Source organism: Panthera leo, chromosome C1 (assembly GCF_018350215.1).
Source record: "Panthera leo isolate Ple1 chromosome C1, P.leo_Ple1_pat1.1, whole genome shotgun sequence".
Taxonomy (NCBI): Eukaryota; Metazoa; Chordata; class Mammalia; order Carnivora; family Felidae; genus Panthera; species Panthera leo.
Genome location: NC_056686.1, coordinates 175,489,056 through 175,561,144, shown reverse-complemented (window position 1 = coordinate 175,561,144; position 72,089 = coordinate 175,489,056). Strand labels below are relative to the sequence as shown.

General features: G+C 38.3%; 1 protein-coding gene and 1 long non-coding RNA gene across 2 annotated transcripts in view; one reads left to right on the top strand and one right to left on the bottom strand.

Annotated features, from left to right (window-relative positions):
• LOC122226379 overlaps nt 1-6,218 on the bottom strand; it is a 6,495-nt gene extending 277 nt beyond the window's left edge. Inside the window, exons 1-2 of the long non-coding RNA XR_006205604.1 lie at nt 5,895-6,218; nt 216-371 (exon numbers count right to left, since the gene is read on the bottom strand). This is a non-coding gene — a long non-coding RNA (uncharacterized LOC122226379). The remainder of the gene's footprint in view (nt 1-215; nt 372-5,894) is intronic.
• Nucleotides 6,219-45,917: 39,699 nt separating this feature from the next.
• Nucleotides 45,918-68,176, top strand: SLC40A1 (solute carrier family 40 member 1). The gene is made up of 8 exons (XM_042949428.1): nt 45,918-46,262; nt 46,758-46,825; nt 52,676-52,835; nt 55,034-55,149; nt 56,181-56,307; nt 63,424-63,669; nt 64,516-65,172; nt 66,573-68,176. Exons 1-8 carry the CDS (start codon nt 46,220-46,222, stop codon nt 66,884-66,886), a joined length of 1,731 nt encoding a protein of 576 aa, XP_042805362.1. The 5' UTR covers nt 45,918-46,219; the 3' UTR covers nt 66,887-68,176.
• Nucleotides 68,177-72,089: the final 3,913 nt, after the last annotated feature.

Genomic DNA, 72,089 nt, shown 5'->3' with positions numbered 1-72,089 from the left:
AGTCAGAAGGTCAGTCTTTCAATAATGCAGAGAAAGCAATTGAAAACACTCTTGGGGAGGGGGGGTGGGGGCTATGAACCATAGTTCCCATTTTGCTATGAAAGCCTCACATTTCTAGTTTCATAACTAGCTCTTTCATATTGGAAAATTGCAGCTTAGATTTTCCTCTCCCTCCTTTTTTTTTTTCCTCACATGCATTTTTATTATATACTCACTCTTGTAGTAATCTAAGATCCATGGTGAGTCCTTACTCTCACAGTGCTGGTCCCCACTGTTGTCACAAAGCAGCGATACTCCAAGGAAGTCAGTCCCGAGGACTCAGGGAGGGGGTCAGTGAGTCCTTCCACATCACTTTTTGCCACCTCTCCAAACTGCAATAACCAAATATCTAATCTAAGAACAGTGTGCTTCCTGTGTATAGTTTAAGACAAGCCCATAGTTCTCCTATATTGTGGCTCCTGAGGCCCTCTAACATAGAGATTCGAGAGGCCCCACTGCCCTGCAGTATTTGATTGTCTGGGTGAAAATGTAGTTTTTAGGATTGCATAGCAATAACTACCTCATGGGATTACTAAGGATTTGATGAGATAAGTAGGTAAAGCATCCAGTATAGTCCCTGACAGGCAGTAAGTGCTCATTGAAAATGTTAATTCTCTAGTTTAGTTCACCTACTTTCTCTATAATCCACTTGAATTAATTATATTATCTAAAAGGGCAGCAAATGAAATCCCTATTGGGAAAGGGGCTGGGTTCCCAATCAGAAATAATTCTCATTGTGTGATGTTTAGTGAGATTTAACCTCTACGTGTCATAGATCTTAAAACAATTATTAATGAAAGTCTGTAAAATAAATTGAAGATAAAGTCTGAATGACTAAGAAAAATGCACTGATCATGACCTGGTGCATGACTTCCACAATGTATTTTCCATCTATACTTGTAGATCTTTTGCTTTTACCTGTGATATCTATCTCTAGCACTACAAAGAGGGATCCTAATGGAGTCCTGGAAGACTGCCAAATCACATCCTTGTTGAAGTGGTTGGTGCAGTTTCTGAGATGAAGGAAATTCCTGCTTAAAAAGACCCATTTATTTTTAGACTTAAGTTTGTGTCATGTGAGTTGAAACCTGGAATTTGTATATGAAATTGCTCTTGAAGGGTAAGACATATAGAGAGCAGTTATAACCGGTTTGTTTAAACTGAGCCTAGAGCAAGGCTGGGCTCTGAGGGGGAGGGACAGATCAACTTGCTGAGTCTCGAGTGTTCAAACCAGTTGAACATGCTAGTGGAAGCAGGATGCACCCTGGGGGAAACCAGATCCAAAAATAATGGACTTAAATGGTGTAAGGTGTCATAGCTTTGATCTTCTGAGGCTGACCCATTTTGACAAAGCTTTGCAAAGGCACAACTCTACATTGTGGAAGTTTGTATACAAATTAGAAATCAGGAATATGGGTTTTCATAGCAGACAGTAAGCTTAAAAATGAGTTCCAACAATCTAACATTGTACATTGATATAGAGGACTGTTTAGCCCTTTTGTTCATGCCTGAAATGATGAGTATGGTAAAATTGTAATTTTTTCAAGAGTCTGTGGACACGTAGGGGACTGAAGACATTACTTTCAGTTCCCTCTATTTTGAGGTGGTGTGTGTATTTTCAATTCAATGATGATATTTTACATTATTTTTTACTCTTACATAAATTAAGGTCTTCATTTTGCAGTGGCAATTTATAACTAGAAGTTGCTTTCATAACTTATTATCTTAGATCAATGTGCTTTAAAGCAAGGACTTGACATATTCTTGGTGATTCTTATGAAGGGGTCTATTCTTTTTACTCAAGCATGAAAAACACTGTAACCTTGGCAAGTGATTTAACCTTGAGCCCTAATTTCTTAATTTATATATTGTGCCTCCTTCAGAAGGTTGCTATGGATTAAATGAGAACAATGTTTATACAGCACTTGGGACTTAGTAGTTCCTTGATAAAATGTTAGTTCTCTTCTCTTCTGAACTCCTTTTCCATTCCATGGGGATATACAGCGGTACAAAATAGATATAATAAGGATTCCAATTATAGACATTTAGCTCCAATTCTTCAAGTAAAGAAGGTAGAATGGTTTGAACCAGTTGTTGCCATATGTCAGGCTTTTAGAAAGTTAAATGTAGTCATGATGTAACTCCAGATTAGTTGAGAAGGAATCTCATAATTGTGAGTAGAATGTTCTATAATCCAAGTGTAATTGGAGTGCCTTATATTTTCCAGCCTTCTGCGATTGTCCTTTTCATTAATATCCAAATAAAAATTGTGCAAACTCCCATTTGTTTGCCCACAAGAAACTCATTTCCCTTCTGGGTAATTTTGAGAGTTCCTTAGAGTCTTGCCTGTCCAGTTGTCATTTGCCACTTTTTATTTAACTGCCCTCTCAGTTCTTGATTGTCACCAACAATCTGGTCACCACACTCCATGTCAATCCTTGTTTCTCTTCTTTATAGCCCCCAAATGAGGACAGAGCCCTTTTTTTCATATTCTAAGGCAGTGGTAAGAGACACAGATACTACATTATGGTAGTTAATAAGAATTAAAGGACTTGAAAGCTGCTTGTCAAAAATCTCGGCCCCTGGATTCCCTCTCCAAACTCCATCAGAAAGCTTTTCCAGTTGGCTCTCTCTCCTTGGGTCCCAGCTGAGGGACTTAGCTGGTCTTCAGATTCTATATGTTTTCCTGTGCTTTCTTTTCCCCAAGTCCCTGGGCCTCGATCCCCATTAATCACTCACAATGCTCAAACAAGATAGTTATATAAAGACTGTTGTGTTTTTCCTCACATCTTTAAAGCTGAAACATCCCAAAACTAAATATCAGTTATGAAAATCTAGTTCTCAATCCTGTTAATGTCAATTAGTTGCCAGATTTTAGTCAATAATTATTTTTATATTGTAATTTTATTGAATTTGAGCTTGATTTGCTCAAGAGTTGGGCATTGGAGAAGATGGAGGTGTGTGAGGGAATATAAAATGACTCCACTTATATGAGAAATCTAAAATAGTCCAACTCCTAGACGTAGGGCATAGAATGGTAGATGTCAGGGGCTGGGAGGAGGGCAAAATGGGGAAGCATTAGTCAAAAGGTACAAGGTTCCAGTTATAAAAGATCAATAAGACCTAGAGATCTGCTATACAACATAGGGCCTATAGTTAAAAATACTATATTTTTGTATAGTTAAAAATACATTTTGCTGAGAAGGTAGATCTTATGTTGAGTGTTTTATCTAAACAAACAAACAAATAAATAAATAAATAATAAATAAATAAATAAATAAATAAATAAATAAATAAATAAATCTCTTGAAGGTGACATATTTATGGCAAAGTTTGTGGTGATAGTGAAACTATTAACCAGCAGGTTAATGGGACTACTAAGTGCAGCTGCAGACGAATAAGCACAACAGCAACTTTTTACCCAGACCTTTTTCATTTGCCCTTAAATCTCCCTTACTCTTCTCGTTTGGGGAGGCAGATTTTAGCCCTTTGCTAAATAAGCCCTTTGCATGCTGCATACATGTCTTAGTGAGAATGTCTCAGTAATTGTTTTTGTGCATCAGGCAGAAGAACTTGGGTTTGGTCGCAGTGGTTTCTCAGATGTACACTTCCCTCCAAACTGATGAAGTGCTGTACATCAAACATGTACAGCTTTTTGCATGTCAGTCATACTTCAGTAAAGTGATTATTTGAAAGATATAAAAGATCTCCATGGTTCCTTTAGATCAGATTCTATTTTATTCTAAAAGCACCTTTTTAGTATTAAAAAACCACATGCATTAAATGATCTTTATGTACTTATGTAAATTTAATAATGAAATTAATAAAATTTAAGGTTCGTGGGTTCGAGCCCCACATGGGGCTCTGTGCTGACAGTTCAGAGCCTGGAGCCTGCTTTGGTTTCTATGTCTCCCTCTCTTTCTGTTTCCTCCCCCGCTTGCACTCTTTCTCTCTCTCTCTCTCTCTCAAAAATGAATAAACATTAAAAAATTGAATATATCAGGCTTTAAAAGAAAAGTCACAAATCATCTCTTTAAATGCTGCATATTGACCCCTCATCTTCCTCTAAGTGTGATTCTCAAGTCTTTTAAACTCCACCATTTAGAAAGAATTGAAAGAAAACCCACCTTATATCAGACTCCTTAGGCCTGCTGACCTGCCAATGCAGGCTTGAAGATGAATTACAAATCATAAAGTAGCTAGAAGGAAAACACTCCTCTTAGTTACGTGGTGGTGTATTTTGGTTCTTTTTAATTACAAAACTTCATTTTTCATGGTTGGCGAAGTTGCTGCTTCTGGATAGAATATTATGTAAATAAGGAGGTATCTAAGTTATGTACCTATTTATTTCTTGCTTACTGTGATAGGGATAGCAATCATGTTAGCCACAGAGGTGGAACAAATACATATATGCAAGGCAAGCCCTATGGTAACACTGCTGTCACCCTCTTACAAACCTTTCTGTGCTCTTGAATAGGAGGAAAAAGGGCCAAGATGCTGCCTCCAGCTCTGGGGTTGCCCATGGGACTGTGAGGTGTATGTTAATGCCATCTTTCTTGTGCTTAAGAACCACTGTGCTAAAATAGTAGGTTTTCAATTTTTAAAGCAACAGAATCTTTTTCTCAAAAGAAATCTTACATGGCCCTGAAATAAAATAGGTAAAAACACAGATGCAGTGGAGAAATGGTGGGAGATGGGATGGGAAAGTTACAGAGCTCTGATGGCTGGCTTCCTTTTTGGGTTTCCTTACCCCGGAGAGTCCTGAGGCACCCTATTGAACTCCAGGGCCAAGAAGAACATAGTTTGGATTGCTTTGTAGCTGATTCTGTTGCAACATAATAATTGTGTCACCAAAGAAGGTGCAAATACACAGAATATTATAGACTTTTTGGAGGAACAGCTGAGAGATCACAATTATCCTTGAACTCTCTGATGGCTCAGTGGCCATCAAAGAGATGGAGGAAGGGACCAGCGGATAAGGCTCTGCTCCCTTTCATTCTAGCGTCCCTACACATGCACAGTTACTCTTATATCTGTTTACCCTATTGGGGTTCACACGTAAGATTTTTTTTGATGAAATGATTCAAAGTCTGAGAAAGAAAAATGGCTTTTATTTTCACATCTTTTTATTTTATGAGGACTCAGATTATCGAAGTTGTGGTTCTTGTGTAGGTTGAGTCAGTTAGTGAATAGCAGAGTCAAGACCACAACCAGGGTCAACTGAACAATTCATCCTAAACTGGATGAGTGTATGGTCTGTGACAAGCACAGTCCTATGTGGGAGCAACATTATAATGCCAGTCTTTCTCTGATACTAACTTTCTCTTTTTTCTATTTTGGCTTTACTTGGATGAGCACTTTCTTCCAGAATGACAGTGGCATGAAAATGATTCTTCCACTCAGCATGAGCACAAAGAGGACTTTCCACTGAGAGCCCTCAATCTATATCCACTTTTGACTAAAAGTATAGAGAATTGGATTGGTTCGGTGTCTGCTGGTACCTGGCATGGTTTTATATACATTATGACAAAAGGGAAATATATATGGTTCTAGTTTAATAGACTTCAGATATTCTAGGGTTTTTTTTTTTTTTTGAGAAGAGGTGGGGTCGAGGTAGTATAGTGAGGAGGGAAATTGCAAACGAGCATCTCTAATTGAACGTATGACATGAGACTGAGGGGGGAAAATAGGGCCAGGGTAGATCCTATGCCACACCAGCCTTTCTCAGTATTGCTGTTATAGGTAGAATCAGGACATCACCTTTCCCAAGAGCAATCTGCAGAATGTCTGTGGGCAGGAAGAGATATCGTCTGGTTTTTCCTTGCTATTTGTATGAGCCTTTGTTCTGATAGTACCTGTTGCAGAGTTGCCATCTTCTCTCCCACTGGCGGCCCCCTGGGGCCATTACGGATGCTGGAAACACAGGACTGCCGCAGTGTGGAGGCCCAGGGTTGCCACTCTGAGCTGGGATGTCCTGGGGCTGCCCCTGTTGCAGAGCTTCTGTCAGTCATGTAGTATCTGTGGATAGAAGAATCCAGCTAAAGTATTAAATGAAGTGTCAACAAAGTAGGGAGTGGATTTATCTGAGTAATATGGAGTTGTTTTATGTAAATGTGGGCTTTCTTTTTAATTTATTTCTTTTAACTTTTTTATTCATTCTTGAGAGACAGAGGCAGATCACTAGCTGGGGAGGGGGCAGATAGAGAGGGAGACACAGAATCCAAAGCAGGCTCCAGGCTCTGAGCTGACAGCACAGAGCCTGACGCGGAATTAGAACCCAGAACTGTGAGATCATGATCTGAGCTGAAGTTCAACACTTAACCATGAGCCACTAGGCATCCCTTTTTTTTTTTTAAAGTTTATTTATTTATTTTTCAGAGAGAGAGAACTCACGAGCAAGGGAGGGGCAGAGAGAGGGAGAGAGCGACCCCGACCCAAGAACTGTGAGATCATGACCTGAGTGGCAACCAAGAGTCAGATGCTTAACCAACTGAGCCACCCAGGTGCCTCTGTAATTGTGTGCTTTCTATACTATTTCTATAACAACATTTTCCTGCATATTTAGGAATTATCCGTTGTTCTTTAGGGACATTAGGGGAATATTTACCCTTGTTTCTTCCTTAGTTCTTTCTTCTTCAGTCCCTCTGTCCCTCCCTTTTCTTTCTCTCTTACTTCTCCCTCCCTTTTTTCCTGCTGTCCTGGGGGGTAAATATACAAAACTGTACCTGAATTCTTATTTCTTGGTGTCTTACTACAGCTAGATACTCAATGATTTATATATATTTATTTATATATATTTAATTTCATTTAATATAGAAATGTGTTATAGATAATATAAATTATTATATAAGTATATAATAAACACAGTAATATGTAAATATAATATATATTTACATATTATATGTAAATATAATATATATTTACATATTATATAGATATAAAAATTTATATTTATATAAATTATACATAAATTTAATCCTCAACTTTACCCACATTTGTAGGTAAAGAAATTAAGTCACAGAGACTTCTGCCTTCAAGGAGCTTATATAGATATTGGGCTATAGGTCCCAAGTCTCACCAGCCTATGAATAAACTAAGTTCACAATTCTTCCTTCCTATGTAAATTATTATGATACAAACTTCCAACCTACTTGACTGCCCCAAGTCTAATCTTTTACCAGGTATCTTCCTGCAGGTACCACTGGCAGAATCTCAAAGCACTATATCATGCAGGTATGCCCCAAAGCAGCAATTCAGGCTCTCCCAGTTTGGCTTGGTACCACAGTCTTGGTGTTGTTTCTCCACCAATGGCCCTTGGTCACTGTCCACCAGCCTCAGCTGACTTCAACCACTGCTCTATCCATATTGTGGTCTTGGAAAGGAACACTGCTGTTTCTTCCTTCAGCTATTCTCTGAGAAACACATTCAGGCTTTCAGTTCATTGACCTAAACGTGAACCCAAAGTTGGTTAAATGATTTGGTCTCAGGTTCCTCAGAGCAGGGACCTGTTTACCCTCTCCCCTTGGCATATCCATGCCTCGAAATCTAGATCCTAGAGAAAGATGAAGGACATTTCTTCCTATTATCATATAGTTATGTAAGTAAAAGACTATTGGGAGTGCATCCTTTTGCATAGAAACAAGTTCTAGGTCTTCAACCTAGATGGCAGAAAATTATTGGGAGTTTAAAATAGCAAGATTGAGAGGTTTCGAAGTAATATTAGCATCCAGATACCTGGGGCTCATGATCACAGTGAATTCCTGCAGTCTTAACCACATCATCACAGTGGGATCCCAAACCCAAACCCAGATTCAGCATTGTTCCCATAAAAACGGTGTTGATGCCCTTTGGAGGGAGTTGGGACATTTGTATTTGATTAGGATATGCAATCTTAGCCTGTTAGAGTGTTGTGCAATCATCCCATATAATGAATGAACTGTAATTTTATTTTTTATACTATATCTATCTATCTATAGATATATTTAAAGTTTATTTATTCTGTGTGTGTGTGTGTATGTGTGTGTATGTGTGTGTGTGTGTGTGAGAGAGAGAGAGAGAGAGAGAGGGAGAGAGAGAGAGAGAGAGAGAGAGAGAGAAAGGCAGTGAGAGAATTCAAGCAGGTTCCACTATGTCAGCACAGAGCCCAGCTTGGGGCTTGAACCACAAACTGTGAGATCATGACCTGAGCCAAAATCAAGAGCCAGACACTTAACTGACCAAGCCACCCAGGCGCCCTGAAGTATGATTTTAAATGACATCACAGTCACTGGATGACTGGAAGAGAACATCTGTCTTACATTTTCAGTTACCAATCTGTGAAGACATAGGCAAAGCAAACAGGAAGATGGAAGCGATTATCTACTCACCTAATACTGGTTAAAGCATGCCTCTGTCTCACATCATGTCTCACCACCAGCGCAAATCTTTCCAACCTGGGAAGTTAGTTCATGGTTACTGCTTCCCCAACATCCATCCCTTTCTCTTTTTTTTCTCTTCTGTCTGAATTACCTGGGAAACTATTATATTTGTAATTTTTCTTGATTTTTCCTTTGAGACCTCATATGTTCATACTTTGTTCTATTTACTCATTAACATTGAATGCCAGACTGAAGCAGCTTGCAAGGGGAATATAGTCTTCCCATCTGCAGCATCAATCCTAACAGGGTGGTCTGTGTACATTTTTAAGCCTTACAAAATAGGGCAAAAGCAGAGGAAGTCAGTCATTTTGAATGAATTGGTAACCCCAATGATATAATTATGAAATATTTGGAGATTGGGAAATAAAACTGTTGCCTTTTTCTTTATTATCTTAGAGCTGTTTTCTAGGCTTCTTTAAAGTGGTCAAGCCACAAGAGACTCTTAATTATAGAGAACAAACTGAGGGTTGCTAGAGGGGAAATGGACAGGGAATGGGCTAAATGGGTGATGGGTATTAAGAAGGGCACTTGCGATGAGCACTGGGTGTTCTATGTAAATGATGAATCACTAAATTTTACTCTGAAACCAATATTACTCTATATGTTAACTAACTTGACTTTAAATACAACTTGAAACAGTGAACCCCCCCAAACCACAAAAAAGCAAGATTATTCTATTTTTCCAATAAGCATTGTCTGCCAGATTTTGTCAGTCTTTCCTTTTTATTTCCTCTGCATGTGTGTTTTTTTTTTTTAATTTTTTTTTTCAACGTTTTTAATTTATTTTTGGGACAGAGAGAGACAGAGCATGAACGGGGGAGGGGCAGAGAGAGAGGGAGACACAGAATCTGAAACAGGCTGCAGGCTCTGAGCCATCAGCCCAGAGCCTGACGCGGGGCTCGAACTCACGGACCGCGAGATCGTGACCTGGCTGAAGTCCGACGCTTAACCGACTGCGCCACCCAGGCGCCCCTGCATGTGTGTTTTTTTAATAAAATTTTAAATTTCAATTCCAGTATAGTTTTATCATACAGTGTTATATTCAATTGAGGTGTACAATATAGTAATTCACCAATTCTATACATTACTCACTGCTCATCATGATAAGTGCCCTCCTTAATCACCATCACCTTTTTATCCATCCCCCCACCCCCCTCTCCTCTGGTGACCGTCAGTTTGTTCTCTATAGTTAATAGTCTGTTTCTTGGTCTGTCTCTTTTTTTCTTTGTTTTATTTCTCAAATTCCACATATGAGTAAAATCATATGGTATTTGTCTTTCTGTGATGGACTTAATTTCACTTAGCATAATACTCTCTAGCCCCATCCATGTCATCACATATAGCAAGATTTCATTATTTTTTATGACTAATAATGCCATTGTATATATATACTACCTCATCTTTATCTATTCATCAGTTGGTGGACACTTAGGCTGTTTCTATAAATTGGCTATTATAGATAGTGCTACTATAAACACTGTAGATAGTACTGCTATAAACTATCCCTTTGAATTAGTATTTTTGTATTGTTGGGGTAAATACCTAGTAGTACAATTGCTGGATCATAGGGTAGTTCTATTCTTAACTTTCTGAGGAACCTTTATACTGTTTTCCATACTGGCTGCACCAGTGTGCATTCCCACCAACACTGCAAGAGGGTTCCCCTTTCTCCACATCTTTGCCAACATCTGTTGTTTCTTATGTTTTTGATTTTAGCCATTCTGACAGATATGAGGTGATACCTCACTGTACTTTTGATTTGTATTTCCCTGATGATCAGTGATGTTGAACATCTTTTCATGTGTTTGTTGGCCATCTGGATGTCTTCTTTGGAGAATGTCTGTTTGTCTTCCACCCATTTTTAAATTGAAGATAATAATTTATTTTTTGGATATGGAGTTGTATAAATTCATTATATATTTTGGATGCTAACCTTTTATTGGATATGTTGTTTCCAAATATCTTCTTTCATTCAGTAGGTTGTCTTTTAGTTTTGTTGATTGTTTCCTTTGCTGTGCAGAAGCTTCTTATTTTGAGGTAGTCCCAATAGTTTATTTTTATTTTATTTCCCTTGCATCTGGAGACATTTCTAGAAAGACGTCACTACGGCTGATGTCAGAGAAATTACTGCCTGTGCTTTCTTCTAGGATTTTTATGTTTTCAAGTCTCACATGTGGTCCCTAATCAGTTTCGAGTTTTATTTTTCTGTATTGTGAAAGAAAGTGATCTAGTTTCATTCTTTTGCATGTAGCTGTCCAGTTTCCCAGCACCATTTGTTGAAGAGACTGTCTTTTCCTATTGTATATCCTTGCATCTTTAATTGAAGATTAATTAACCATATAATTGTGGGTTTATTTCCGGATTTTCTGTTCTGTTCCATTGATATGTATGTCTGTTTTTGTGCCAGCATCATACTGTTTTGATCACTACAGCTTTGTAGTATAACTTGAAGCCTGGAATTGTGATACCTCTGGTTTTGTTTTTCTTTTTCAAGGTTGCTTTGGCTATCCGGGGTCTTTTATGGTTCCATACAAATTTCAGGATTGCTGGTTCTAGTACTGTGAGAAATGCTGTTGGTATTTTGATAGAGATTGCATTAAATCTATAGATTTATTTGGGTGTTATAGACATTTTAACAATATTTGTCCTTCCCATCCATGAACATGGAATGTCTTTCCATTTATTTGTGTCATCTTCAATTTCTTTCATCAGTGTTTTATAATTTTCAGGTCTTTCACCTCCTTGGTAAGTTTCTTCCTAGGTGTTTTATAATTTTAGTGCAATTGTAAATGGTAATGTTTTCTAAATTTCTCTCTCTGCTGCTTCATTATTAGTGTATAGAAATGCAATGGATTTCTGTACATTGGTTTTGTATCCTGCGACTTTACTGAATTCATGTACCAGTTCTAATAGTTTTGTGTTGTGTGTGTGTGTGTGTGTGTGTGTGTGTGTGTGTAGTCTTCAGGGTTTTCTCTATACAGTATCATGTCATCTACAAATAGTGAAAGTTTTACTTCTTCATTACCAATTAGTATGCCTTTTATTCCTTTTTGTTGTCTGATTGCTGTGGCTCAGACGTATTATAGTATGATGAATAAAAGTGATGAGAGTGGACATGCTTGTCTTGTTCCTGATCTTAAGGGAAAACTCTCAGTTTTTCAACACCATTGAGTATGATGTTAGCTGTGGGTTTTTCATATAAGACCTTTGCTATGTAGAGGTATGTTCCCTGTAAACCTACTTTGTTGAGGGTTTTTATCGTGAATGGATGTTGTATGATAATGATCACATAAGTCGAACCAATCCCTATCCCATTTTTTCTCCTTGATTACATTACTCTATCTTGTAGGTCATTAATTTGTTCTTCTGCATCCTCTAGCCTGCTATTTATTCCATCAAGCTATTTTTAATTTCATTTACCGTGTTCTTCACCTCTGATTGGTTCTTTTTTATCTCTTTGTTAAAGATCTCACTGATATCCTCCACTCTTTTCTTTTTATTCTTTTAAGTTTATTTATTTATTAAAAAAATTTTTTTTTGTAATGTTTATTTATTTTTGAGAGAGACAGAGACAGAGCATGAGCAGGGGAGGGGCAGAGAGAGAGGGAGACACAGAATCCAGAACAGGCTCCAGGCTCCGAGCTGCCAGCACCGAGCCCGATGTGGAGCTCGAGCTCACAAACCGTGAGATCATGACCTGAGCCAAAGTTGGGCGCTTAACCCACCGAGCCACCCAGGCGCCCCCCCCCCCCTTAAGTTTATTTATTTTTGAGACAGACAGAGACAGTGTGAGCAGGGGAGAGGCAGAGAGAGAGAGAGAGGGAGAGAGAGAATCCCAAGCAGGCTCTACACTGTTAGCACAGAGCCCAGTGCAGGTCTTGAACTCACAAAACTGTGAGATCATGACCTAAGCCAAAACCAAGAGTCAGACACTTTAACTGACTGAGCCACCCAGGCATGCCAAGTCCAGTGAGTTCTTTATGATTATTACTTTAAATTCCCTTTCAGGCATATTGCTTATATTTGTTTTGCTTAGGTCTCTTGCTGAGGTTTTGTCCTGTTCTTTCATTTGGCATATATTCTTCTGTCTCCTTGTTTTTTCTAACTCTGTGAGTCTGTTTCTCTGTGTTAAGAAAGTCAGCCATGTCTCCTGCTCTTGAAAGTAGTGGACAGTGTGCCCACTTTTATCAAAGTGGCACTGGGCCTCTACTACAGGGGATGCACAGCTGCTGCAGATTGTGGGGCCAGCCAGGGCTGCTCTACAAAGTGCCCATGCCCACAGGCTCTGTGCCCTGATCTTCTTCCACAAGGGACACACAGCTGCTGTGAAGAGCAGAGCTCTGCAAAATGTGCAGGTTGAGAGATGCAGTGTTGATGAGGTTAATGCTGGTCTTCCGGGGGAAGGGACCTGCAGCGCTGGGACTGAGGCAAGCATGACTGGAAAATGCAGATCTGCCGAACATGGGGGTGTGGGGCTTGGTGTAAGCAAGTTACTTAGTAAGGATTGGTGCTGTGCTGGTTCCTGCAGGTGGCTGTGTGTGTTTATGCTGAGAGGTGGGGGATGGAAATAGTGCCTACCAGCTCGTTTGTTCCTGGAAGGGTCTCCCTGTGATCCCTTCCATTCTGGGACAGGGAGATGAGTAAATAACTCTCCCTCCTGTGTGCCCCAGGTGTTTTTCAAGCTGCTGCTTCTAGGCTGGTTCTCCACAGGCTGTCTGCCAGTGCTGTCTTTTTAAGGGCAGGGACTCAGCTTCCTAACATCTTCTGGGCTCTCCCAGAACAGAACTTGCTGATTTTTTAAATTCCAGGTTTTAAAGTCCTGTTGATTATGAGAACTCATGAAATTCAGTCCCTTTCATTTTCAAAGCCAGATGTTATGGGGATTTGTCTTCTCCCTACGGGCTCCCCAGTGTCAAAATCTGTTTCTTGCCCTTTTTGGTGCCCCTGGCTCCCTCCCAATCAAAGATGGCTCAGGGCTCCTCACCATGTCTCTGCCCTTCCTATCCTCTTAGATGAGGCCTCTTCTCTACTTTAGTTGTGGCAGTTTATCCTGCCAGTGTGTGGGTTGCTTTCTGGGTTATTTACACCAATGTGAGTGTTATCTAGTTGCATCTGGGATGAGGTGAGCTTGGGGTCCTCCTACTCTGCCATCTTCTCAGCCTCTCTCCCTCCTGTGTGTTTTTATAATGTCTATTATTTATGTCAAACCACAGTAATATCTTCAAGTAGAAAGCCAAATTTAATAGTTTTATCTTTGACTAACCTACCCTTGGTTGTTTTTGACTGTTCTAATCTTAAGTGAATTAAGCATAAGCAAATTGAAGGATACTTCTTTTAGGATAACATTTCTTTAATTCACATGGATGCTAGGGAATCCATAAAAAATAAAAAATGATTAATTTACTATTAAGTAATTTTAATTAACTTTCTATTATTATTACTTTAATTAGAATATCATGCAATGTTTTATTTTTTAAATAGTTATTTTATTATTTTTGAGAGATAGAGAGAGCACAAGTGGGGGAAAGGCAGAGAGAGAGTGGGACAGAGGATCTGAAGCAGGCTCCACATTGACAGCAGCCAGCCTGATACAGGGTTCGAACTCATGAATCGTGAGATCATGACCTGAGCTGAAGTCAGATGCTCAACTGACTAAGCCACCCAGGCCCCCCTCATGCAGTGTCTTAATATGGACTATAAATGACCTCAAATAATGTAATTTTATAAAGGAAAGACAAAAATAACATGGTATATGGAATTACTTTGAAGTGCTATCTATATAGGTGACATGTTACTACTGGAAAATTAGCAGACTCTTGAAGCCTTCTAGACAGCCATTATCCAAGTTCATTGGCATCCAAATTGGTAAATCTCTTTTCTGTCTTATCAGATTATTTCTGTGGGTTGTATAAAAGAAAGTTTTATTCTATATTGCCAGAATTTCAAACTGGGTAGCTGTGGTATAAGGAGCTTTTAGAATATGATATGGATAACTAAAACAACTACTCTTCCTTTGGCCCAGGTGTTTATTATTCAGATGATAAGATCTGATTAATCTGAAAGACAAATGTCAGCACTATAAATGTCAGGACTATTGATGGGAAGACAGAATAATTGCAGAGGAATAGGATGAACCACCCTTGCTGTTACTGTTGTTGGTGGTAATTTCCCTTTTTTTTCTACAGGTGTTGTGATTAGTTGGACAGACTTTTGCTGAGTAACACAACTCACTAGTTACCCTTTTATAGAACTTTATAGATTGGTGGAACCCATAGGTTTCAAAAATTTTAATATTGGGGAGGACTTTGGAAGTCACCTAGCTAAACTCTATCATTTTATAGATAAGTAAAATGAGGCTCAAAGCAAATAAACGATGCTCTAAATAGCTGTATTTGCAGAAGAATTAGGTCTAGAATTTAGGTCTCCTGGCTGCTGGACCAATGTTCCTTTCACCTCCAGTGCTACCTCCAGTGCATATCAAAGATGGAAATAGCTGATTTTAGGAGTTTCTAATAAAGAAGAGGTGTTTCCTCCTAATTCCTGAATCCTTGCCTTCTGTATATCTTGATGGAAAGCATATGAGTTCTTCTTAAATATCTTTGCCTCACCAGATATTTAGACTCAGAGCAGGGGCTCCCTCAATGGAAACAATTGCTGTTGAGTTGATCAAATAAGATAGTGGTCTCCAAAAAGCTGGGCATGTATAGGTGACAATTATTGATAAAGCTATCATTCATCCATGGCAATTAGAAATTAAGGACAATAAAGGATTAAGGAAAATACAGTAAAATTATCAGATAGCCAACTTTATTCTACTTCTAAAAATTTAAGTTTGGCTTTTGCATTTTTTCTTCATTTTATATTTATGACATTAGGCACTATTAGATATACAGTGATTTGTCCTCATAATGTTACATTCTAGTGGAGGACACAGACTTTAAACAATAAAACACACATTTTACACATCAGTAAGTTCCATGAAGAAAATAAAACTGAGTAGCAAGACAGAGAATGCCTGGAGTGGTGCAACAGTTAGCTAAATAAGGTAGAGTGATTAGAGAAGGTCTTTGAGGAGGTGGCATTTGAGCAGGGAATGGATGAGGAGATGGAACCAACAGGTAAAGATCTGAGGGAAGAACATTTCTGTCAGAAGAAAGAATGCATGCAAAGGTCCTGAGGTAGGAGTGGGCTTGGTTGATAGCAGAAGTAGAGTGATAAAGGGGAAGAGCAGTAGGAAATGAGATCACAGAAGAGGTCAGGAGCCAGGTCATGTGAGTAAGGTGGTAAGCTAATAGAGCAAGAGTAGACAGAGGGAGACAAGTTAAGAGATTATTGGAGTAGTGTAAATGAGAGACAATAATGGCAGACTAGGGAGTCTGGGGTGGAAATGGAGGTGATGAAAAGAGGCAGATCTGGAGTATATCTTAAAGGGTAGCTGATCGTGTCTGCTAAAGGACTGAGTATAGGAAAAAAATATGCAAATGTGGCAGACAGGCTTTTAGATGGCCTCCGTAACCCACTGCCTCCTGGTGTTCGTGTCCTGTGTAATCCCCTCCCACCCTTGGGCACGGGTGGGACCTGCAGATAACTTCTAAGGAACAGAACATGGCAAAGGTAATGGGATGTTGTTACATTTGTGATTATTTTATGTAAGACTCCATCTTGCTGCCAGGCTCTTTCTTTCTCTGTTCTAGCTTTGAAAAAGCAAGCTGCCATATTATCAGGGGGCCCATGGAGAGGACCATGTGACAAAGAGTTGTGGGTGGCTTCTAGTAGCTGACAGTGAGAGCTAGCAAGAAGCCTGCGCCCTCAGTTCTTCAACCACAGGAACTGAATGCTGCCAACAACCTCATGAGATTGGAAGTGGATCACCAGCCAGCTTTCAAGATAAGAACAAAATACTGGTCAACACCTTGATTGCAGCCTTGCAGAGCCTTGCAGAACTCCTGACCTGTGAAAACTATGAGATAATAAGTGTGTGTTGTTTTAAACTGCTGTGTGGTAATTTGTTATACACAACAGTAGACATGTGACACACATAGGATGTTTAATTCAACTATTCTAGTATTAGTGCCGCAAAGTGTTAAAACAGTAAGAAAGTCACGATTCTCACTGATTGCTTTACATATTGGGCCACAGAGAGTCAAGTGACTTGTCTGAGGCCTCATGGGTCACTAGCAGTTAGAACCCCTCCTCCTGCTTCCCCATCTGTAGCTCTTCCTGGACTATGCTGCATTCTAGGTGTTACACATGTTAAATTCTTTGTTTTTGTTTATTTTGTTGTTGCTTATTTTTTTTTTCTGTTAGTCTGTTTTCTGTTAGCTGTGTGAAGCACTTTATTCTAACTTATGGAGATTTAGTATTTTTCTCCTTTTGATCCATGAAGGTGTGAGTTAGAATCTCTATCTCAGATCAGAAAAAAGATGTCTTTCTTTACGTCATCTTGGGAGATCTGCCCCATGTGTGATTCACATGAATTCCTAACCTGTAACCTCTGGTAATTTCCACCGTGAAAATGCACTGGCATGGGGTTAGGGAGAACTCTTTAGAGTCCCCCGCAGATGACTCATTTTAAAAATTCCTGTCCAATCACAGCAACTCTTCTCTATCCTGTAAGTCCTCTGGATCTCAGGAAAATCTTGTCCCTGTTTATGTGGCCTCTCCTTGGTAACATAATCACAGTACAGGTCACTGAGGATCCACTGGGTTGAAGTGATAGAAAGCAAGAAAAAAGAAAATATTTTAAAAACAGAAAGAAAGAAAGAAGGAAAATGAAAGAAAGAAAGAAAAGGAGAGGGAGGGAGGGAGGAAGGAAGAAAGGGAGAAAGAAAGAAAAAGAAAGAAAAGAAAAGAAAGAGAGAAAGAAAAGGGGAATAAGGGAGGAAGGAAGAGAAAGAAAGAGAAAAGAGAAAGAAAGAAAAGGGGAGTGAAGGATAAAGAGAGAAAGAAAGAAAGAAAGAAAGAGAGAAAGAAAGAAAGAAAGAAAGAAAGAAAGAAAGAAAGAAAGAAAGAAAGAAAAGAAAACCATGTGAAAACAACACAACCTAAAATGCCAGTAACCCTTGGTGCTCATGATTGAAAACATGGACCTTGAGTAGCCCTGAGATAAAAACATCTCTTACTAATTGCACAGCTGCTGTCATGGTGCATTCATCTTACACTGCTCCTGTGACCATTGTCAGAGGCAGAAACTGGAATTTTAGCTAATGTTACTTTGGAAGTTGTTCTTTATTCAGTTGATGGAGTATTGGAAGAATTTAGCAAGCAGCTTCATCATATTGGGATACTTTAATATGTTCATGGTAACTGTCCTCCTTTTTTTCCTGCCCTTTTTTTCACATCATGTTCCTATAAAAATCACTATACTATAAATTACTATTTTCATTCTTTTAATATTGGGATGAGAAAGTTGAATTCTTTTCTTTTGTGTATGAGCCAAGGAATAATCTGTGTCAAGGCTGATGGAGTGAAAGATGACAGATCAACATCCATGAGCAGTGGACAACCAAATATTTTTCTATAGAATAAAGTAACTCAGAGGTGACTCTGGATGAAATGAATCTTGTAAATAATTATGGCTTAAGTTATCAAACTGTAAGTTGGGCTGCTATTCTGCTACTTGATACAAGCAAATACTAGCAGTCACATTTTATGTGGAAATGTTTCATCTGGTCTAAGTATATGTGAATATTTATAGCAATTCTGAAAATAATTTGAAGTTACTAAATTTCTCTCATCCCTTTTGCTTGGAACATTTCTGCTTCCCACTCCATTCCCTGCCATCCTGCAAGAAATACTATCTTTACTTGCCAAGATCCTGACATTAGAAAATTAAATACTTTATTCTTTGCTTGTTGTTTATCTAAAATTTAAATAACTCAGGAATGATAATAAATGAAGTTTTGTCAGCTATTTATACATGGACGTGACTCTATCCCATCATTTCCTGGAGCAGGTTTAGCTAAGGGATGGGAGTGTTTGCTAGTGGGGGAAGTTAGTTATATAGGGCATATTTGGAGGGCATATTGGGGGAGATACACTTAAGGAAGGTCAGGCAGAGGGAAGAGGAGTTCTGAAGACCACCTGAGCCCAGTTGACAGTCAGCCTGGCCAGGCAGCAGACTGCCATAATCTCAGCCTGGCTTCTCTCCTGATCCTTATAAAAATGGCAGATGTCTGAATAAGCTGAAAAACCCAAATAACAATTATGGATGCCTCTCAAGAGCGACACCTTCTTACACATTGTTTTGTAGCATAGATATTATTCTTCATAGTTCATGTATTCAAAGCTTTCAAAAGCACAGGATAGTTTTGGGTAACTCAAGCATGCCCTAAGGTACTACCTTCTTGTCTGATGAAGGTTTTTACTGGTGATGTGTTTATTTTGCTACATGTAGACAATGCATAAATGTAGTTATATTTTCTTAATTTCCATATTTCTGAGAAAATTTAATTTTCAATCTGGGCACTTTATGTTGTATTTGATAACATGGTCATGATTGAGTTGGTCAGTTGGTTCAATTAAACAAAAAATTTAGTAAAATATTATTTCAACTTGTGTACTTTTATTCCATTGCTTAAAAGAAAATATAGAGAAAATTAACCAAAACCAAAACAAAATCCCAAATACCAAGGCTGCCAGTTAACTGTCAAAAAAGTTGAGGCATTAAAAAGCAGATTATTGACAATAGCCATGTGAGTTTTTATGAATCTATGAAGAATTGAAGGAAACTTGATAATGATTAACTTGACTTTAAGAATTAGTTCCTCAGCGACTGGGTGGCTTAGTCAGTTAAGCATCCGATTTCAGCTCAGGTCATGATCTCACGGGTTCGTGTGTTTAAATCCCACATTGGTCTCTGTGCTGACAGCTCAGAGCCTGGAGCCTGCTTCGGATTCTGTGTGTGTCTCTCTCTCTGCCCCCTTCACGTTCTGTCTTTCTCCCTCTCAAAAATAAACATTAAAAAATTAAAAAAAGAATTAGTTTCTCCAATATGTATTTATAAAGATTTCCTTCTGTGATAGGGAATAACTTGTACAGTTATGAAAGTTAAAATGTCACTTTATATTTTGTACAATACCAAGAATGAACCTTAATATAAACCATAGACTTTGGGTGATAATGATACATTAATGTAGGTTCAGTTTTAACGCACATGTACTACTCAGGTGGAGGATATTGATAATGGCAGAGACTAGCATGTGTGGTGCAGAGGGTATATGGAAAATCTCTACCTTCTGCTCAGTTTTGCTGTGAACCTAAAACTGCTCTAAAAAGTAGTCTATTTAAAAAAGAAAGAAAGAAAATAAGCCTGGACTTAAGAATGTGGACTTTTCACTAAGGAGACAGTAATGATGAAAATGCCAAAAAAAAAAAAACCACAAAAAAAAACAAAAAAAACAAAAAACCAACACCCAAAAACCGGTATAGTGTATGAACGTAAACAGAAAAGTAATGATTCCAATTGACTAGGAAACCCTTAGAAATATTTGGCTAAACTCTTTAGGTATCAAAGCTTAATTCATGAATTAAGTTCTCTTTCATTTACACAGAGATCAGTTTAATTCATGGACCAAATTGTTAGAGCCAGATGGCCACCCAAAAGAAAGAGAGGGGGATGTGTGTACATGGGTGTGTGCATGCATGGATATTTCAGATCCTACTTTTGACTATTTCTGCCTGGCCTCACACATACCTATCAGCCAGGGGTGGGGAGAAAAGCCACTACTTCTATCATGGAGGCAGAAGACTCTGCCATTGGCTAACTTGTCAAGAGGTGTGCCAGCTTTACTTCAGAACGTGGGCCGTTTGTTTTTGTTTGCAAAGAAAGTTTGCAAACAACAAGCTATGATTTCTTGGTTTTGTAAAAATATGTGTGTGTGGTGGTGGTTAAGGTTGGGAGTCAGGGAGGCTTGAGAATGATATGTATGTATGGGACAGACCCTTGTTCTCAGGGGTGCAGGGTTTGCTGAATAGGATTCAACATGTAACACACAAAATAATACTGATAATCTTTGGAAGCTTAAAGATATTTTAACAAGTAAAATAAGTTAGTTTTTCACCCCAGGAGAGCCACGAATACTTACAGAACCCCAGAGCACTAGTGTGTTTTAGCCATAAGTAGATCAGCTTCTTAAAAAGCTATGAAGGGACAATACAACCAATATGTGTGTGTGTGTGTGTGTTTTGTGTGTATACACATATATATCGATCTATGTTCCATATATACATATTTACATGTACATTTGTATATATACACATTCTATGAGTTAAGTATTTTAAATAAATACTAGTTAAAAATGACAAAATCAAATGCATATTTGATTTTGTTTTAGATTTCCATTAGCTAACATAGTAAACATCTTTCAAGCAAGTACTCCTTTAGAGAGATAGTTTTGTTTATTAAAAATAACTTCACATATCACTGGGGTTCTTGCGTGGCTCAGTTGGTTAAGTGTCCAACTCTTGATTTCAGCTCAGGTCATGATCCCCAGTCGTGAGATGGAGCCCCACATCAGGCTCTGCGCTGGGCGTGGAGCCTGCTTTAGATTTTCTCTCTCTTCCTCTGCTTCCTCTGCACCTGTGTGCGCACATGCACACATGTGCATGCTCTCTCTCAAAAAAACTTTTTACGTATCATTTTGTAAGTCTACTCTGCCCAAGGAATTTATGTTAAAATGTTTAATCTGTCATTCCTGTTTTGAACTATTCAGAATATTAAAAATACATAGTTATAGTAGAGACCTTTATGCATCAGTTTATTTTTCTTACATAACTTACCTTAGCGTTTAAGTCCATACTAAAATAACTTAAAACTATTTAATTCCCTTGGGAAAACTGAGATACATAATAGATTTTTTGGTCTTAATACTTTGGCACAGAGTACCCATAGTTATTATGACTGCAGAATTAACCATACTTTCAGAAAACTGACAATGTATGATTGAAAAAATTCCAAAATTATCTGTTTAAGCATTGTTTGAGAGAATAAAACTAAAGCTCCCTCTAACACCAATTATCTAGTGTTCTTACTCTAAATAAATAACTAGGTTAATCACCCTCACCCTTAAATTAAATTTGGAGAGTTCTCATTTTTTACAAGAATATCTGGCTTTCATTAGCATCTTTTAATGAACTTACCTATGCTGAGCAAAAATATTTGAATCTAATAAACAGTTGGTCACAATGCATTCCCCTGCAATGGGATAGGATTCTTTTGTGTGTGGGTATTTAGTTTCATGTTTTAATCAGCAGCTTCGTCCTGGGCTGGTTAAGATCAGAGATCTGACCTACGGCTTTGACCTTAAGACTGCGCAATCCTATAATTATGATGCCCATATATATGCAGAAGCAAAGAGCTCATTATTGTATTTATTTTTAGAATATATATAATAATCAGGTTTATGAAGGTTGCAATGAATCACTGGCTACCTCTAGTTTCATTTATTAGTAAATAATAATTTATCATGATTAAATGGGATTGGATGTTTTTGTTTCCATTGTTTAAAAAAACAGTAAAGAAAGAAAAACAAAATAAAGATAAAATAAACTTTAATAAATATAAGTTACTCAAACAACATTTAAAATACAATTTTGTGTGGATCTTAAAATTGCAAAATGCTTCATTATTTATACCTTTTGGGGGAATTTTCCCCAAAATAGCAAAATCATTTGTTGTATTTATTGTATCATTTATTGTATCATATGTATTGTTGGAAATGTGTTACTACTTGGTAGTAATAAATATATAAATCAGATATTTGCCTTAAATGAAACTGTAATCAAAATGACTTTGTGAACAGATGGCTTAATAAAAGTAACAATAATTTGGACATTTTTCTCAGAGATTTTCCTGGTAGCATAATTATACCTAAAATTCACTCTACTTTCGTATCCCAACATTTCATGACCATCACAGATGACAAATCTTCCTCAGGGCCTTTCCTAATTCTTTCTACTTCATGTAATTTCCTTCTTTGGACTTCCATTGGTTGTGTACTTAAAAAATACTTTTAGAGTCAGTTGGTTAAGCATTTGGCTCTTGATTTTGTGTCAGAGCATGATCCCATGGTTTGTGAAATTGAGCCCCGCATCAGGCTCTGCACTGACAGCATGGAGTCTGCTTGGAATTCTCTCTTCCTCTCCCTCCCTCACTTGCTGTCTCTAAAAATAAATAAATAAACAGTAAAAACATTTAAAAATGTTTTTATTAATTCTTTGTCAGTTACAAAGGCTTTTCAGTTTTAAGCAACAGAGACTCTGACAGTGGCTTAAAAAGATAAAGTTTAACTTTTTTTCACGTGACACAAAATCTGGGAGGAGGTAGCTCGTATATGTCAGCAGCTTAGTGTTATCAAGACCAGCATCATTGTGATTCTCTTGTTCTTTCCCATTTGATTTCAAGATGGCAGCTCTATCTGATCTTGCTAAGTTTCTCCTTACTGCTTCCCTCCTTTGGGAAGCCGGGAAAAAAGAAGCAATCATAAGAGGGGATGAAGCATCCATGTCTTTTTTTTTTTTTCCTGAATAAGTGTATGTGTAACAAAAGTAAAATATTTTAATTCAGCAAAGTGCATTTTAATCCATTAATAATGAGCAGTATAAGAAAATATGCACTCCATTTGTAAATAAAAAATTTATTTTTTTATTTAAACCTATGAGGTGCACACTTATTAATTGGAAGTGCTTTCAAGTATTTGGATGATATGTGATATGTGAAGTTATTTTTAATAAACAAAACTATCTCTCTAAAGGAGTACTTGCTTGAAAGATGTTTACTATGTTAGCTAATGGAAATCTAAAACAAAATCAAAACCATACAAATGGTCTGTATTTTGGAATGATTTATCCTTTGGGGGGCTTTGTTAATTCTATTGTGTAAGATGAGAGAAAGAGGTTGATTTATAATTTTGTCAATTATACAATTTTCTACATTTTACAGCTGTTATGAAATGAAGATCTATATTTAGCCTTTTTCAAATTTCCAACAAAAGTCCCTTCCAACGTTTCCAACGCAAGTCTTCATGTTATATGCTTTAAATATAAGTGTTTTAGTTTCAAAATGATCATTGTTTTATGTTAAATACAGACACTGGAAAACAATACTAATATACTTCTATGTAAAGGGACTTGTTAGACACAACCATTTCTTAAAACTATCATTGGCTCCTGCCTTCGTTGTTTTTGTCTTAGCATTTTTTTCTCTTTTTGGCAGTGAAGATAGGTAGGTTTGCACCAGTTGTAGAACTGGACCACAGTGCACTAACAAATGGCCCTCAGAAGGATGTCTACAAATGCCTGAGGTCCTAGTAGCCAAGCCTGGCCTGGATTTAAGCAGCAGAAATGCAAGGGGTCCTTGAGGTGCCCTGTTGGTAGGCACCCCTGCCTTCTTTGGCGCTAGAAGAACTTAATGAGTGTCAGTGATTCCCGAGGACTCACGTTCCTTTCATGGAATGTGGCTGCTCCTTGGTGACTCTGGGCTACTTAAATCCCAGAGTTGACTTATGCCTCCAGCGCTGGTGATGATTCAGAGATTGTGGGTCTCTGGATAATGGCAAAAGATTTCTTCAGATTTATCTGAATCTGTCCACAGTGAACAGAGTAAAAGTCATATTGCCCTTGGGTGAAATAGTGAGTCTAAGGGCCTACTAAATTATTTCTTTTTAGCTGGTAGCCCGTTCAATGTAAATATGTCATTAATTCTGAAAAATTTGAGAGACCAAAGAAAGCCTTTAAAAACTGTCATTACAGTGAAGCCATCTGGACTGAGTAAAAATAATAATTATAAATGAAAGCTATAGATATGTTTTCAGTCCTTAAAATGTGTTAAGGTTTTAGAAAAGTATTAGGAGTAATTTGCCATAATTGGAAGTGCTTTCAAGTATTTGGTTGAAAGGCACTTCGGTAAATATAAAGGATGAGCTCTTTAGTTAATAATAATGGTAATTACTTGGTACTTTTATATGAGGAGTTCAATGCACATAAGATACATTAAACATTCCACCAGGCAGCCTCTTTCCTAGATGACCAAATAGACAGGAACTGACTCATAAAAGTTCATAGGACAAGTTACCAACATAATTTGAATTTCAGTCTGTGACTTCTTCCCAATCCAGGTAGCTACCTATGGTTTAAACCTATGAGGTGCACACTTATTAATCAACATTTATCCAATAGTGACTATGTACCAAGCACTGTAATAAGTGCCATGTCTAAAGATGAATAATACCTAGTTCTGCTTACCAGAAGCTCATAGCCATTCTATGTTCACCTAATCATCCTGAAGCTTCCCACATGGTTATTCTGGAAGGGGCAGTAGCCTCTTGGGTTTTACCCTGCCTCCAGCCTGGGGATTTGTCATGAAATAAATACGAGAAATATGTTTTAGAAGTAGAGTTGCTTAAGCTGTTTTGTATCATACACTAAAAATACAATGTACATGGATATTTGGGGTGGGAACATGACTTTTTTGATGTGAATGTGTAGAAATGTCCTTTTTGGAAATTTTCAAATATTAAATTATTAACAAATAAAATATTATATCACTGTCCTTTTAAAGTTATCTTCTTCTTGAGGTGCCGGGTGGCTCCGTTGGTTAAGCATCTGACTTTGACTCAGGTCGTAATCTCACGGTTTGTGGGTTCGAGCCCCACATCGGGCTCTGTACTGACAGCTCAGAGCCTGAAGTCTGCTTCAGATTCTCTGTCTCCCTCTCTCTCTGCCCCTCCCCTACTCATGCTCTTTTTCTCTCTCTCTCAAAAATAAATAAATAAAGTTATTTTCTTCTTTTCAATGAAACAATAAATGTTACTCTGCTCTTGGGCCAGTTGGTTCTAAGCCAGTTGGTTCTTGCCACCTGGTATGCTCCCCACGTTGGTTTCCTGTCATAAATTTATTTTATGTTCATTTCTGACTCTGAAGATCAAAGGTTCTTAGAAAACTCTTCTTCCCTTCTCTATGTGATAGGTAATCCAGTGATCATCTGTTAACTTCCTTGTCTTTCAGACACAGATTCCTAAATGTTAGATAAGAAGAGACATATAAATGGATACTTCTCAACTTTCATATTCCTTCAGGCCCTAATTTATTCCTGGAGATGCATTATGACTCTTCAGTTTCCATCAACACTGGGCATAAACTCCTTGAAAGAATGAAATGGCTACCAACAACAATCTGCTACCAACAACAATGGCTACCAACAAGAATTAAGTAATTCTTAATGTTCATCAACTTTTCATAATACATCTTGATACTATAGTATATCCATAGCCCAGTTAAATGGTTTTTAAAAAGATATTGGGAACAGACTGGTGGTTGCCAGAGGTGGGGCTTGGACAGTGGGCAAAATTGATGAGAGGAGTCAAAAGGTACAAACTTCCAGTTATAAAATAAGTAAGTCACAGAGATGTAATATACAGCATGGTGACTATAGTTAATAATACTGTATTGCATATTTGAAAGTTGCTAAGAAAGTAGATGTTAAAAGTTCTCATCACAAGAAAGATAAATTCAGTAACTGTGTTTGGTGACAGGTTTTAACTAGACTTATGGTGGTGATCATTTCACAATATATATAAATATCAAAGCATTATGTTGTATGCCTAAAACTAAGGTATGTAAACTATACCTCAATAAAAAAATTTAAATGTGAAATGAAAAGGTGTCCAACCCCCTCCCCCCACACAGATATTTGGGGTTATTTTTACCACTGTTCCATTTTTTTTAATGTTTATTTATTTTTGACAGAGAGAGAGAGAGAGAGAGAGAGACAGAGCATGAGCGGGGGAGGGGCAGAGAGAGAGGGAGACACAGAATCCGAAGCAGGCTGCAGGCTCCGAGCTGTCAGCACAGAGCCTGATGCGGGCTCGAGCTCACAGACTGTGAGATCATTACCTGAGCCGAAGGTGGATGCTCAACCTCACCACTGTTCCCTTTTAACAGGGATAATTAAGAGACGATTGTGTGGTTGCATGTGTCTCAGGAACGAGCGCAGATATCTTAATGTGGGTGTGTCATGCTAGAAATTTCCAATAATTCTCTTAAAACAATGAAGCTTTACCACAAAGCTGAGGCTCTAAAAGACAGAAGCTGCCCAACTTTCCATCTCCTGGGTTTGCTTATCTCTTTGCTCTCTAGCTCACGTTGGGAGTTGACCAGCATCTTCACTTGGTTTACAAAAACATCAGCCTAAGCAGAGAGGATTTCCTCCACTCTCATCCAGATGACTTGATATTGGTTTTTCCCTTCCATGTTTGTTAGGAAGGTTAATTAAAATTTTTACTCTAGGGGCGCCTGGGTGGTTCTGTCGGGTAAGCGTCTAACTCCTGGTTTTGGCTTGGGTCATGATCACACAGTTGTGGGTTCAAGCCTGGCATCAGGCTCTGCACTGATGGCATGGAACCCACTTGGGACTCTCTCTCTCCCTCTCTCTCTGCCCTACCCTTGCTCATTTGCTCAAAATAAGTGAATAAACTTAAAAAAAATAAAATAAAGAGGTAAGCATTAATTTTTTTTTACTCTAAATAGAAGTAATAAAATCTTTTCCCCCTCACCTCTTGCTAGGCTCTAAGTGGACTGTTAAGGAAGCAGTTAAGCAGGAAGACAATATTGTAAGATAATGTACTGCTATCAATAATAGGAATGTACATTTATTCATATTCTTTAACTTGCCAAAAATTTGTTATATTTGAGTATTCTTCATATTTGACAGAGAATTATGCAATTACATTTTTAAAAAATATTTTTTATTGTTTATTCATTTTTGAGAGGTGGGGAAGGGCAGAGAGAGAGGGACACAGAATCCGAAGCAGGCTCCAGGCTCTGAGCTGTCAACACAGAGCCTGACATGGGGCTTGAACTCACGAACTGTGAGATCATGACCTGAGCTGAATGAAGTCGGATGTTTAACTGACTGAGCCACCCAGGGGCCCCTGCAATTGCATTTCTTTCCCTCAATGTTGAATTTCTTCCAATGAAATTAGCCGATCAACAAATGGCATACTTAATCTGTTCAGAATGCAAATCCACTGGACGATTTCTCTTGTTTTCACTAAGCAAACTAAATGTTTCCCCTTTTTTTCTGCTCCTCAAAGTGTATGTCCTATGAGTTCAGAAAGGAGAACAATCTGCATTGTTTACTTTTCGGGTTCTCAACATCATTCGTTTTGAAGATAAGGGTCAGCCAGCCCCGCTGGAATGCATGCTATAATAATAGGTGCTGTTCAGGTGGAGGACCTTTTGTGACTTGAAGTTGTTGGCTTGTTTATAAAGAATTCTCATGGGTATAAGAAGTTGGAGTACTTGCCTAAAATAGCTCTTCATCCTATCTTAAATTCTCTAAGCATTTTCTTTATTTAGGCAATGTTCAGGCTATTTATTTACACAATGTTCCCTTTAAGAGGTTAAGACAAACACTTTTATAGTGTCAAATAACTTCATGTCATGCAATAAATTCTTGGGGTGCCTGGATAGCTCAGTCGGTTAAGCCTCTGACTCTTGATTTTCGCTCAGGTCACACTCTCCCAGTTCATGAGATTGAGTCCCGCATCCAGGCTCTGTGCTGGCAGAATGGAGCCTGCTTGTGATTCTCTCTCTCCCTCTGTCTCTGCCCCTTCCCACCCCCAACATTCACTCTCTCTCTTTCTCTGTCTTTTTCAAAAATAAATAAGTAAACTCAAAAAAACACAATAAATTCTTAAATAATGAAACTGATTTTTGACAGTTTTAAAAATTATTAATCATGCATTCATTCTAAAAATATTTATTAAGTGTCTTCCACGTGCCCACACTGTCCCAATTTGCGGATTCTAAGTATTTCTATGATTGCTATTTTTATAGACCACTGATTATGTAGTCCATAATGTAGTCTGGTCTATTTAGGATCTGAAGCAGGGAGGACATCAGGATTTTTCAGCAGCTCTTCAAGTCTTATGTGTTAGATCCACAAGTCAGCGGGGTACAAGAAGGTCCAGAGCCTTGTACAAAGTGAGCACTCAGTAGATGTCAGTTCTCTATCCACCCCTCCACAGCTTTTCTTCTCCTGTAGTATAAAGGAGTAATATGCCCAACCATGAGTTTGTCAAAGTGGATGTAAGCCTCACGGGGTAGACATCTTGTCTTTCTGTTCACTTGCGTGTTTCTGCTTTTTTGGCGAGTGCCTGCCACCTCGTAGGAGTGTCTAGAGGCAGCAAAGATGTGCCCTCTTCCAGCTCTGCTGAGACTCTGTGAAAGGCACTTCTCTCCATACCCCCTTGGGGGAAGCACCACTTTCTCTCCTCTCTTCTCCCAGCCTCTCTGGTAATCTTGAAGTTAGTTAATTGGGGGCAGGAGGGAATTACTCTTTTTACAGAGATTGATAAGCCATACCTCATGTTTTTCCTCTGTTTACCTCTTCTTTCGTTGCTCTCTAATTTGATTAATATATGTTCATTTCTTTAATATTGATAATATAACTGAATACTTGAGGCCCAATTCCATAGTCTTAACTCCTAAAAAGTCTTATTCTCAGCAGAATAAGAAAATTTAAATGTCTTGTTGGTCCAAGGTAAAAGGTAACCGTAGGGAATCGCCTGTGCCTATATTTTATTGGTGTTTATTTCAGTTCATCAATTGAAGATCTGGAGAATTATTAAAGAAAAGCAGACAACTCAAACTGAAGTTTTGGCCATACATTTTTAAGGATTATAGTGGTTCCAAGGAATGCATGAAGTCTCTTACCACACGGTGTGGGTAAGGTTTCATTACTTGCAGTCTGAATATCTAGTACTTGCAAAAGAAATTCACCCTTACAAAACTGCCAAATGGTTTTACAGTACAACTTCTAGACCAGCAATGTAATAGTGTCCACACAAAATTGCAGCTAACCTGTACACCCAAAATATTCAAGCTGTTTCATACTATCTCTACAACTTGGAGAATCACTCAGCCATGATTGATCTGAGAAGATACAATAGATTTGTTTGGAATTCTTTACTGCTATCTTCATTCTCAAGAGGGAACTGAGCTGTGTACAGAGTTGCTGAGATAGTGCAGGTACTACCTTGTATGGTAACATGATTGATGAAGCTGTCTACCTTAAGCTGGGTATAAGAAGGTAGAGTACATTAGGGGATTACTACTGGTCGAGGTTTTTGTTTCTTAACTCTCAGATCTAGAGGCTCAGTAAAACACTTCCCCAGAGGTCTAATCCTTAATTTCTTTGTCTGTAAAATGGGCTTAATAATTACACTTACTTCAAGGGTTTTCTGTGAGAATTAAATGAACAAGTAAAGTGCTTAAAGCTATGTGAGGCACAGGGGTGCCTGGGTGGCTTAGTCGGTTGAGTGTCTGACTTTGGCTCAGGTCATGATCTCACTGTTTGTGGGTTCAAGCCCCACATTGGGGTCTGTGCTGACAGCTCAGAGCCTGGAGCCTGTTTTGCATTCTGTATCTCCCTCTCTCTCTGCCCCTCCCTCACTTTCTCTCTGTGTCTCAAAAATAAATAAACTTTAAAAAAAAATTAAAAAAGATATGTCAGGCACATAGCAAATACTCCATAAGTGTTAGCCATTATTTTTCTTTTAACTGTTACAGCTAGATTATATTTGCTAAAAGTAAAGAATCTGATTTATACTACTATTTTAATTTGCAGAGGGGCATATTCCTTTCTAGGGAAAAGAATACTCCCTAACACTCCCTCTGTCCAGCATCATGTGGCCTGCAAAACTAAATGAATAAATACCAGATTACCTGGTGGAAATTAAATGGAAGAAAGTGAATTAGATGGCTTTAAAGGAGTTTTAAGTAAGTGTGGCAAAGCCAAATAAATGATCCTTCTGTTTACTATGAGTTTTCTAGGGCTACCTGTCAGGTAGTTCTGTTTTCCTTGGATGGTATTGACAACTTTCTCTCTGTCTCTGTTTCCCTCTCCCTTCCTCCCCTGGTTCCTCCCTCCTCAATAGGAACCATCTTTTTCCAAGGTTTAATCTTGTTAGAGAGGCTTAACATACCTTAAGACAGCCACAGGTATTTCTTGGCTCTGGGTCTAGATTTTAGAATATCACTACTTTGGGTCCTCTAGTTACCTGCCAAATGACCACATATTGTTCCATATTATATCCAAATCTTTAACTCAGAGGGCAGGAAAGAAAGTGTGAAATTTGCCCTTAATGACTTCATGAAAAGGGAAAGAAAAATACATAAATTACTTTTCAACCACTTCTTTTTTTTTTATTATTGAAGTTGAATCATACCTTTTTCATCTTAGATATAAGTCTCTAATGTTGTTTTTGCTTATGAAAATGTTTAACTCTAATTGTAATGCTGAAATGTATTTACATTTTTGGATGTTATAAACTTTTCCTTACGTACACTCTGTATCAGTGTCACATAATGCTCTGCTTCTGCTATATCTGACATTAACATTAAGTATATATACCGGATAACCAAAATTTAATCGGTTTCCAAAGAATTTTTATTATAAAGTATTGCCTGTAAGGACAGTAGTGGAAATTAGAAGTTTGGTTTGCTTTAGCCATCACAACCACTTTGATTGTTTGATCCTGAAAAAAATCAATGCCTGGGAGGGGTCAAATGTTATTATTTTCTGATGAAAGAAGCTAAACTATGATTAATTATTAGTTTGTTAGGACTGCAGTAACAAAATACCACAAACTGGGTGGCTTAGAACAACAGCAATTCATTGTCCCATGGTTCTGGATGCTTGAAGTCCGAAATCAGTGTTGACCAGGTTGGTTCCTTCTGAAGGCTGTAAGGTCGAGTTTGTTCCAGGTTTTTCTCCTAGGTTCCGGTGTTTTGTTAGCAATATTTGGTGGTCCTTGACTTATAGGATCTCTACTTTCATCTTCACATGGCATTCTTCTTGGGTGTGTGTCCATGTCCATACTTACCTTTACCAGTCATATTGAAGTAAAGGCCTACCCCGCTCCAACATTACCTCATCTTAATTAATTAATTAATTACGTCTGTAAGGATCCTATTGCAAATAAGGTCAGTTCTGTGGTCCTGGGGGTTAGGATTCAACATATGATTTTTAGGGCGGGGGGACACAATTCAGCCTATAGTAATTATAATCTTCAAATCCTATTTTTTAAATGCTCATGAGCCATGGGACCTATCCCTTGGGTTTGTATCTTACTTAAAATATATATAAATAGGGGCGCCTGGGTGGCTCGGTCGGTTAAGCGTCCGACTTCGGCTCAGGTCATGATCTCACGGTCCGTGAGTTCGAGCCCCGCGTCGGGCTCTGTGCTGACAGCTCAGAGCCTGGAGCCTGTTTCGGATTCTGTTTCTCCCTCTCTCTCTCTCTGCCCCTCCCTGTTCATGCTCTGTCTCTCTCTGTCTCAAAAATAAATAAACGTTAAAAAAAATTAAAAAAAAAAATATATATAAATAAAATATTACAAAACAAAAACAAACAAATGAACCTCCCCCAGCCAACAACTCACTGCTGGCCAGAGATTTCATTGCTCAGTTGACCAGTTGATCAAGATAGGCTTCATTTCATAAGCACCCATTCAGAAATGATGTTCTCTTACATCCTCACAAGAATCTAACACCCAATAAATTATAATGTGGAAAATAAATTCTAAACAAGAAAAATAAAAAGTAAACAGATAAAATAGAAAATATCAAACTTGGAAATCTTCAGATTTTATATATAATCTACTTACTAAGAAACCATAAGGCTGCCACCCCTTCTGCATTCTGTGGAATTGTTCCAATCTCACCAAGAAAATCTTATACCTCATTAACTTCACTTTCATATCTAATGCTTATTATTTACTAGAGTGATAAAACAAGTTATTGGTTGATGATGACTTATCACATTACCATCTCATTTTTGCCTGGCACATGCTGTAAAAAGTGTGGAAAACCTATCCATGGATAACTGAAGATATTTTTAGCAGTTACCTTTTACAGGATACAACGTTTAAAAGGAAATGACTTTTATTTTTATTTTTATTTTTTTAGAGAGAGAAAGAGAGAGAGGATCTTAAGCAGGGTTTGCACTGGGCACAGGGCTTGATCCCATGATCCTGGGATCATGATCTGACCTGAAATCAAAAGTCAGATATTCAACTGACTGAGCCACCGAGGCACCCCTAAAAGTAAACTTTTAATTTTACTGTATTAGCTATTTTTTAAAAGAGATGAGATAAGTGTTTTGGTTTGATAGCCAGGTTTACTCTGATAGGTCTTGTCTTTAGTAAAATATAAGTACAGATATGTTTGGAAGTTCATTTATAATGGGAAATGGAAAAATTGTGTTTTTATCTTTTTATCCAAATTATAGTCTTTAATAATCATTTAAAAATTACTGGAAATGGATGCTTTTTTTTTGGAGGAGACATCTTACTATGATGTGGACAATTTTTAGTATTCTTGATGTTTGGTGACTATCATCTAAAAAAGTATATCTAAAAAACTGTGCAAAGTTATTCTTACTAATAATAACAGTCTGGAGAATTTCCCAAAGCAGTGATACCCTATTAATTCATAGCCACCACACGAACTACTACTTCCTAAAACCTGTACTTCCTCATTTAAACTGAAAACAGTATTTTGAGACCAAGCTTGTGTTTTCATAAACAAGTAGTTTAACTAAATTAAATTTCGGAAATTTGGTTTCAACTTTTTGGAAGGCTTCTGTGATATATAGACTAGATGTAGTATCTATGACTTCAATGACACTTGAAAGCAGTTTGAATTTTTCACTTTTTGATTCATGATTTTGTTCTTGTGAGTAGTAGGACAAACACAAACTCAAAGTATTCTTTCATTTTAATGTTTATTTTTGAGAGAGGGAGAGAGAGAGAGAGAGAAAGTGAGTGGAGGCGGGGCAGAGAGAGAGGGAGACAGAGGGTCTGAAGCTGGCACCGTGCTGACAGCAAAGAGCCTGATGCGGAGCTCGAACCCATGAACCCTGAGAACATGATGTGAGCTTAAGTTGGACTCTTAACTGACTGAGCCATCCAGGTTCCCCAAACTCAAAATATACTTATAGCCACAATAAAATACATGTTTTCAAAAACAGTCCAGATCATAATCTATTTCTATTTGTTTGAATAGATTTTATTCTCTTTTTGAGGGTAAAACTTCATTCAAATACAGTTCTTCAAAAATTCTGGCAAAATCACAGGTACTAACACAAATTTAGAAGGATAATTAGTTCTTTTCCTTGAATTATATACCACATTTTTTAAAAGTTTATTTACTTTGAGAGAGAGAGAGAGAGAAAGGGGCAGAGAGAGAGAGAATCCTAAGCAGGCTCCACGAGCCTGACCTAGGACTCAGTCTCATGAACCATGAGATCATGACCTGGGCTGAAATCAAGAGTCTGATGCTTAACCAACTGAGCTACCCAGGCACACACCATTTTAATTAAACATTTCCTTAGTTCTGCATTCAACCTTAGCAGTGGTACCTAAGAGTACCAATGTTGTGTCTAGTTATAGTCAAGGAGTATCAACAGAACACTGACTTTTAGCAAGCTTCCATGCTATTCTAATAACATAATAAGTTTGAGGGTAGCTAAAACCATTCTTATCCTGTTCCTTCTTTCTTGCTAACAGAACCCCTATTTAGATATTCATTGGAGATATTATGATCTCAGGGAAAGTGGCTCCAGTTTTTGGCCTAAGAGCAAGCATGTGACCCAGTTCTGACCAATGAAGTGTAAGAGGAAATCCTCTTTGGATATCCTAGGGAATATTTTCCTTTCTGATAAGAGACAGGGTACTAAGAGCTCTTGGCCCTGTACCGCTAGCTATTTCTGTCTTTGAATATGGTTACAGAAGGACATGGTGTGTGGGACCCCTGCAATGATCTTGAAACCCGGAAAAGTCCAAGAGACTTCTTTTTTTAATAAAGATTTTAATTCCAATGTAGTTAACATACATTGTTATATTACTTTCGGATATACAACATAGTGATTCAACAGTTCCATATATTACTCAGTGCTCATCAAGACAAGTGTATTCTTAATCCCTTTCACTTATTTCATCCATCTCCCACCTCGTAATCCTCCCCTCCTCTGATAACCACCAGTTTGTTTTCTATAGTCTGTTTTAATTTGTCTGTTTCTTTTTTTCCTTTGTTTATTTCTTTTGTTTCTTAGATTCCACGAATGAGTGAAATCATATGGAATGATTTTCTCTGGCCTATTTCCCTTAGCATTCTACTCTCTAGATCCATCCATGTTGTTGCAAATGGCAAGATTTCATTCCTTGTTATGGCTGAATAATATTTCCATATATATCTGCCACTTTATCTGTTCATTTATTTATTTTTTATTATATATATATATATCTATTTTTTTAATGTTTATTTATTTTTGAGACAGAGAGAGACAGGGCATGAATGGGGGAGGGTCAGAGAGAGAGGGAGACACAGAATCTGAAGCAGGCTCCAGGCTCTGAGCTGTCAGCACAGAGCCTGACGCAGGGCTCGAACTCACGGACCGTGAGATCATGACCTGAGCCGAAGTCGGATGCTTAACCGACTGAGCCACCCAGGCGCCCCTATTTTTTAATATTTATTTATTTTTGAGAGAGGGAGAGAGAGGGAGAGAGAATGAGTGGGGGAGGGGCAGAAAGATAGGCAAGCAGAGGATCCAAAGCAAGCTCTGTGCTGACAGCAGAGAGCCTGATGAGGGGCTCAAACTCACAAACTGTGAGATCATGACCTGAGCCAAAGTTGGATGCTTAACCAACTGAGACACCCAGGTGCCCCCCATTCATTTATTGATGACACTTGGGCTACTTCCATAATTTGGTTATTGTAAATAATGCTGCAATAAACATAGGGGTGCATATATCCCTTTGAATTAATGTTTTCATATTTTTGGGGTAAATACCTAGTAGTGCAATTACTGGATCACAGGTTAATTCTATTTTTAATTTTTTGAGGAGCCTCCATAGTGTCTTCCACAGTGGCTGTACTGGTTTGCATTCCCACCAACAGTACAAGAGGGTTCCTTTTTCTCCATGTCATCACCAACACTTCTTTCTTGTGTTTTTTATTTTAGCCATCTGACAGATATGAGGTAGTATCTCATTGTGGATTTGATTTACATTGACCTGATGATGAATAATGTTGAAAATCTTTTCATGTGCCTGTTGACCATCTGTATGTCTTCCTTGGAGAATTGTCTGTTCGTGTCTTCTACCCATTTTTAATTGTATTATTTGTTTTTTTGGTGTCAAGTTATATATGTTCATTATAGATTTTGGATACTAACCTTTTATTGGATATGTTGCTTCCAAATATCTTCTCTCATTCAGTAGTTTGTCTTTTAGTTTTGTTTATTGTTTCCTTTGCTGTGCAGAAAGTTTTTATTTTGATGTAGTCCCAATAGTTTATTTTTTCTTTTGTTTTCCTTGACTTGGGGAACATATCTAGAAAGATGTTGCTATTGCCAATGTCAAGGAAATTACTGTCTGTGCTCTCTTCTAGGATTTTGTATGGTTTCAGGTCTCATATATATGTCCTTAATCCATTTTGAGTGTATTTTTGTGTATGGTGAGAGAAAGTGGTCCAGTTTCATTCTTTTGCATGTGGCTGCCCAGCTTTCCCAACACCATTTGTTGAAGAGACTTTTTCCCATTGCATATTTTTGCCTCCTTTCTGGAAGATTAATTGACCATATAATTATGGGTTTATTTATTTTATTTATTGTGGGCTTTCTATTCTGTTCTATTGATCTGTGTGTCTATTTTTGTGTTAGCGCCTTACTGTTTTGATTATTGCAGCTTTGTAATATAACTTGAAGCCTGGAATTGTGATGCCTCTGGTTTTGTTTATTTTTTCAAGATTGCTTTGGCTATCTGGGGTCTTTTGTGGTTCCATACAAATTTTAGGATTGCTGGTTCTAGTACTGTGAGAAATGCTGTTGGTATTTTGACAGGGATTGCATTAAATCTATAGATTTCTTTGGGTGTTATAAACATTTTAACAATATTTGTCCTTCTAATCCATTAGCATGGAATGTGTTTCCATTTCTTTGTGTCATCTTCAATTTATTTCATCAATGTTTTATAGTTTTCAGAGTACGGGTCTTTCACCTTCTTGGTAAAGTTTATTCCTAGGTATTTAATTATTTTTAGTGCATTTGTAGATGGTATTGTTTTCTTAATTTCTCTTTCAGCCACTTAATTATTAGTGTATAGAAATGCAATGGACTTGTGTACATTGATTTTGTATCCTGCGACTTACTGAATTAATGTATCATTTTCTAGTAGTTGTGTGTGTGTGTGTGTGTGTGTGTGTGTGTGTGTGTAGTCTTTAGGGTTTTCTCTATATAGTATCATGTCATCTACAAATAGTGAAAATTTTACTTCTTCCTTACCAATTAGTAGGCCTTTTATTCCTTTTTGTTGTCTGATTGCTGTGGCCCAGACTTCCTGTACTATGTTGAATAAAAGTGGTGAGAATGGGCATCCTTATCTTATTCCTGATCTTAGGTAACAAAAAAAACTCAGTTTTTCATCATTGAATATGATGTTAGCTGTGGGTTTTTCATATAAGGCCTTTATTATTTAGAGGTATGTTCCCTGTAAACCTTCTTTGTTGAAGGCTTCTTATCATGAATGGATGTTGTCCTTTGTAAAATGCTTTTTCTGCATCCAAATGATCATGCAGTTGTTACCTTTTCTCTTATTGATGTGATGTATCACGATGATTGATTTATGAGCATTAAAGCACACTTGCATCATGGGAATAAAACCCACTCGTGGTGAATGTTTTTTTTAAAATATATTGTTGGATTCAGTTTGCTAGTATTTTGTTGAGGATTTTTGCATTTATGATTTTCAGAGATATTGGCTTGTAGTTCTCCTTTTTTTGTTGTTGTTGTATCTTTATCTGGTTTTGGTATCAAGGCAATGCTGACCTTACAGAATGAATTTGGAACTTTTCCTCCCTCTTCTATTTTTTGGAAAAGTTTGAGAGGAATGGATATTAACTCTTCTTTAAATGTCTTCTTTAAGTAGGGGCATCTGGGTTAAGCGTCAGTCAGTTAAGCATCTGACTTCAGCTCAGGTCATGGTCTCATGGCTTGTGAGCCTGAGCCCTGTGTCAGGCTCTGTGCTGACAGCTCAGAGCCTGGAGCCTGCTTTGGATTCTGTGTCTCCCTCTCTCTCTCTGTCTCTGCCTCTCCCCTGCTCACACTTTGTCTCTCTCTCCCCAAAATAAATAAACATAAAAAAAAATGTCTTCTTTAAGTGATAGAATTCACCTATGAAGCCATCTGGTCCTGGACTTTTGTTTGTTGAGAGTTTTTTGGTTATTGATTCAATTTCATTGCTGGTAAATGCTGTTCAAATTTTCCTATTTCTTCCTGTGTCAGTTTTGCTATTTTATATGTTTCTAAGAATTTATTCATTTCTTCTAGGTTGTCCACTTTGTTGGCATATAGTTTTTCATGATATTCTCTGACAATCCTTTGCATTTCTGTGATGTCAATTGTTATTTATCCTCTTTAATTTCTGATTTTGTTTATTTGAGTCATCTCTCCTTTTTGTTTCATGAATATGCCTAGAAGTTTATCAATTTTGTTAACTTTTTCAGAGAACCAGCTCCTGGTTTCATTGATTGTTCTATTTTTTTTTGTTTGTTTCTATATCATTTATTTATGCTCTAATATTTATTATTTCTTTCCTTCTGCTGGTTTGGGTTTTGTTTGTTATGGGTTTTCTAGTTCTGATAGGTGTAAGGTTAGGTTGTTTGTTTGAGATTTTTTTCTTGCTTCTTTCGGTATGCCTGTATTGCTATAAACTTCCCTCTTACAACAGATTTTGCTGCCTCTCAAAGATTTTGGACCACTGTGTTTTCATTTTCATTTGTCTCCATGCATTTTTTGATTTCTTCTTTGATTTATTGGTTGCCCCATTCATCATGTAGTAGCATGTTATTTAACCTCCATGTATTTGTGCTCCTTCCAGGTTTTTTTCTTGTGGTTGATTTCTAGTTTCATAGTGTTATGGTCCAAAAAGATGCATGATATGATTTTGATCTTTTTTAATTTGTTGAGACTTGTTTTGTGACCTAATATGTGACCTGTTCTGGAGAATGTTACGTATGCACTTGAAAAGAATGTGCATTATGCTGTTTTAGGTTGGAATGTTCTGAATATATCTGTTAAATCCATCTGTTTAGTGTGTCATTCAAAGCTACTCTTTCCTTGTTGATTTTCTGTTTAGATTATCTGTCCATTCGTGTAAGTGAGGTGTTAAAGTTCCCTACTATTATTGTATTACTATATTATTTCCTTAATGTTGGTTATTAACTGTTTTGTGTATATAGGTATTGCCATGTTGGATGCATAAATACTTACAATTGTTAGATCTTCTTGTTGAATTGTCTTCTTCATGATTATATTGTGTCCTTTGTTGTCTCTTGTTACTATAAGAGACTAACTTCTTAACAGCAGAGCCAGCAAATAAAATTTAAGTTTAGAGAATCTAGACTAAATTGCAGGAGGATATTCTTCCACTTTTTAATTATAAAAAGGATTCCAGTAGATAAATTTTCTTTCCCTTGAAGAGGCAATTGTTATACGTGGATAATTTGAGTAATATTTACACAGTATTTACCTCCAGAGTTAACCTGGATATATATCAGAAAGATATTTTTACCAGTAGCCTTCTAAACACCTCAGAAATGCTTATCGACTCCTCTGTTGGTTGAGCCAACAGTTTATATACATGGATGGACTTTTAGGTTTAGTTGTGTAAGCTTAATCGTCTTTCTACAGACATGTTTGACAGAGAACTGAAAGCAATTTGAACTGGAAATATCAAAACAACTGGAAGTTATTTTTTCTATATGATTTTTTCTACATTTTCTCTATTTTTTCTATAGTGTTGTTTGAGCTGGTCGACTGCTTTAAAAATAAGGCTTTTTTAGTAGACAGAAGAGATTCTTGTGACACAAATATGAATCTTTCCTAAACCATTTTATCATCAGCATTTGGCATTGGCTTCGAAGGCTCACCCTATGAAGAGCTGACACACAATCATTATTCTGCATCAGTCCACTTTACCTTAAAGGGCAACTGATTGCATATATAAAGAAAAACAAAATAGACCTGTCTAAAGTAATTGGTACTAAGAAGAAGCAACCAAACTCATTTAATGATACCCTACATCCACATAAACTGATAATTGTAGTCGAGGTGTTTTTCATTTGCAGTTTTAAATTAGTCAAAACATTTATGTTTTCTAATGTGACTTCCTAAGGATGGATTATTATTTTTTTCAAAGGATGGAACCATCTTAATGCTGACGAGAACACAAAGTAGATTATACAAAAAGTACACACCTTGTGACCACAAGAAACAGGAGGCTGTGCTTGCTACAGCACAGTAATTGGTTAGTACTCTAGCAGAAGGAAAGGGTGGGGATGGGCAAGGAAAGACTCACAGCCAGTACAGATGGAGGGTGAGGTAAATGTCAGGTAAACCTAAGTAAGCAAACCCCAGCCTAAGCTGGGCTTCCCAAATCAGATGAAACCTAGAAGTTGACGGACACATTCTCTGAGATTGGTAGCCTTGAAAATACTTTTGCCAATCAGTTCTAGCATCATAGTTTATGTATCTTTGGAAACTCTATAGAAATGTATGAAAAATCAATCTCACACGTAAAAAGGCAGTGTTCTTCAGGAAGCAAAGCTTCAAATATCCTTTGTTACATTTCGGATAACAGATGGACTGAACAATTCAATTCAAACAATTATTTAAGTATAGAAGCACCAAAATAGTTAGCAAACCAATGTCCTTTATTTGTTGATACTATTTTTTGAGGTTATGAATATTTGGATCCAGGAGACAGTCTAAAAATAAGCCAGGATTCTATGTTGCCTTAAAGAATAACTCAAAATTCCTTACAGGGGTAATAATGGAATCAATTCAAGTGCAAAATCAAGTATAGAACACAATCACCCATTCTCCTCTTAAAGGAAATAAAACCCATATATGTAGTAGAAATGTTTATTGAGATTTCTTTCAAAACTATTATTGCAACTCAAATTTTTAAAAAGTTTAGTTTACTTAGTATTTTAGGGATCCATGTTTTTTTAAGCTTATTTGTGGGGGCGGGACAGAGAGAGAGAGGGAGAGAGAGAATCTCTGGCAGGCTTTGCACTGTCTATGCACAGCCCTACATGGGGCTTGATTTCACAAACCATGCGATCATGACCTGAGCCGAAATCAAGAGTTGGCCACTTAACCAACTGAGCCACCCAGGTGCCCCTTAGGGATCCATGTTTTTGAAGAGAATTTGCAGTTAGCAAATACCAAGTCTCAGTCTTTTTATATGTACCATAGGCATAGTAACAGTATTATTTCACAGAGGTGTTGTGAAGATGAAATGAGATAATATCTTACAAGCACCTTGTGTAACATCTGCCACTTATATTGTGCTCCAAATATATAGTGCCATTTGTTACATACATGGCTCAATGCAGATAACAGTAACAAAACGTATCTGACAGACAGCCTTGGGAGGGACCTTCTTACTGTGTTTTTAACTATCCTTAAATGTTGAAATAATCACTCTAGTCAATACTTTATAACTGCATCAGAGAGGAAGGCTTTGTCCAGGAAACATGATGAGGGGTCTTCTTTATTGTATTAGGATCTTCCTTATTACACTGTTAGTCTGTGTGAGTGCCAATTCAGGGACCCAGGATGAAGAATATCATCTAATCAGGATTTTATGGCTGTGAGACACAATTATCTTCCACTCTGCTGCACTTGTAATTGACATGTTAATTAGGCATTTTATAAGATATGAGGGACAAATCAGCAGTATGGAAATAATATTTCTAAAAACAAACAAAATAAAAGAGCAGACACAATGACCACATCACTAAGATGTTGGGGTCAGGAGGGAACTGGAAAACAGGGACTCTTGCACTGGACATGTGAACTGTGTCCCAAAGGGAACATTAAGGAACTCTGAAAGTTTTGCCAAGAGCCCAGAATGCAAACTTCATGCATAAGTGCATGTCCAACTTGGTGGGACTCAGCTTCAAGATGCTGCTTAGAAACAGGTATTCCGTGTGGGGTGTTTGAGACAGAAGATTGAGGCTATCAGAATGTATAACACAGGAGCTCTTTGCTTAGATGGGTGAGGCCCTCTGTGCTGTCTTCTGTGAGGGGCTCGCAGGCAAACGGTGCTACTGGAAAAAGGGTGCCAAGAAGACCAACTAAAATAACTGAATGCTGAGAAAGCCATTCCTATTCATGTAGCCTGGGGAAGGTAAGGCCGAGAAAGCTGTTGAGAATGTGAATATTGTGATGATGTTGTGACCGTCTTCTGTTACTTTAGAATACAAGAGAGCGTATGTTACCTTGTAACATGAGAGAGTTAGGTTAGGCAGCAAAAGAAACTACCTGTGGCCAAAGTTGAGTGATTGAAACATTTATTAAATGAAATTTGTATGTGTTTTCTGGCTGTACATGGAGAAAACTAAGCAGTTAACTCAGTTCCATGTTTTATTTCCAGTATGATGGGCAAGGTGTCCCTTTTCCTCCTTCCAACTTCTTTTTTAAGATCTCTTAAGACAACATCTGGCTTACATTTATACCAATGGACACTATGACTGAAAAATGGCAAAATTCCCATATTAGAACAGATTTTGTGAGAGAGACAGAGAGAGAGAGCAAGTGAGTGAGGGGCAGAGAGAGAGGGGAGGAAGAGAGAGAGAGAGAGGGCAGCAGCAGCAGGGCTCACCCGATGTGGGGCTTGACCTCACCCAAAGTGGGGTCCTTGCTCACCTGATGCAGGGCACAAGCTCAGCAGCAGTGGGCACGAGCTCACCCGAGGTGGGGCTCAAACTACAAACCTTGAGATCACCTCCTGAGCCGAAATCAGATGCTTAACAACTGAGCCACTCAGATGCCCAAGAATAGATTTTTTTTTTTTGAGGTAAACTTCACATAATGTACATTTCACCATTTTAACCATTTTAAAGTATACATTTCAGTGACTTTTAGTAAATTCACAATGTTGCACAACCATGATCATTGTCTTGTTTCAGAACATTTTCATCACCCCCAAAGGAAACCCTGTAACAGTAAGCAGTCCTTACCCATCCTTCCCTCCTCCCAGTCCCAGCCCCTGACAACATCTAACATGCTTTCTGTCTCTATGGATTTGCCTTAGTAGTGTATTTCTTTTGGGATCTTCTGAATTCTGCATTTACTTTTCCAACTAGAAACTGTAGACTACAGAGTGTATGTATGTGTGTGTATGTGAGTGAGAGTGAGAGAGACAGAGAGAGAGAGAGGAACAAGAGTCAGCATTCATGAGAAGTTTTGCAAGGTCAAGTCTATTTAAAATAACTGAACAAAGTGAAAACCTGGGAGGATACTTATTTTTCATCTAGATGTCTGTAACTTAAATTACGTGTCTAAACTTAAATTTCCCAAGGGTTCAGGCAGTTGTAGGTTATAGAAACGTCAAACAGTTCTTGAAATATGTCTGTAACATTGAAAAAGCCTTTTGAATGGCAATGTGGCCTTAAAGCTCCTAAGTTAGGCTAAAAAGTTTCACACCCATCAGAAGCTCTGTTCTGGATCTGAGTTCTTCCTGTAATAGTTGATGATAACCCTATTACTTTTCTTTAGAGCAGTGTAGTGGTGACCATTCTTTATCCTGCATTTGTCTTGGGAAGCACATCAGATACAGCAGAGGAAACAGGATGCTGGCGGTAAGTGAAAAAGCAACTTAAAAATAATTAAACTCCTTTATTTACCCAAAATAAATACTTATCAATTTTAAATTAAAATGTACATTTTATTCTGGCTGGAATTGATTAAAAGTTAAACTATTCATAAACTTAAAAGCTTTGAAAATGAACTAGAAAACTGTTCTTAGGGCATCTTTTGTTTTGTAAACTGATTTAAAATTCGCATGACTTTCTTAGTTATGATTACTCATAAAGAAGTTATGTTTTCTGCGTTCTGGGGGAAAAAAGCCTATTTTTAAAAGAAATCTTAATTTTCAGCCAGTCAAATAATTCCTCGGAAGGAAGAATAGCCAGTTGGGTCTTGTGGTTTAAGCTGTGCTTTATAAACTCCAATGTCAATGTCAGGAGATCGTTGTTATTTGCAGTTTGCACACATTTTGAGGATTTTCCTTCCATTTTTATTTTCAATTCCTTTTCATTTCATGAGCTCCAACTAATATATCTTGATTATTTCCATTAATAATTTCCTAATAATCCATTAGGATTCCCCTGCCAAAGCTCAAACACCTCACTGGTTTTGATGTTATGGATCTTACTTGTTTTCTTTCCAGAGGATCTTTCCTATGTGCTTCACTGTAGTCTCCCACCTTTTTGTTTTGTTTTGTTTTGTTCTCTCAGTTTTGGCTTCTGGGGACTCCTTGATGACAATGGAAAACAGTCTCCATGTCACATTTTGAGCTCTACACTGACTTACCTACTGTTCCCACAAACATTTTTCAGGCAGTGTCAACCGGAAGTAATTTTTTTAAAGGCAACTGAACCGGGGCTGAGTGCCAACTTCGGCTCAGGCCGTGATCTCCCGGTTCCTGAGTTCCAGTCCCGTGTGGGGCTCTGTGCTGACAGCTCAGAGCCTGGAGCCTGCTTCGGATTCTGTCTCTCCCTCTCTCTCAAAAATAAGTAAACATAAAAAAAGAACAGAAACGATGTTTAAAAACAATAAAAGCAACTGAACCTCCTTTAAGCCACCTGGAAGTTGAAGACAGAACAGCACTTCTCATGGCATGTAAAAATTAACGTAATGCACTTGAAGGTCCTTGTTGCTGAGAAACCCTGTGGCAAAATGTGCAAAGTATCATTATCTTTTCTTTTCCTTGCTTGAGGATCTATCAACAAAATTCATCTCCAGTTAAGAGCTCTCCACAACGTGGAGGGTTTAATTGGCGAGTCCCCTTCTTCAGGTCCCTCATATTGTGTGTCTACATGAATTTACGCTCCAACTTAAGAAGACAAACGACGACTTCTCTTGAAGTTAAGTCAAAGGACTTGAAAGTACTGTGGGAAAGGGGCTTGAAAGGGGGAAAAAAGCAGTTAGCAGCAGTAGCTAAACTGCAAATCCCCTATCTCTGCCCTCCAGACCACATCCCAACGAATCCAGCTGTGCCCCACCCGCCAGTAGACCTGTGAGGCTCCTGATTGATAGTCCAGATACAGGGCATATATTTATCCGAGTCTCCCTTCACTGCTGGGTGTCAGTCTGGCCTGTGCTCAGGGTGTGGAATTTGGTTGGAGTTTCAGTATGTAGGATCCACTCCCGGGGTTTTGGCAAGATTGAGAAACGTAAGGTAACTCTCTGGCAGTAGGGGTTGGTATGCACCAGGGCTTCAGCCCAGAAGGGGAAAAAAGTGTAAAATTCATGGAAGCCTGGTGTTCTCTAGAGTCATTCATCTGCTACTTCAGGAGGCCACCGAATGGCTTTATCTGGACAGGTACAGACCCAGGGACGCAACTGGGATAACCGGTATTCCTGGTAACTGCTTGTCAGATACTGGGGCATTTGGAGGAGAGGTGGGGAAGGGACGGGGCGGGAGGGCGGGGGTTGGAGTGGGGGTTGGGAAGTGGTGATAAAGAAGAAGGAAGGATGGTGAAGGGAAACGGTTGGGCTGGTTCCTCCTTGCTGCATCTCCAGGAAGGATTTGGAGACCTAAGTTCTGGGCTGGGGGTGGGTCCCTAACACGCTGCGGGTCTTGACCTTTACAAGCCTCCCTTTAGTCCTCTGGAGAGGGCTCAACTCTGGTCTTTGTGCCCTTTCCTGCCTTTTGATTCTTGTTCTTTGAGAGAAGCCCGGTTCCGTAGTCCCGGGAAGAAAAGGTACTCTCTGCCACAGGTGGGCCGGAATGGAAAGGCCAGGAAAGTGGCCTCCGTGGTATGAATTATGTTTATTTAGTTCCTATATTAAAAATGATTTTCTTTTTAAAAAGTAATAACCCCCCACTCCCAAGCCCGGGTTGGGGCTTTGCACAGGGAAGGTCCGGCGGCTTCCCTCTCCCCCAAACTGCAGGCACCGGGTGCTTTCCTCCGGCACCGGCCGGCTCGCTTGGCGCTGGGCCTCTCTCCGTCGGCCCCGCGGGGTCCACGCTCCTCTTCCCCTTCGCCGCCGCCCTGCGGCCTTCCCGACCCCCTCCCGCGGCCTCCCGGACGGCGGACACCCCGGCCCGAGCAGTTCGCGGGGCGAGGGTCCTCGCAGGCCGCGCCGGTTGTTTGTGGCCAGGTGGCCACTCGCGCCCAGGGGTGGCGACTCCTCCTGGGAAGGGCGTGGAGGGCGGCACGGCGCGTGAGGGCGGCGGGCGCCTGGCCCCGCGCCGCGCCGCGGGGACGCCCGGCTGGCCCTGAGCGAGAGGGGGCGGCCCCGAGCCTGCGGCCGAAGGGAGCTCCGCCCCGGCCCCGTATAAGTGTGCAGGGCTGCGCCGCCCGGGCTGTGGCGGCGGCGGCGGCGGCGGCGGCGGCGCGGGGTGCCGGATCCGGCTCGCACGGCCTGTGAAGCCTCCCACCCGCTTGCATAAGGCTTTGCCTTTCCAACTTCAGCTACAGTGTTAGCTAAGTTTGGAAAGAAGACTAAAAGAAGACCCCGGGGCCGTTTCTCTTTTGTTCTTTGCCCTAGTAGACGTCGGGGTCTTTTTGCGTAAGGCTGTGGTGTTTTTAGCGGTGCTCTCCTCGGTTCCTTGCACTCCTGTTAACAAGCACCTCATCGAGGGCAGCTGCAGCAGCAGAAGAGCAAGCGGGGGGCGCTTGGGGTCATGACCAAGGCAAGAGAGCAAAACCACCAGGGAGGATGCTGCGGTGAGTTGACCTAACGCGGGTGGTGGGCGGTGGAGGCCAGCAGCTCTGCGCAGTTTTGGAGGAATGTGGCTCAGCTGTTGATCGGAGTCCTCGGACTCCTTTTGGTGAGGGTCGAGGAAGAAGGGAATTGCAAGATGCGGGGAAAGGGCTTACACGCCGACAAGGAGGAGTAGACCTGGAAGTTTGGATTGTCTTGTTTTTTTAAAAAAAAAAAAAAGGCGGAGTTAAAGAATGTTGAAACAAGAGCTTTCTTAACCGTAGGTGAGGTTTTGCAGTTATTGACCAATAGGTCGTGGTGACTTGAAGCGAGTGGTATTAAGCAAACTGGACACATCGATTCCTCGGTGACTTGATAAAATGTATGTGGTTTGTCCCACAAATTAGTTTTTAATGATCGTGTTTATTAGGAGAAAACGGGCAAGTATTCCAACCTCAGCTCACTTAAGTGACCTAAATACGCTTTTTATCCACCGCCCCTCCTGTGTGTCTTTGCAGGATCCTTAACAAACTACCTGACCTCGGCAAAATTCCTTCTCTACCTTGGTCATTCTCTGTCTACTTGGGTAAGTGACAATGTACAGTAATTCTTCGACATACTTGCATAATTTCTTGTTTCCTTTCATTTGGACCAATTTTATTAAGTCACCTTCCAGGTTTTCTGTGCAGCTAAATAAATCATCCGAACACACATGTTCTAACCAGAAAGTTATTTTCACCCAAGATATTTTCCCATAGGTGTTAGTAAAAGTTATTTAATTGTCATACTTTACGTAGATGAACAACTACCCAAAGATAGAAGGACAGGAATATTTGCATTGCTTATAAATTGTATTTTGTGCTACTAGGCTTATGGTAATATTTGCTACTAAAAACGGATGAATGTCTCATGTATCTTCTATTTCACATTTAAGCTATTTCTCCCTTTTCCTCTTTTGTTAAAATGATAAATTCCAGCATACTGCACTATGAAAATACAGTAGAATAGTGGAGTGACTGATTCAGGCTAAAAATAGCATTCTGTGATTAATTTAAATATAAATTGGCATCCAAAACAAATATCTGAGTGATAAAAATTCTTGGCTTTAAAATGTTTTCTGCTGGGGGTACCTGGGTGGCTCAGTTGGTTAAGTGTCCAGTTTCGGCTCAGGTCGTGATCTCAGGGTTAGTAAGTTCAAGCCTCCCATGGGACTTTCTGCTGTCAGCATAGAGCTTGCTTCAGATCCTCTGTCTTCCTCTCTCTCTGCCCCTCCCTCACTCTTGTGTGTGCACTCCCTCTCTCTGTCTCTCAAAAATAAATAAACTTAAAAAAAATGTTACCTGGGGTGCCCAGGTGGCTCAGTTGGTTGAGCTCAGATCAGGATCTCACAGTTTGTTGGGCTCTGTGCTGACAGCTCAGAGCCTGGAGCCTGTTTTGGATTCTGTGTCTCCCTCTCTCTGCCCCTTCCCTGCTCATGCTCTGTCTCTCCTTGTCTCTCAAAAATGAATAAACGTTAAAAAATTTTTTAAAAATGTTATCTGTTGGTAGATATTTGTTGAGCATCTCAGGCTGTCTTAAAAACCATCATCCATTGAAAATCAGCAAATGATTCATAATTCTCTCTCCAAATTCCTATGCGGTCCTAGAAGAGGGCCAGTGTTTCTGTTGGCTTGGCTAGCTTCATCAACATCCCAAAAAAGAATAATCCCAAAAGGATGCTGTATGTGTGTGTTTGATTAATGATTAGAATCTTTCGAATTAAACAATTCTTCTTACTGTTTAAAAGCAGTATTTGAGTAAATTCTATGTATGCCTCCTATGATTTTTAATTTTAAAAAATCAAAAGGAGAGAGAATTTTTAAGGTAAATTTTGTGAATAGTATTTTCTTTTTAAATTGGAAACTTCTGTTGGATCATCCTTAAAACATGAATGCAAACTATTGTATGAGGAAATCTGTACCCATGCCCTTGGGAAATTATTAAGCTAGGTTATCAGCTCTTTAAGAAATAGCAGTTCAAAGATGGCTTTTTAGAAAGGCTAGCTCCTATCTTCCCAGAGGCTTAGACAAGGATGACTCTGCAAATACATGTAAACAAAGTTGAATTGGTGTGAGTTTGTTTTGTTTTCAATAGCTGATGATTCTAAGTAGAAATCTAGTGAAACTACTCTTAATTATACCTAAACCTATAGTTTTCCTTCCATTTAATTCAGTACTTTTTAAAAATACTTTTAAGTATTTTAAATTTTTTTTTAAATGTTTTCATTTTTGAGAGGACAGAGACAGAATGCGAGTGGGTTAGGGGCAGAGAGAGAGGGAGACACAGATACGAGGCAGGCTCTAGGCTCTGAGCTGTCAGCACAGAGCCCAACGCGGGGCTCAAACGCACCAGCTGTGAGATCATGACCTGAGCCGAAGTGGGACCCTGAACCGACTGAGCCACCCAGGTGCCCCTACTTTTAAGTATTCTAAAAACCAATAACAAGGAATAGAGGTAGCATCTGATAGTCCCATCCTGTGGTCTGGACCTATCTCTTAGGAGAATGAGATATCTCACTTCTAAATACTCATTACCTTTAATGTTTATGTGACCTTTTGTTGTTAGGTTGTGAGGTCAGATTTGCCAAAAGGGTGTAACTATAGTTGTTCCAGGAGGATTTTTTTGTCATGTTAATTAAAAGTCCCATATGAAAAGTGGCAGACACTTACCCCAGTAAGTTGAGCTAAGGGAGTTCTTGTGGAAAGTTGGATTAAAACAAAACAAAAAAAATCCCCCCAAACCAGGATCTACAACCATATAAGGTTTAGTGGAGTTTTACTCCTTATTGCAAAAGAGTACAAAAGAGGAATGCTCAGTAACTCTAGTTAAGTCTGCCTTTGAGTTTTGTCTCCTGTTTGACACTGCCTAATTTTATTAGAACAAAATAAAAGTGTTTGTGTGTGTGTGTATACATTATATATGTATACACACACACACACACACACGCACACACGCACACATCTATCCATTCCCCTGAAAACTCTGCGAAATCATGGTTTCCTGTACACTGAAAATAGAAGTATTAGGGTAGAAGGTTATATCTGTGTGGGGTTGGGTGCTTTTTATTTCTGGCTTTATTTCTATCTGCCAGTAGATCAGTACATTTTACTCTATGCTATCAGAATGCAAAGTACTGTAAGAAATGGGTCTTGTTGTCAAGGAGCTTAGAATTTGATTTAGTATGGGCTTTAAAAAATGTGTCTAGTCACAAAAAGGTAACCAACAGTGGAAAAGGGTGGCCAGTTGCTTATATCTTGTGTCATTATCCTCTGGATTGTCTTCATTCATATCCCAGATGTGTGTATGACTCCAGCCCTTACTTCCTTTAGGTCTCTGCTCAGAGAGGTCTCTGACTACTTAATGCAAAATGCCACCTTCCTGCTCATGCTGCTTTATTTTTCCTTGTAGCATTTATACCATTTGACCTGTTTTAGGTTTGTGTTTGGTCTCTGCTCACTGAGATGCAAGCTGTGGGAAAGTATGGACTTTGATTTTTGTGTACCGTGGAGTTTCTCGTGCCTGCCGTAGGATTGGGTTTATAGTAGCTTCCCAATAAGTAGTAAGTGGATTAATGACTGTGATCATTTATTCACAGATACTCAGTTGTCCCTCAGCTCTCAGCCCACTGGGGGTAGATGGACGTGTAAACAAATCATCAAAGTACAGTGAGAGCACATGGGAGGGCAGGAAATGGATGTAAGGAAGGAATGGGTGGGCTCAAGATTGTACTACTTTGGGCTTCATGAGTGTGGAATCTGTTGCCTCTTAAAGCTTAAAGCCTTTAGAAATTGGGATAATCGGAGCAGTTTTATTCCTCTCCATCAGGGAGGCGTCATGGATACAAGGATAAGCAAGAAAGAAAATTTTCATTTGGTAGCACTTGTTTTGATGGCCTGCTGTAGAAGAGTCTAAAATTCTTTTGGGTAAAAAGTAGGAGTTTAAAAAAAAAAAAAAGGAAAGAAAGAAGCCACAGTCATGGAGTATTATTTTTTATTCCTTATGGTAAGAAAAAGGAAATTCACTCCTGGAGGCCACCTATCATTTAGGGCATTTATGTATTTCTTGTCTTTTCCTTGGGAGCTATTCAGAGGGATGGAGAGGAAGATAAAGTGCCTCTCCTCACCCCCTCCCATTGTATGCTAATCCAATCTACACTTGCTTCTCATGTTAAAGATTAAGGAAGCAGTTTGTTATTCTTATTGATCTCTTTATCTTAATATAAATTTGTCTTTTTATGGGTTTCAAACAAATTGTATGTGTATCATACAGTTTTAATCATTTAGTACATTGGTATTTGAAACTTAATTCCTACTTAATTTAAGTGGAAAAACTTTCCATTATCAATGCAAACAAAAGCTGTGTCAGACATGTGAATTATGGTACTGATTAATCCTCAAACTTTTGAACAGTCACGGAACAAATCTAATGTACCAGAACAATGTTATTGATAAATCAGTGTAGGTTTTTGCCACTTATTCTATATTGACTCATTCACAACTGGGATTCACTGCAGATCCACTCCTTTGTTGATTCCGTAGTTATTTGTTGTGTATGTAACCTGGGCCATGCAGTGGGCTGAGGTTTGAGAACACAGAATGTTCTAGAGCTCACATTCCAGACCATCAGGTTAGAATCAGTCTTGCAGACATAGTGCTTCCACTGTTTGTTTTAAGATTTACTTGACCATATTCACCCCATTCGACAAGGCCCTAATCTTATGTTAATTTTGAATTGCCTTCCTAAATTATGTTCACAATCCTCTACTCCATGGTAGGGGTTTCTCTTAAGTTGGCACTGTTGCCATCTTGGGCTGGATACTTTGTTGTAGGGGACGGCGCTATGCATTGTAGATGCCAGTAGTACTCCTACCCCTGCCCCAGAGTTGTGGCAATCCAAAACAGTTCCAGACACTGCCAGGTGATCCCTGGAGGATAAAATCATTCCTGCAGAGAAATACTGGTCTACATGAAGTTTATTGTAAAGGATTGCTATTGTGTATGTGCATCAATTTAAAATTTTGTTTTTATTTTTAATTTTTTTTTTAACGTTTATTTATTTTTGAGACAGAGAGAGACAGAGCATGAACGGGGGAGGTTCAGAGAGAGGGAGACACAGAATCTGAAGCAGGCTCCAGGCTCTGAGCTGTCAGCACAGAGCCCAACGCAGGACTCGAACTCACGGACCGCGAGATCATGACCTGAGCCGAAGTCGGCCGCTCAACCGACTGAGCCACCCAGGCGCCCTGACTCAATTTAAAATTTTGAATGCATAGAATTGTTGTCTTGGCTTTATGAAATTAAAAAAAAATCATTTGATATACCAGGATAATACTTTGGTCCTAATACGTTGAATTTATCAAGCAGGTGTTAAGAAACTTTGGAAAGAATTAGGACTCTAGTACTTCCAGATAGTGTCAAATGCATAAGGAGCCTAGACTGGGAATTTAGTTTCCTGTAGTGATTTCCAGGGATAGGTTATGATAAAACATTGTTGTCCTGTTTTATGTTAAGTCAGAGGTCAGAGGTCAGGGATGGAGCCAAAAATCTCATGATAAGGTCCATTATAGATTTCTTATGCATTAATTTACCTGACTCATTTAAAAATTTTTCATTATTCTATATATTTGCCATAATGAATTCATTTCCTGTATACTCTACAGTGAAAAAATAAGTAGTCTTTTCACCCTTTCCAAACCCATCCATATTAAAATGTTCAAATAAAAAGCTGCTTATGCATTTATTTCTGAAATTTTTGTAAATGTGGTACCAGAATTTGCCCATATTAATTTTTTCCCCATATTAATTTCATTTTTCTGAGCCTGCCTTTTTTTGACTTTGAAATTTATTGGTGAAATAGAGCATATATTTTAGAATGTTTAGGTGAAAGAAACTTTAAGGATCATATAGTTCATTCTTATCAGTTTACAAATTGGGAAACTGGCTTTTTCTTGACATTCAAAGCATATGAATGTTTGTAAACTGTACTGTAGTTTCATTCTGGTTCAGTAGCACACTACTTTGTGCGTCTCAAATCACGATAGGTAAATTCTAGGCCCAGGTAGAAACTTGACACAAAGGGAAGAAGTTTTGTCTCAAAAAACCTTCTTTGGTGTTGAAACTACATTTTTTTTTCCTAGAATGATAAGGAGTATGTGTGTTTCATTAATATCATGCTTTTTTTGGGTTTACTTAGTAAATGGCCCAGAATATTTTCCATTGGACGGGGATGGATGATTTTAACACTTGACCAATATTCAATTCAAAGAGTAATTGTTGACTTGGAAAAATCTCATGGTGTAGCCAGAAAGTACATTTTGATAAGGGAGCAACTTCCTGAGTGTAATTGCCTGGGAAATAAAAATAATTTCATCAAAACATTTTCTCTTTTCTTATTCAAGGGAGATCGGATGTGGCACTTTGCAGTGTCCGTGTTTTTGGTAGAGCTCTATGGAAACAGCCTCCTCTTGACTGCAGTCTACGGGCTGGTGGTGGCAGGGTCTGTTCTGGTCCTAGGAGCCATCATTGGTGATTGGGTGGATAAGAATTCCAGACTTAAAGGTGAGAAGTGGTAAACTAAGGCTTTGTATTCATGGGACCTAGGCTTGAGCTAAAGAGAAACCACTGTGACTGACCCACTGTGTATCTGCTGCCATACTTGAGCAATGGGATGATCAGTGTCAGCACTTCTACATGGAAGGTCCTGGGGCTTCTGCACAAAATTGGAATGCCAAGATATTAAGCTTATAGATTTTTTTGGATCTTTGGCTAGTCATAAATTCCAGATGTTAATAATTAACACCATAGTTCTTTTCTGGGAGCCATGTTAAACATTAAAAGTTTGCTTAACTCTGGCATTCTTTCTAACCATGACTCGCACTGGAGTCAGTCAGTGTGATGTTCCTGGGACAGCTTTAACATCTGTCCTCTGGGTTACAGTGTTTTCTATAGAGGCAGGTGTAGGGTAATTGAAAACTATATTGAAGAGGGAATATCTGAGTCAGGATCATGGAGAGCTGAATTATAAATTTTTGAGGGGAAAAGAAGAAATGGTAATATATTGACATTTATTCTAGAGCATTAGTACTGAAATCATTGCAGTTTTATGTGTAGGAAAGAGAGAAAGTGATGGAACAGTTCAGCTATGCAGAATATAAGGGCAATCCAGATAATAAGACAGGTCACAGTTTTCCTGGGTTGTGCAGTTGATGATGCCAAGACCTGGCCAAGTCTATTTTAGACATTGGAGAAAGATTGAAATATGTTTCTTTCAGTGAAGGATGACTGCCCCTGGATAGAGAGCAATTTGGATTATCAAATTCTAGGACTTGATTCTATTAGTGAAATGGTCAAGATGGACATTTGTCTGTTTTGAGAATGGATATACCAGAACACATATAGAACTAAGTTTTGTATACAAGAAAACAAAAAACATTCCTGGTTGTTCACATCGTTATTTGTAGGAACACAGGGATATTATATATCTTGGAGACCTTTTAACCTTATGATTGTTGAGCATTGGAATCCTAGGTTGGGAAAGAATGTTGAGTTAGATGAAAAAGTGTGTGGTAGGATAGCAATCTCCCATTTATCCCATGAAATCAGCTCACATGTCACTTTCTGTGAAAATGTCCGATGTCTCTGGGCTGATTTAATCATTTCTTCCTCTGCTCTCAGGAGTCTTTGTCAACACCTCTGCTATTGTACTTCTACTCTTACAATTATCTGTTCCCATATCTTTCCTTCCTCTGGTCGGTGGGGTTCTAAAAGTTAGAAACTTCATGCAGTTGGTATTTAATCCTTGTGCAATAGAAGAATGAGTTATATGTTGGGATTTTACTACAAACTACTTTCAGAAAGCAGTTTGTTTGAGGCTTTTATATGACCTTCTAAGCCAGAATGAGCTTTACTGCCCTTAAAGACCAGGGCTATAATTATGCCTTACGCATACAACTCCCTGTATTTTTCAGAGTACTTTTCATGAGTATTTTATTTGAGCATCATACTGACCTTGTAAAGAAGGCACATATGTATCATCATCCTCACCTTATAGACACAGACGTAAGAGACATTATGTATCCTGTCCTAGATCACCTACCCTGGTGAGTGGCAGGGAAAAGATTACAAATAAGACTGTGGGTGTCCTTACTTGGTGTACCTAGTCCTTACTCCAATACATTATCTACATGGGTGCCGGACTCCAAGGAAACTGGCATTTTCTGTGAGGGAAGGTGTTACTTAGAATTTCATAGCAGCAGCATACAGCATTAGAATGCCCAGTGGAACACACTGCTGCTTTATTCTTGGTGAATTTTACATATCTTTCCTATGTATTCATACTATCTTATCAGATTCAGCCTATTCTGTAGGGGCTTATGGATTCCATGACTTCTTAACCTCTTCTGTAACTTCCTGCATGTTATGATTTTAGCTTCAGCAACAAAGAGCTGAAAGATGGATCTTGTCTATGTAATATAGTTCTGTTTATGACAGTAAACTTTCAAGAGAATAAGCTAAATGAAAATGTGGTCATTATGAATGGCTTTAATTAATAGGAAAATGGTGAGTACTTCACTCTTCCTGTAAGTTTTACTGGTCTGGTGTTATCTGGTGGGTCCTACTGGAAATAGTTGATTCAGGATTTACTTCAGGAATTTTTTTTTTCATATAGTAATTTGCATATGCATTAATGTGTGGACAAAAATGGGGCCATTGTGATATTTTGGTATAGTGAACACTTTGTTTCTCCCTCTGTACAGTGGCTCAGACTGCGCTGGTGGTACAGAATGTTTCAGTCATCTTGTGTGGAATCATTCTGATGATGGTTTTCTTACATAAAAACGAGCTTCTGACCATGTATCATGGATGGGTTCTTGTAAGTTCTCAGTGATATTCTTGATGGCAGAAAATAGAACATCTGGTAGTGGTAAAAAATGAAAACCCTTTGAGACTAGGGGGTATCTTTTCACAAAGACAACTGTTGACCCTCTGTGTCCATTTAATATCCTCTACCGTTTGTATTATATTTTGTTTTTGCTTGTTTGCCCATAGTGGGCACTCATTAAATATTGTTTGAATTTTAATTTTGTCCTATTTTTTTCCCTTATTTGTTTTTAGTGGTATTTCTAAAAGTTTATTGTATAATTCAGTTGTCAATTAGTTTTCAGCTACTAACCTGTAATTTGTTCACATTACATAAGAAATGTAATCCATATATTTATTAATTTGTCCTAATTGTATTCCTCCAATAGTAATTGGTATGTATGGGGTCATGGACTACATAACTTCTCACACTATGGTCTCATGATAGCTTGATGGAAAAGGGGAAAGATGGGGTGGTGGCAAATAATGGATTTGATGTAACTATTGAATCTTCTTATATATTTAGACTGATACTGTAGGGTTTCAAAGCCAGGGAGAACATTAGAAATCTTCTGGTATATTCCCTTTATTTTGTTAATGAAAAAATTAGACAAAGTGATGTTATCTGATTGACCATTGTCGTGCAACTAGGAAGTATCATAATTCTGACTTAAATGCAGGTCTTCTCACTTCCCCTTTATTGTTTTTTCCAAAAGAGGTATTTTGGGAAGAAATTAAAAACTGCTATGTTAACACTTTATGATAACTATGTCACATAAATGTGCACATGATTTTTATAATTTTTGTACTATGTGTATTACAGATGATGTGGATTAGGAAGATATTATGCCCTTTAGCTTGACTACTGGTATTTATGGTTTCATGTCTACAAAGTAAAATTATTTCTTACGATTTTATGAAATGAACTTAAAATTTTATTATTATGCCATCAAAGACCATTTCAAACTACACCGTACAGTGAGGTGTAGGTACTATGTGGTAAAACTGACATTTTTAACTCAACTTTTTCCTATAATTCCTTAGACTTCCTGTTACATCTTGATCATTACTATTGCAAATATCGCAAATTTGGCCAGTACTGCTACTGCAATCACGATCCAAAGGGACTGGATTGTCGTTGTTGCAGGAGGAGACAGAAGCAAATTAGCAGGTAATTTGGCTTTCTCTTTTAATGTAAGGGGTTACATGAGGATTCACTTTACGTCAGAGGTAGTAAATGAGGGTTAAACCTTTTCTTCTGGGTATTTAATTGAAAATTATTTTCCATAAATTGAAAATATAGTCTTTGTCTTATCACATTGTCAGTTTCAGTGCAATGATTTATCTCACTGTTATGAAATTAATTTATAGGATAGTGAACTTTTATTGTATGCAAACCTGGCAAATGGAAGAACGTTTCTTTTGAACTCTTTCTTTTAAATTCTGTTCATGGTCTCTGTATGTTTACTTAATACTTAGAGCAGTGAAAATCTGACATGAGATTGATTCATTCATACCATGGTAGTATGACTAGTATTTACTGGATTTTGTTTTTCTCCAATCCAAGTGGAAACACTTTATTTCCAAAAGGGACTCTAGTAGTTAATTCCTTCAAGTTTAAAGTTATAATCTATAACTTTTATTATATTATCTGCAATGCAATAGAATTGCTGTTACAAATACTAGAGAAATTGAGGACAAATACTAGAGAAATATGGTTTTCAAGAAGCTCATAATCTTAGCTGTCCATTGGAAACATATATAAGAGGCCAGAGACAGACTAAAGAATGCTTACAAAGCAACATGTCCTATTACATCAGCATCACTTGTACTCAGAATAACTCACCTCACTCAATATTCCCTACCTGCCCCCTGACACAGACACACATCAGATTCATAGCTACACAGGGTTAAGGATGAAGGGTACACCTATCCACTGATTAGATCAGGTCAATCAGTTGTGCTGGTCATTGAGATAATGGGTATCACAAACCTATTGCCCAACCATCCTGACAGACCAGAAAACTATTGCTGATGATTTAAATGGCTTATTCTAGTTCACAGAAGGCAAGATTAGTGTTGGGGATAGCAGGCAACTTTGTTTGGGCCATGTGGCTAAAAAAAGGAAAGGAGGTGGTGAGAGAAAGAAAATGTGTGAAAGGTCTAAAGGAAGAAAGAGAAGAATTTGCTTAAATCATCACTTTGTTGTAGCAGTGTTATTTATAATTGAGACAAATACCACAGTGATTTTAGAGAATGGTGTCCATATAGGATGAATTTATAGCACATGTGAATATACCACAGGATATTCTTTCTAGAGGTAAAGTAGTGATTCTCGTTGATTTTTTTCTTCCTGTAATCATTTACCAATAGGAAATAATTCCATGTCTCTTCTTGTCACATTGAACTATATGATTAGGCTTTGTCCTTTTTTGTATGTTTTTTTTCCTTATTTACTTTCTCTTTTTAATATGCTATTTTAAGTATGTAATACATGTCCATGTTTTAAAATTCAAAAGGTACAAAAAGACCTGTTTTGAAAATAGAGCACATATGTATCTGGTAGAATATATTTGGGGGGAAAGTTGTCTTTTAAAATGATTTTCTTTCTCTTAATATGAATTTTATTTTATTTTTTTAACGTTTATTTATTTTTGAGACAGAGAGAGACAGAGCATGAACGGGGGAGGGTCAGAGAGAGAGAGGGAGACACAGAATCTGAAACAGGCTCCAGGCTCTGAGCTGTCAGCACAGAGCCTGACGCGGGCCTCGAACTCATGAACCGTGAGATCATCACCTGAGCTGAAGTCGGACGCTTAACCGACTGAGCCACCCAGGCGCCCCTCTTAATATGAATTTTAAACTCATTTTGACTCTTGTGAAGTCTGTACAGTCTGGGGGGAAAAAAGCCCTGTGTAAAGTGAAAATTCCTCAGAACTTATCATTTATTCTAAATACAAATATAAATAAATAAGAAAAACCAAAGATTCCATATAACTTTGTGGGCTTTTTGACGTCCCAGAACAACAAGAAGAATATGAATGACTGTTTCTCAGCTGCCTTTCTTTATTATCAGGAATAATTGCAGAGGAATAATTGCAGTCTCTTTTCTAACTTTCTGGAATTTCTCAAGTTTAGGAAAGGAAGTAAGCTGCCTATTGAAGTTTCATCCACTGTGAATTAGCTTTTAGCAAGTGGTGCTTTTTAGCAAGTGAAGTCAAATTTCTCAAGTTTAGGAAAGGAAGCAAGCTGCTTATTGAAGTTTCATCCACTGTGAATTAGCTTTTAGCAAGTGGTGCTTTTTAGCAAGTGAAGTCAAATTTCTCAAGTTTAGGAAAGGAAGCAAGCTGCTTATTGAAGTTTCATCCACTGTGAATTAGCTTTTAGCAAGTGGTGCTTTTCTGCATTCAACTAGTATTGCAGGTTAGTAGCCTAGTGAGGGAAAACCTCCGTGTTGTCTTTCTTCAGCATTTGTTAAAAGATTAACTAAAACCATGCTTCAAAATAGGATAGAAACTTTCTTAGTTCAGAAGGTCAGCAAGGGTCTATCTAACCATTGATTTTTTGGTGCTATTTCTGCTATAAGGCAGAATTATAGAACAGGTAGAGAGGAGGAGAGAGGAAAATTGGAGAAGTGTATGTCAAGAAGTACACCTTAGTCACCTCTGAGGTTGAGTCTCTGCACACAGATGCACGTCCTCCAGTCAGGAATTGTGTGTGTTTGTGCAGGGCACATTTTGAAGTCGAAACGAAAACTTTAGAAACCCAACGAAAACTGTTAGAAACCCGAGCAGGGGACTGGACAGGGATGCTGAACCTGTGTGTGCCTTGTGTGTGTGTGCCTGTGAAGGGCAAAAGCTGTGTGCACTAGGAGGAGAGGTGGTGAGCCAGATGCTAATTGCTCCCCTTCCCTTAATGCAGTGTTTCTTGATTTCAGAATAGGTTTAAAAACTGGAAGTTGTATCACTGAGGGTAAACAAATAGAGACATTTTCCCTGGAAGGTTAAAAAATTTTAGAATTTCAGTGGCATCAGACCAAAATACAGCTGTTACCATCTAGTTTGGAGATCACCAGAAAAGGAATTGTTTTTCTACATAAATACTGGTAATTAATCTGTCGGCTAATTTGCCTAGGTACTTAGTTTAGTGTTTTATTAAAGCAGTCTGTTGTGCTATGACCCTTAGCCTGTCAAACCTGTTTGAAGCTCACTTCCTTTTCCCAGACTTTTTATCCCTTCTGTTTTATTTCCTTCCCTATTTTCTTTGTTAACCACTCTATTTATAGCTTCTGAGGTGTTTTGTTTTGTTTTGATCCTCCTTCCTAAAGACACATCTGCTGGTTACTGTGATCAAGATGACCGATAAATTTCTTATTTGAACTCTATTGACTAAAAATTGATTTCATATTTAAGGTAGACAAACCTGCTGCCTGCTATTTGCTCAGCAGGTCTGCTTATTATTATTATCCTATGAGATTTAATATACCCTTTTTAATAGCAAGTCTTTATTTAATGTCATGGTCTGTGCCTCAGCTGCAGCTGAAAATAGTTAAATTGGAATTAAATGAGCACATATATGTGTGTTTACATAAGAATAAATGGAAATTTGTGAAAAGGATGGGTTTGCATATTCAGAGGACAGATTCTTCTCTAGCCTGTTACCAGTGAAATGATGCGGTCTTTTCCCCAAATCATTATATAGTTCATTCTGCTTCCAAAACATAAAAGCTGGTTACTGATACTGCATCACACACAAACATTATTAGCTTTCTAAGTATAATAAAGATTGAAATTGGTGGCATTAGGAAGCTTCAGGAGCACTTAAAAACCGAGGAAGTGAAAATACAACAAATCATTTTAACTAAATTAATTTTTCTCTTGTTGTGGGGCTTTCAGAACATGGGTATATTTTCACTCGTACTCAATTTTGGGAATCAAAATATTGAGTTACCTGAATCTATTCTATACTTCTCTGTTAGCACCTGAGTTGGAAACTTTTTGAGGGTGGGATGAAAGTTAGCGAAGCCTCTGCAAAAAAGGGTCATGTGTGAGATCAATGAAAACTGCCTTTGCCTCTCAAGTGAAAGGTGAAACGTGTCAAAGTTCTTCTGTTATCATGTAAGCATTATACACTCATGGGACTAATTGGAAGGCAGTTGAGGACCAGGAAGAATTAGAGAAGGAATAAAGGCAATTTTCTGCTAATGCACTTATTAGTCACCTATTGCTTTTCTCTTAAGGTGCCCCACATGATTGATAAGGATTTGTCTCATTGGTTCCACTCTACTCTGTGAGATAGAGAATAAGAAAATTGGTCATTTTCTTGACTTCCTCTCTTTTATTCATGTTGTCCTCTGCTCTGATTTTGCTGTGTTCCCATGGTCATGTCCTAGACTTGGTCATCACCACTAAATCCTCCCCTTCCATAATCTTAATCTTAGGCATTCATGTCTTGAATTGGCACCTCCTGTCTTCCCAGCTCATTCCTTCTCATACCCTAGCCACAACAGTCTTCCAGTCTGGTTGTCACCCCATTTTCACTGTCTGTGACCCCTCTTGTCTCCCTTCCTTACTCAGCTGAAATTCCAGGTCAGATGTTCTGATCACATATGATCACCTCCTAGCTTATACTCTCAGCTCACTTGGCCTCCTCTCCTTCTGTCACTCTCCAGTAGAACATGGCTGGAGAAAAATGCACAGTTTTGCTCTCTGTTTTCACTGTTTTACAGTTCATAACCATTGGGTTCATGTTCGCCCTTTTGTGCTGCCAGGTGATCATACTAATTTCTGTGGCCCTTTCCTCCTTCCTGTTTCCTTAGAGGAGTAGGTTTCACGTTCTCCTTTCTCCTCATACATTCCATACCTCCTCTCCCATCCTCACTCTCACTGATGACCTTGCTTTGTGCTTTACTGAGAGAGTAGAAGAAATGAGAAGTTACACATGCTGTCCCCATTACATCCACCTGCAGCTGCGTATGTGGTCTGCACTCTTGTGCATGTTGATGGTTTTGCTCCCGTCTAAGAGTAGCTCTCCCATTTGTGTGTTGGTTCAGATTCCATCCCTTCTCATCTATGGTGTCATCCCCAACAGCATATAAATGTGCAATAATATTTCTCTTAAACATTTTTACCTCTTTTTACCCTTCTACCACCTCATTTCTTTGTTTCTGTTTTCAGAAAATCTTAAAAAAAAAGATGTCTATGCTGTTTCTAGTTCCTGTCCCTGGTCAGGGCTTTGCTTTTCATGATGCCAGGGGGGCAACATTTACATTGTGAGTCCAGGGAGTGCCACTCACTTAGAAATATAATATAAATGGTATATCTCCTGGAGTTGACGCCAATCTCTTAAACCAGCTTCAGTCAGGCATTTGCCCTTTCTGGTCTACCAGAACTACTCTCTTTGAAGCCCCCAATACCTTCCCTGTGACCAATCTAGAGCTTCCTCTTAGTACTCATCTTCCTTGACCTATCAGCAGCACTTGCCAGTTGATGACCCCTCCTCTTAGAAACAGTGTTGCCCCATGGCTTCTAGGATGCCACACTCCTCTGGGGTTTCTCCTCTTTCACTAGTTCTTCTTCATCTTCCTGACCTCTAAACATTGACATGCCCAGGACTGGGTCCTCAGATCTTGCCTCTTCTGGATCTACACTCAGTCCCTTGGTTGACCTCATCCAGTCTCACTGCTTTAAAACTCAACTGGCTGATGACTACCAAATCTGGCATAGACTTCTTTCCTAAACTGCAGACATATTTAACTGTCTACTTGATACACCCTTGTGCTTCTCAGTAGCCTATCAAAATCAGCATCTCTAAACTAAATACTCGTTCTTTTGCTGCAAATCTGATTCTTTTGAATTCTTTCCTTTCTCAGTAAATGGCCACTCTTTCCTTCTAATAGTTGCTTAGAAAACAGCAACAGTGAACTTCAGAGTCCTCCTTAATTCTTCTCTTTCTCTCACACCCCATATCTAATCTACTTGCACATCTTTCTGATTCTACCTTTGAAGTGTATCCAACATCTGTTTCCCCATTTCCATTATTACTGTCCTGGTTTATGCTACATCATCTTCTACCTGTCTTCTTGCCTCTGCTCTTATCTACCAACTCCCTCACCCTCATGCTACAGTCTTCACAACACAGCAGCCAAAATGAACCTTTAAAAACATAAGTTAGACTGTGTCACCTCTCTGTTCAAAAGCTCCAAAAGGCTTCCTCACCCATTCATTGACAAAGTTGGCATCCATATAATGTTCACAAGACCCTAGGTGATTAGACCAGTCTACCCTCCCTCTCTGACCTCTTCCTTTCCTCCCTCTGCTGTAGCCCTGCCAGCCTCCTTGTTGTTCCTCTAACATTGTAGGTGTGCTCCTCCTGCCCCAGGACATTTTTACATCCCTTGGTCTGGAATTCTCTTTTCACTGATATCTACAGGACTGACTCTTTTTCCTCCTACTCCTTTCTCTCTCTCTCTCTCTCTCTTTTTTTTTTTTTTTTCAGGGAGTCCTTTCCTGACCTTGCCATATTGAAAACTGAAATCTTTTGGGGCACCTGGGTGGCTCAGTCAGTTAAGCGTCTGACTTCAGTTCAGGTCGTGATCTCATGGTTTGTGGGTTCAAGCCCCATGTCGGGCTCTGTGCTGACAGCTCAGAGCCTGGATCCTGCTTGGGATTCTGTGTCTCCCTCTCTCTCTGCCCCTCCCCTGCTTGTGCTCTCTTTCAAAAATAAACAAACATAAAAAAAAAAAAGAAAACTGAAATTTCTCTTTTCCCTGCACCCTTTTTCTGCTTTATTTTTCACCGTAATATTTAATTGACATATGACATTCTGTGTGTGTGTATATATATATATACATATACATACATATATATATATATATTGATTGATTTACTCTTTCTTTTCCCATGGGAAGGTAAACTTCCTGAAGACGGGGCAGGATATTATTTATTTTTTTTTATAGTGATAAAATAATGCCTAGCCCATAATAGGCATTTAATAAATTTTTGTTGAAAACATGTTTGTAGGGTCACTCACTATTGTATTCATCTTAAAAGCTAATATTAGACTTATTTATATAACCCCAGGGAATCATGATTTTTGAGGCAAATTTAATATGACTTGTTCCAAATGACAAATTATTTCCTAACAAAATGGTTTGTTCACAGAGTGCTTTTAGAAATTTACATTCTAGGAATCTATACTCTTGGATTATGAGTTTGTATTATGTAAGTGGGCAGTCTCTCTTTGATAGATTTGCACACTTATCTTCCTCCTTTACCTACCTCTATAGATATGAATGCTACAGTACGAAGGATTGACCAGTTAACCAACATCTTGGCCCCTATGGCTGTTGGTCAGATTATGACGTTTGGCTCTGCAGTCATTGGCTGTGGTTTCATTTCGGGGTGGAATTTCATGTCCATGTGTGTGGAGTACTTTCTGCTCTGGAAGGTTTACCAAAAAACACCTGCTCTGGCTGTGAAAGCTCTTCCTAAAATAGAGGGAGCTGAATTGAAACAGCTGAATTTACATAAAGGTAAGCTCAATACAGTGATCAATCCTTTTATTCTTATGGTCAGACCTTAAAAGTTGGTGAAGACGAAAGTTCATCCAGTTTATTACTGCTGAAGGCGTGCATGAGGTTAAATATGTCACTTTGGTATGGATGAGTCAATACCCAGGCTTTTGACAGCCTGAGGAACAACTTGGGATTGGACCTCAGGGAGCTGGAATGAGGCCTCGGGCCCTTTTCCTTAACGTGAGCAGCAGACATGGAGGGGAAATCAACTGAGGGATGGCTGGGAAAAATTGAGCCATAAGAATGGGAAGAACAAGGGGGGAAGAAAAAGAATAAGAGAATTCCTGAGTCTATGAAGAGAAGAGTTACATAGCCATTTGTACAACAGTAGAAGGGAATGAGGACTGAAGGTGGGCATTTCCCAAGAAGAGAGAGCAAGTTGGGCTTTTGGGCTAATGGAATCCTAACAGGGCCCCAGAAAAGCAGATGCTGTGTTTTTCCAGACAATTATTATATTTTTACTTGATGAGTTTTCCTGTTATTTACTTTTACTTTGGTGGGAGTATAATTTTCTTTTTCTTTCTTTCTTTCTTCCTTTCTTTCTTTCTTTCTTTCTTTCTTTCTTTCTTTCTTTCCTTCCTTCCTTCCTTCCTTCCTTCCTTCCTTCCTTCCTTCATTTCTGGAGTATAATTTCTAAGGGGGGCAATGGAGAGAGGGAGACAGACCATGTGAGAGACAGCGATATCCATAGTATTTTGTTTATTTAACATAAATGCTACTTGGAGATACTTAGCTGAAATTCTTAGGTTAGTAAAAGAAAATACATATTATACTGATACATATAATAATGTCTTTTATTAACAGAAACTGAGCCAAAATCCTTGGAGGGAACTCATCTAATGGGTGCGAAAGACCCTAACATCCATGAGCTTGAAGATGAGCAAGAGCCAAGCTGTGCCTCCCAGATGGCTGAGCCCTTCCGCACCTTCCGAGATGGATGGGTCTCCTATTACAACCAGCCAGTGTTTCTGGCGGGCATGGGTCTTGCTTTCCTCTATATGACTGTCCTGGGCTTTGACTGTATCACCACAGGGTACGCCTACACTCAGGGGCTGAGCGGGTCCATCCTCAGTATTCTAATGGGAACATCAGCCATAACTGGAATAATGGGAACCATGGCTTTTACTTGGCTACGTAGAAAATGTGGCCTGGTTCGGACTGGTCTGATCTCAGGATTTGCACAGCTTTCCTGTTTGATCTTGTGTGTGATCTCCGTGTTCATGCCTGGAAGCCCCTTGGACTTGTCTGTTTCTCCTTTTGAAGATATCCATTCTAGGTTGATTCAAGCAGAGCCGCTGTCCACAATTAGACCTACAGATATACCTGAAATCATTTTTACACCTGAAATGCACATGTCAAATGTGTCTGACCCTGCTACTATTGTCCCAGAGATGAGTCCTAAATCTGTGCCCATAGTGTCTGTCAGTCTGCTGTTTGCAGGCGTCATTGCTGCTAGAATTGGTAAGTCATCTCTCTGAATGTTAATGAGCTAAAGTGTCTTTTTTGCAGTGTGGGTTCAGAAGATTCAATGATAAATGATCTGAAATCTTCCCTTAATTTAAGCAAAACCCACTCTGTATCCTTACATACATATGAAATTTTTATTTTATAGTTTAAAATACAGTTTGTATATATGCACATATGCTTAAAATATGATTAGGGCTTGAAACTTAAAAAAAAATTTTTTTTTAACGTTTATTTATTTTTGAGACAGAGAGAGACAGAGCATGAACAGGGGAGGGGCAGAGAGAGAGGGAGACACAGAATCTGAAACAGGCTCCAGGATCCAAGTTGTCAGCACAGAGCCCAATGCGGGGCTCGAACTCAGTCCATGAGATCATGACCTGAGCCGAAGTCAGATGCTCAACTGACTGAGCCACCCAGGCACCCTGATGCAACTTATTTTTTGAAAATATATTAGTTATAATGATGCCATTTAGTAATTTAGTGTCTTTATATTGCTATAACTCTACTAAAAGGACTATGAGTTAGAAAATATTTGTATAGGACAAGGTAAAAAAGGTAGTGTTTTTGTTTTCAAAAAAAAAAAATCCTTCAAAAGTCCTCTCTAGCTTATGTGTATTTATAGTATACTTTGCCAAACAAGTGGATTTTATAGCTCTGGAAGGAAACACAATGTAATGACTTCTTACAAAGCAAAATTTAAGTAATTATTAATAGAGTACAGATGAATTATCTCTGCTTGAATTTTTTTCTTTAAATGAAACCATATTTATCTTGTGATACAAAGCAGTTCATTAATTTATCAAAGACAATTAATATTCAAGCAAGACAGCTTTATTACAGGGGCTTTAGAAACCAAGCAGTAAATGTAATAATCACTTAAAGTCCTTAAACTTTAACCACAACAGTATATTAGTACATTCACTGTAGGCTTTAAAAACACTAGTACTTACAGTAAGATTTATTGTCTCTGATTTCGGAGTTTTGCTTTTGTAGTATAATAATCACAAAAAATGGAATTAAGAAGTTTGTAGATTAGACTTACTTTTGTATGGTGGCTATAAAAAATCATTTCTTGAAGCCACTAGCAACCCAGTATTTTATTTATTTTATTTTATTTTATTTTATTTATTGTATTTTTATTTTTCAAGTTTTTATTTAAATTCCAGTTAATTAACATTCAGTGTAATATTAGTTTGAGGTATATACAACACCAAGTATTTATTAATGAAAAAGAATTCTGAAAGGCAAGGCTCTGATGAATATATGCATGGCGACTTCAAGATAATAGGGATGAATATATATTTTGTACACGTCAACAGATTTTTAAAATGTAAATGTGAAATGTAAAGCTATAAATTAAAATTCAGTGTTTAACAGATATCTTCTATTAATAGGTCTTTGGTCCTTTGATTTAACTGTGACACAATTGCTGCAAGAAAATGTAATTGAATCTGAAAGAGGCGTTATAAATGGTGTTCAGAACTCCATGAACTATCTTCTTGATCTTCTGCATTTCATCATGGTTATCCTGGCTCCGAATCCTGAAGCTTTTGGCTTGCTTGTACTGATTTCAGTCTCCTTTGTGGCAATGGGCCACATCATGTATTTTCGATTTGCCCAGAAAACTCTGGGCGGCAAGATGTTTGCCTGTTGTCCTGAGGAAAAAGAAGTTACGAATGAAAATCAAACTAATACATCTGTTGTGTGAGACCGTTTAACTGTTGCTATCCCTGTTACTAGATTACACAGAGCACATATGCTTATTTTGTACTTTAGAATTCCAATAAACAGCTAGGTGTTTCTCTCTGGTTTTACCCCAGTTGTACCCTGAGGGCTAGAAGCTATTTACAAGACTTAAGTCAGAGGAAATGAACTGGTTAATTTCCCTTACACTTAAGGATGGGGAAAAAAATCAAAAAAGGAAAAGAAAAACTCAGTTTAAATGTGGAGAAAGGTAACACTGATTTTTCCCTATTTCTCAGGAGTAGATAAAATTTTACACGAAGAGCAGTTAGTCACGTGATTTAAGTTATTCTTTGGGAGATATTTATTATCTGTGCAAGCATTCAGATATGTCATTTTTCCTTAAAACTCATTCTTGTCCAAGTCTAGCTAATTTATTTTCTTTTAGCATGTTCTTCACATTATAAAAAAAACAAATTCTGCTTCAAGTATGAAGAGGAGAGTTTGATAACCAGTGTTATTCTTATTGATCCTGTTGATCATAAGGGATTTACATATATGTGGAAAATGAAATACTTAACTAGAATTCTCAAATAGGATTTACGGTATAACTTTAGAGAGCACCTTTGTATCTTTATTATCATGGTGAAATACTGTAGTAAGCATATATAACACTTCAGAAAATGACTCTCCTGTAAGCTGCAGATAGAAACAAAGCTGTAGATTTATAACAGTAAATGCATAAGGACTTCAAATACGCTGATAGTTTGGCCATAGAAACTAGAAGCTCAAAGTCACCCAGGAGAGCAAGATCTGAATTCAACTCCGCTATCGTTAATGATCTCTGTCTTGGAACAGGAGGGAGCACGCTTTTAGCCTGGTAGATTAAATGTAGAAAGCAAGCTCACACTTGGAAAGGTTTTGTTTTAAAATCATCAGATTGACTTTTGAACGTGCTCAGGTAGAGCATTTTTACTTTCACTGTTTTGTACCCAAGGAGTTATTTTTACACAGTTGTAGAGCAAGACCGTTTATAAATGTATCCCGTTCAAATGTCTTTGAGAAGAATGGAAGAAAAGAAATACTTTTGTATGTATTTTAAAAAACTGTTTTCCGAGTCATTTTGCAACATGTCAGTACCAACATGGTACTTTGCCTTAACTGTTTATGCACTTTCATGGAGACTGCAATCCGTTACTATGAGCACTTTCTTCTTTTTTCTTAAGGTTTCATCTTCTTTCTATGGTATGACATAATGATTTACTATGTTGTAAAATCTTTGTAACATATTTCTATATAAAAAACGTTTTTAAAATCTTGAGTCCTTTTTCCTGAGTTGCGTTCCCCAGTTATTTAATACTAGTTTTGTTATAGAACATCTGTTTTGGATAAGGTATTTTCTTCCTCTGCAATTTCATAATAATTCATAATTTTTAGTGTTATCCCACTGTTCATATGTACAGTTTATGGTGGTTTGGATACAAATATAGTAAACATGAACTCAGTACTCCTTCCTTGACCTTGAAGTCACATGAAGCCTTCTGAATTCTGTCTCATCTTCTGTAAATTGGAGATGATACTATAAAGCCAACTCCACCCACCTCACAGCTTTTCCTGACCAAGTCAAATAAGAGAAGTCATGTGGAAGTGCTTTGTGGACAGATGAGGTGGTATCAGTACTAGGAATTGGGCCTAACGACAGAGTTCTAGGTTCCTGCTGTAGTCCAAAAAAAAAAAGCCGCATTCTGTACTTGACGAATGTTAATGAAGACTTGATCTGTACCCCAGACAGCTTCTTCCTGGGATGCAGATTTGACTCTGACATGGTTAATCAGAGGCTCCTTTTCTTTCCCCTAAAATTGGGGCCTTGAGAACCTTTGCCTGCACCCCGAAGCTCCAGACCTGCTTGTGGCCTTTGGACAGACAGGAGATGCCTCCGTAAGGTTTGGCTGCTGTCTTGAACAGGCCCTCTGCTCCCTCCCACAGGGGTCAGCTGTGGTCTGAATTCTGCCCTGAGTTTGGCAGCCTTAATGGAAGGCCTGTGACCTTGTAAGATGAATAGAACCATATTAGCAAAGGAAGTTCGCAGCTCTTCATGTGGGCATTTTGACAAATTGAGGGTCTGGAGAGAGAGGGGCCTGTGTAGGAGGAAGGAGCATGGAGCTGGAGAGCCGAAAGGAATTTTTACAGCCGCCTTGCTTATCTTTGCAGAGTGCTGTGGAGAGCAGGAAGAGGAGGGGAGGGGAGGGGTGTCACCGCTGGCCTGGCAGCCTTTGCTGTTTACAGCCCCAGGCATAGAAGTAGGGCAGGGGCAGATGAACTGAGCCTGTGTCTGGGTGTATTTCTAAATAGGGGGACAAACTCAAATATCTACAGGGACAATCAGGTGATACCAATGAGTGAAGCGGATTAGAGACAGGAGAATTGTCCTTCACTTAGCTTGTAATTACATTTCATAAAAGAGTCACTTATTTTGCTCCCAGTTAAAAACAAATTATTACATTTTTTTAATGCTTTATTCCATGCAGGTTTCCTACCATGGTTTTTAAGTTCCTTTTTTCAACATAGGCATTCTTTGCTTACTAAATGCAGAAAGCCATCTTCATTACCCTAAAGAACTATGCATTTCCCCATTTTTTTTTCTTGAAACAGGTGGCTTGCTTGATATACCTTTCATTGCTCCCCACCTCCAACCCCCCAAAAAGAAAGATAAGGTATAAGAAAAATTTTTCCTGTTTATGATAAGACAGAAAAACAGTGCAGGAGGCGTGCTAAATGGAGCATTGGTCCTGGAAGGACTATTGAGAAGTAATGGTGTGGTCCGGCTATGGTGGGCTGGGGAAGAGGGGCAGCTGGAAGCAATCCCATTGCCATGCAGGTATGTGGGCCCTGTGTTATGTCTTTTGATCTTTCAAGAGAAGCTGGGAATCTGAAATTTTGTGTGGACTCTCCAAATTCTTAAATACCGGCAACTAATTTGAAAATGCTAGAACATCTTTCTAGTCAAACAATATATACCTACGAGCTACCTCTGAGCCCCTTTGGGAGATTTTCTCTAAGAGGATAGCTTGCAAACAGGAGAATGGTACTTGAATAAAGTCATAAAGAGGAGAGGAGCTGCATATAAAAAAAAACATGTAGAGTACAGGGAGCAAGAAAACTGGGCAAACACGTATTTATGATGAAAAAATATTAAGCTTTTAGACATCCTTTTTTGGAGATCATTTAAGGTCAAGTCATCTATGCATTTATTTCCTGACATGTTGATGTCAATGAGCATTGTGCCCCAAAGCTCTTTATTCCATGTGTTGCTTACACTGTTGGGTTAAAGGATAAGGATGATTAAAAAAAAAAAGCTTTTAAAGTTTTTCTGAATTATAAATATAGTGTGCTTCTGTTTTGAAAAAGAAACAGTAAGCACAGAATTTTATATTGACAAAGTCCTCTTTTCCCATCACACTCCATAAATCCTCAAGAGTGCCAGCCGAAAAGAATTCAGGGTGTATCCTTTCAATGTCTTTGTAATGAAGTTTAAAAAATAACTCTTCATGTCATCAGTTGGTTTGTTCACCAAGATTATGTCGATATCTATATCTGTTCATTTTTAAGTGTATATCCCCCCCCCCCAAATTCTGAGTTAAAGTCATGTCTGCATTAAGATTGTTGATAGAGTAATTAAAAAATTTCAACACATAGAACAGAGTAATTAAAAACTTCAATAACATAGAAGTAGTCTAATACCTAGTCTAATATATTTATTATGATTGAGAAATAAATTTACTCTCAGATTCCTTTCAGCCAAGACAAAAGGCCACTGAGTTTTACCTTTTATCCCTAAATGATACTTACTTGAAACTCTTCATTAACTTCAGTTAAACATTGCTGCTTCTTTTATGTCTCCTTTTTTCTCCTCTTAATCCACCTTTCAGAATAATCTTTGCTATCGGAACATTTTTGTTTTACAACATAGCAATTCAAGAGTAGAGTTGAAATGTTGGAATAACCTTCTGACAACACGTACACATTTGTCACAAACAAGTCTGAACCGGCTACATGTAAGTCACACTTTAGAACTTAAGTGACTATTTTCCTTATATGGATACTTGTTTACATTTTCCAAGTCCAAAAGGGAGCAAACATTTTATCTAAAGGATGGACAAGTGAGAGATCAAAGTACAAGTAAGTGCTTTCTTCCACGTTCTTCACTCTGGCCTTTATGTGAATTGGTATATATTTTTCCATTTGAACATTTTCCTTATTGCATTTTACTGGGAGAAAAGTGCACCACAAAGTTCCTGGTTATGTTCCAAGTGTCTTAGAAAAGGGTTGTCTTTAGTTATAGTGACCATAATACAAATGTTAATCTAATTAAATTGACCAAAGATGTAGGAGGATAAATATGTTAAATTAAAACACTGCAGGAGAAATATATATTTTGAAGAACTGATTTTCAAAGACCTTACAATAAATGATCCTATTAAGCAGTATACAGTCACATAGTAAATCATACCTAAAGGAATATTTGAACTTAACATATACATATATATTCTAGAAAGAATGTTTATTCAATGATAGGGTTTTTATTTACTACTATGTATATGACCAAATATCTTACCTGTAAATTATAAGGTATTTAAATAAAAGACACTACAGTGGAAAGGAACTACCATTTAAACATCTATTATTTGCCAGCACTTTGTTCATTTAATCTTCACCATAACTCAGTGAAGAAGATATTATCATCTCCGTTTTAGAGATGAGAGCACTGAGTCTTGGAAATAAATGTCATGCACTTATGCAGCTAGGAAGTGGCAAAAGAATCGAAAACCATTTCTGTCTGTCTCCCAAGGCCATTTCTGTCTGTTCTTCCAAGAACTCTCAAGGTTCTTCTCTCCACACCACACACCTCTAGCTTGAGCTTTTTCCATGGGAAGTGTTGGAAAATCCTTACCATCCTTAAGGGGTCTATTTGTTTATGGCAAACACATTTTAACTTACACAGTGAAAATGGGTGTAACTTAATTAACTGACTCATTGAACACAAGGATTTCGAATTGCATTTCCAGGGAGCTGAAGTTTTTCTAATTCATAGCTGCCACACCCATTTTAAATGTCTTGGTTGGTCCTCGGGCAGCATTTACAATACTGTGGGATATATGAATAAGGTATATAAGGGTATATTTCTTAATACCTCTGAGGTATAATAGGAAAATGATTAGGAACAGCAC

Excerpts from the sequence above, each read along its gene's own strand:
- SLC40A1 (XM_042949428.1), top strand. The coding sequence starts at position 46,220 with ATGACCAAGGCAAGAGAGCAAAACCACCAGGGAGGATGCTGCG. Across the intron at positions 46,826-52,675 it reads GTCATTCTCTGTCTACTTGG|GGAGATCGGATGTGGCACTT; the intron begins GTAAGTGACAAT and ends TTCTTATTCAAG. Across the intron at positions 65,173-66,572 it reads CGTCATTGCTGCTAGAATTG|GTCTTTGGTCCTTTGATTTA; the intron begins GTAAGTCATCTC and ends TTCTATTAATAG.